Source organism: Lutra lutra, chromosome 2, assembly GCF_902655055.1.
Source record: "Lutra lutra chromosome 2, mLutLut1.2, whole genome shotgun sequence".
Classification (NCBI taxonomy): Eukaryota; Metazoa; Chordata; class Mammalia; order Carnivora; family Mustelidae; genus Lutra; species Lutra lutra.
Window position 1 is genome coordinate 7,872,681 of NC_062279.1, and position 72,089 is coordinate 7,944,769.

General features: G+C 41.3%; 1 protein-coding gene across 4 annotated transcripts; it reads right to left on the reverse strand.

Annotated features, from left to right (window-relative positions):
- Positions 1–323: 323 nt before the first annotated feature.
- ASB5 (ankyrin repeat and SOCS box containing 5) lies at positions 324–50,750 on the reverse strand. 4 transcript variants are annotated; one of them, XM_047714156.1, is made up of 7 exons: positions 50,440–50,750; positions 10,205–10,284; positions 7,539–7,646; positions 6,682–6,832; positions 6,384–6,518; positions 3,794–3,985; positions 324–2,371 (listed from the first exon to the last, which is right to left on the reverse strand). In XM_047714156.1, the coding sequence occupies exons 1-7, from the start codon at positions 50,633–50,635 to the stop codon at positions 2,244–2,246; spliced, it is 990 nt and encodes a 329-aa protein (XP_047570112.1). In that variant the 5' UTR covers positions 50,636–50,750; the 3' UTR covers positions 324–2,243. The 4 variants fall into 4 exon arrangements, with proteins under 4 accessions (XP_047570112.1, XP_047570142.1, XP_047570122.1 ...); XM_047714186.1 differs by lacking the exon at positions 50,440–50,750 and adding an exon at positions 25,138–25,362; XM_047714166.1 differs by lacking the exon at positions 50,440–50,750 and adding an exon at positions 21,674–21,809.
- Between the last annotated feature and the right edge of the window lie 21,339 nt (positions 50,751–72,089).

Sequence of the window (72,089 nt, forward strand, 5' to 3'; positions counted from 1 at the left end):
GGCCCTTGTGATCTGCCCCCTGATCACTGTCTAAAACTTGCTACAATGTTCATTTCACTGCATTTCTTTAATCTCAAGTCCAATAGTTTGGTTTGGCTTGGTCTTTGCCTTTGTGGAATTTTGTCCTTGGATCTTTATGCATGTATGTGCACATATGCACATATAATAAGATTTGGATTAAAAGACCTTTGAGGTGTCTATTTCAATGTGCACTACTCTACGCCTAATGCCCATTATACAATGATTTGAAAACTGGAGGGGAAAAAAATTAGAGCAATTGAATCTTATTCTCCATTACCTTCAATTAGAAAATCAAATACTAATTAGAGAGAAAAGAAAAGGTGTTTTATTCCAGGGATAATAGTCACACTTTAGTATATTAACAAACAGATGATATATTTAAATGAGAATACTTCTTTGATAAGACAGTCACACTCAAGCAAAGATACAAGATACCAGCACACTAAAATTTTAAGGTGTCCATTTTAATTTTCATATTTGTTATTTATTTCTCTTATTAGTACAAAACCAAAGAAAAGGGATGAATCACATTACCTTACACTCTAAGACTACCTCTAGCTCAGGGAAAATAGTAATAGAAAACTGTTTTACTAGAAAAGCAGTCTGAATACCTAATTATATGTAATGAGGTTACTCAATAATAAAGAAATTGAATGCACATTATTCACGAGGACATTACAAATTTGTTAGGCTGGGATATTCGGTAAAATAGACTCATATAAAACTCTCTAGCCACATAAAAGACATTTTTAAACAACATGCTACAGCCTTCTATTTTTGAAAATCTAAACATGATTTTTAAAAAATGCAATCTTAGTGACTTTGCAGTTATATTCAAGAGTAGTGTATTTCCCATGGGTCTCCAAAAGTCAGCTAAGAACTAAAAAGAAAGGAATATAGGCCCCTGGGTTATTAAGATAGTGATCAAAATATTTTATCAAAATTTGATTAATTTATAAAACTCATTAAAATATTTTCTACTTCCCACAGTTGTGAGTATCCAGATTATTTTATTTCTTAGTCCACAATAGACTCAAATCTAGTCTAAATTATAAAGGAGGCACAAAATTTATTTTATTATGTTTTCTACTGCATGGAAGTACAGTTAAAGCAGAAGATAATAAACACAGTATTAATCCTTGCAGAGGACACTACTTTGTACCCCGATACTCCCTTGCTAATACAGTCTACGCTGAACCCTTGCTTTGTGTAAGAAGGACCAGAAACAGCACTAGAAAGGTCCATGTATGGGGTAAATTTTATAAGGTCTCTGAGTTTGCTAAGTGGCACCCGCTCTTTCTTTTCTTTGAAAACCCCACAATTTAAGAAGATTTCGATCTGTTTGCCACAGCCTTGGACGGCCCTGATCCTGCAGCGTGATCGGAGGCCTCTTTATCAATTGGGTATGAAGTTCAATTCCTTCAGTCCAAACCCTACCAGCTAGAGACAGTTTCTGAGGTGCAAGAAGGCTGGAGTGTATGTACAGTGCACTGAAGAGAGACCCTCAGAGGCTACCCTGAAGGAGGAGGTCTTAAAACAGCCTTAGCAGGGGTATAATGTACCAACCATCTCAGGATGAGACCAAAGGAGGCATAACCAGAGTCCCACCGGTTTCTGGAATGGGGACATTGAAGGTGGTGAAGTGACTAGTGCGACCTTTGCAGGGAGGGACAATTTATCTCTTCTTCACAAGCTGATCATTGTAACGACAGGTGCACATTCAGCATAGTGGGTTTCCTGAATGATAGCCCATCTTTATTTCAAAAAGGATATTAGTTGCTATTTTCTAAACCATTTGCATATTTTGCATTAATATGAAAAATACAGAGAGATAATCAATGACAGTGGAACACTTAAAAGTTAATGCATTATTTGAAGAATGGAAGCATTTTAAAATAAGTAATTTCAGTAAGAGTTCACTTTCTCTTTTTCACTTTAAAAAGACAGAAATGGGGATTTCCTCCCCCCTCGTCCCCCCCAAATCCAAAAGGGTACATGGGAATGACTAATAACATTAGGGATGTTAAAAATGCTATAGTCCAAAATACAGTAAAAATGCATAAAACAGTAGTACTCACTAGTGCACTTAAAATTTAAATTCGCCTCTGTCCTGGGGCCCCCCAGTCACTTACACTCTATCGGTAACATAATTCAATATAAAATATACACTATGCAGATGAAATAGAAATGAGTTTGAAAGTATTCAGAATTATTTCACTGCTTTATCGGTACTGTAGGAAATTCTGCAATAATGTTGGCAGCTGGAGCTGTGGGATAAGGTGCAATCTTGATCTCCCTATGTAGTTTCGGATACAGAGTCGGCAAAGTTGGCAAAGAGTGCTTGGAGTAGCTGCAAAAGACAGGAAGGTATTTGTTAATTAAAATCGAAATTGACTTGTGTATGCTAAAAGATGCATGAAATAAACCATAAATAAACTACAGTGCTTTCAAGCAAACTAGGGTAGTATGACCACTATACCAGGGGCATTTGCAAAAGCATTTATATTGCTGTTATTTATAAGTTTTTATTATAATTGTGGTGTATCCCATATGGGTTCTTAAAAAAAAAAAAGATTTAAGTATTTATTCGAGAGAGAAAGAGAGTACACATGGGAGGAAGGGGCCGAGGGAGGGGGGGAGAGAGAATCTCAAGCAGACTCCCCTTGGTGCAGGAGCCTGATGCAGGGCTGGATCTCATGACTCTCAGCTTTGACCTGAGCGGAGATCAAAAGTCAGACGCTTAACCACCTGAGCCAGCCAGGCCCCCCTCCATATGGATTCTTTAAAACATTAACATCTTCAGGCTTATGATACTGTTGTTGCATTTCAAACCTCAGAAATAAATTCTGCTTTTCAAGGAAGATATAAATCAAAAGCCTCAAGAAGTGTTAGGCACTAAAGGGAGAAATTTTACATTATATTTTTTTCTCAAATTAGGCTTACTAGTTAAGCCAAAATGCATTTTATTATAGTTTCTGAACCAGGCTTAAGAAAATCTGCTTAAGGGGTGCCTGGCTGGCTCCGTTGGAAGAGCATGCAACTTTTGATCTTGGGGTTGTGAGTTCGAGATTCACACTAGATATAGAGATTACTTAAATAAATAAAACTTAAAAGAAAAGAGAGAGATTCTTTATGAATAACAAAAGCCTTAGGTGTGAAAATATTTCCTGATTCTGTTTCTACAACACATCATAGAAGCTGCATGCCCTTAGAAAATAGGGCAAGTTTCCAAATATTTATTAGCAGACATTAAACAGAATTGCATATTATGTATTGTTAAAACAAATGGAATCTTTTAACTTAACCAAATGAATATAAAGCTTAGGTGAGATGAAAGAGAGAAAATTAAGATCATGGTGATATCTTCTTTATAGAGAGAAACTAAGTTAAAAAAATTATCTGCTTTAAAAAAAATTATCTGCTTTCACACAAAGCATTTTAAATGTTATGCTGTTATCAGCTCCTATGCCAACAAAAAGTTGTTCAGTTTTGTCTATTTTTATATATATAAAAAATATTTTTGTGTGTTTTTATTTTATTTATTTATTTTTAAAGATTTTATTCATTTATCTGACAGACAGAGATCACAAGTAGGCAGAGAGGCAGGCAGAGAGAGAGGAAGGGAAGCAGGCTCCCCGCTGAGCAGAGAGCCCGATGCGGGACTCGATCCCAGGACCCTGAGACCATGGCCTGAGCCGAAGGCAGCGGCTTAACCCACTGAGCCACCCAGGCGCCCCTTTTTGTGTGTTTTTAAATGTGCACGTATTCTTACCTTCATGTTGAAGCAATAACCTTTCCACCAAACTGCTAGAAGTAGCTACATCTACAGGTCGCAGAAGCTCTGTGTTTTTGGCATTGATATCTGCTCCAAACTCGAGCAGTAAGTTTACAATTTCCGTGCTGTACTGCTGGGCAGCAGCGTGTAATGGAGTGTCCCAATATTTGCCTTTTTGTACATCAGCACCTACATGTAAACAAGGAATGAGGATAAATACAAACCAAAACTGTTAGACCAGTCAGGTACCTCAGCGCGGGTAGGAAGGTGTAACACCAAGAGGACCTCACCCCTGTATGTAATGAGTTATTTTTCTCTCTCTACATATACATATATACATACACTTCATATATACATACACAGATATTAAATCTTACAACTTGGTACATCTGGGTAGAGAGTACACACACTTACGTTCCCTAATATTTTTTTCTCTATGCTTGAAAGATGCCATATTTCTAAATTTTTTGAAGTCTCCAAAGTAATCCTATTAACTAGTATTATAAACAGAGTATTATAAACAATTGGATTCACTCATATCTGCTTTCATTGTAATTGATATTTCTTAGGATTGTTTAAGAGCTTAATGCTCTTCGTCTTTTCATTTATTTTGAGGCAATAGAGCTCTTTTTGTTTCCTGGAAAACTCATGAATTTAGATGTGTGAGCCATTTAGGTGAAATGAATACAGATTTTCCTGTCACTTCTCACTCATAGAGTATAAATCAGTAAATATACAAAAGCATTGAGCATCTTTAAGTAGAAAGGCACATTGTATTTCTACACGCAAAGTAAAGTTTTTAAAAAATCTTGCATTAGGGCGCCTGAGTGGCTCAGCGGGTTAAAGCCTCTGCCTTCGCCTCGGGTCAAGGTCTCAGGGTCCTGAAATCAAGCCCCATATCAGGCTCTCTGCTCAGCGGGGAGTCTGGTTCCCCCTCTCTCTCTGCCTGCCTCTCTGCCTACTTGTGATCTCTCTCTCTGTCAAATAAATAAATAAAATATTTTTTAAAAAACTGTGCATTAAAAAAAAACCTTACCTGTTAAATTATTTATTATTGCATAGTTATTTTTTCTTAGTCTGAGCCCTGGCACGTGGTAATCATTCAATGCATGTGCAACAAATAAATACTGTATAATGCTGGAAAGAATAATAACCTCATTTTCCAGTACATAAGTGGTTAGGACACCGAGAAATATCTATCAGTAAAAATGCATAAGTCCTTTCAACTCGGTTTTCTGAAACTATTGGTAAAACTAATGATGTTTACAAGAAGCAATACGTTTTAAGAGTCCCTTTAGGCCTTCCTGCTACTTTCAAATCTCAATAAATGTAATTGTTTTCTTATTTTTAAAAATATAAAATGTTTAGTAAAAGGATGATAGCCCATAACAAAATTCTCCATAGAGAAAGCATAAACTCTGTTGCTTATGCTAATTTTATGGAGAACAGAGCCTGATAATAACAATCAATCCACAATTACTGTAATACTTTCTCAGTATCTTTTTTACCCAATATAAAATATTTGGTGGAAAGATTAATATTCTCAGCAAAGTAAAACAAAACAAAACAAGGCAATAAAAAACTCTTCTAGTTCTACAAATTCATGGGAGACCACAGCCAGAAAATAGCAATGTGTCAATGTTAACTAGCAGAGGTCACATTTAAGACTCTTACTAGATGTAATGGGAGTGAACTGCAGAAACTGCCTACAAGAAGCTTATAACTTAGCTAAGATAATGTGAGGAACACAGGAAGAGTTTACTAAAACTCTCTGTCAGTGTATATCAGAGGCCAAATGATTGCATAAACAGTAAAGAGCCTAGAGGTCCATTTACTCATTTTACATGTATTTTAGGCCCCTACCACATGACAGGCACTGTGGTAGGGAAAGGAGTTGATGGGGGAAAGGACATAATCCACATCCTTAGAAGAGCTCCCATTCCTATGTGGAAGATGCCACTATGGTCTCAAAAGATTAAGGCAAATTTCTCAGGAGGCTAAAGTTGAGCCTTGAGGAACTGGTGTGTTTCAAGTAAGAGGAAAAGGCCATTCAGTCCTTTTCGGTAAATGGGACAGGACAAAGTCTGAGAAAACACATGAATTCTTATTGGTAGAAGATAAGGTTATCTAAGCCATTACTATCCTTAAAATTTCTTTTGATGGATTTATTCATGGACAGATACATATTTGGCGACATTATAGTCAACCTTGAGGTTTTAAATTTTATGACCTTTATAAGTAGGGTTTTTGGACTTGTGGGGTGAAGTAGAGTTATCAAGAACTCAATTCTTTTATTGTGGGTTATATACCTACATGCAACAATGCTTAACATTTTTTTTTCTTTAAGTGGCCTCCACACCCAGCATGGAGCCCAATGCAGGTCTTGAACTCAAGACCCTGAGATTAAGACCTGAGCTGAGATCAAGAGATCAAGAGACAGATGCTTAACTGCCTGAGCCACCCAGGCACCCCAGGAACACTTTCAGCAATGAGATATCTTTATACAGATTATGTAGAGAAATAAATATGGACCTGAATCATTGCTTGTGAGTATGGATAGAATGGGAGATGTTTTAAAGAAAATTACCAGCATAAAGAAGCTTCCGGATGCAGTGGAACTGTTGTGACAAACAAGCCACATAGAGAGGAGTTCCTAAATGAGGAATGTCTTGGTCAACGTCTATGCCCCAGGATATCAGGATTTCTAGGCATTCATGATGACCTGCCAACATAAGGTAGAGATGAGTTTACTTTTCTTCAATATCCATCCCCCTGCACCTCACCCCACGCTGTTGCCTGCAGTGACCCATTGGAAGAAAAATGGAGCACTGCATGTTGCTAAAGGAATGTTGTCCCCTTGTCACGGACTCCGATAACTATGTTACCTTTACTGGCGGCCTCATGGGTGGGAGAAGGAAGACAGGACTCCAGCTGGGGTTTGGCACCATATTCCAAAAGAAGTTCTGCACAGCTAGCGCTGCCTTGTGAGCATGCGTTGAATAACGGGGTCACTCCATCTATTGTGATGGCATTTACCTGAACCGAGCCAAAGTTTAAGATTGAGACTCACAGTCCTCCATGATGAAATGCGAGGCATTTAAAACAGGTACACGATCCAACAGAAATCATTGGGAAAACGTGTGCAGTAAATACGACCAAGTATATTTAGCTACTACACATCAATAAGCAAAGCTTTTAAAAGCCAAGAGAGAAACAGAAATATGATGTGGCAGGTAATTTGCAAGAATGGGCATGCAGCTAATAAATGTCATGAAAAGAAATACATATCCAGAATCAAATACACAGAAACTAATTCAATGGTTAGGTGCCTTTCACTTAGGAAAACAGGTCCACGAATGTTGACAAGAGTTGTGATGAGGCAGGTCATCCTGCTGGTGGCAATGTGAATTAGTGAACTTGGAAATTCCCTGAGAATCTATCTAAAGAAAATCATCCAATAGATGGGCAACTATTATAGGCATCAAGAGGTCCACTCATTGTTTAGAATCATGGAAGCGGGAAATAACTTAGAGAGTGTTTCTGTATTATTATGCAGAATGCTACCCATTTTTGCAACGATTGGAAATCCTTCCTAGAGTACACTGAAGGGACTGAAGCAATATGATTTTTATTCTGCTATTTTTGAAAACTACTAAGAAGGAAAGAAAAGCAAAGTGAGAACTTTGTTCCATTCTCTTAGTCAGTAGATGTGAAATCATTTATGGTTTGGACGGGTACCTACATTAGCTCCAGCTTCCAGTAGAGTTCTGGCGCACGCCACATGGTCTCCGAGGCAGGCTTCGTGCAAGGGGGTGATGTGGTCTATGGTTACTGCATTTACATTATAACCCTAAATATGACATGAATCATATTGAAAGGTGAGCAAAAAGTTATATGAAATCATCTATACAAATATAATTAGGGATATATAAGATCAAAGACTCTCAGGAAATCAGGTTTAAGTTCAGCAGGGGAGGCCAATTCTGATTCCATAGAGTCAATCAGTTGTCAAAACTCCTCCTTATTATAACACAACCCTTTCTAAACCCGAGCGCCTTATGTATTTTAAGAGATTGAGCATGTTTTTTTAAAATTCTCCTTCCTTAACTTTCTTTGGTCTTTATGAATTGTTTTGTTATTGTTGTTTTGGTTTTGTTTTGTTTTGTAGAACTAAAGACTATTCATAGGCTGGATCACTTGTTTTGATTGGAGCTGTAATATTAGTTATATCAGTCCAGACCAGGGCGGGGCGGGGAGGGGGAGGAGTACTCTAAATTGTAGTAAGCTGCTTTGTGAATTTTGTCCCTAGACAGGAGTGACAAAGGTCTATACTAGATTGAGAGCTCTGATTATGAAGTCAGTTACACTTAGGTTTAAAGCCCTGTTCCATGATGCAGTAATTATTTTAATTTGGATGAGTACACTAACCTTTAGATGTTAGGGTCATTATGAGGATTAAATGACATGATGCATGGAAAGCAATTATTGTTACAGTGTCGAGCAGATAGAAATTGTTCCACTTTATTTGCTTATCCAATCAAAACCAAGTAAACACTTTAAACATCCTTATTCTAGTTAAACTAATGATGTCAGACTAAAATAATGAAATCTTCTTAGTACATGAGACTCTTTGCTTTCTTGCTATTTTTGGCAACTCATTGTCTATTGACAATCATACCAAGCACTATCTTAGGAAGATTTTTGCATCCAAATCCCCATAGCATTAAGAATTACCATGTCTGTAATACCAGCACGGATGGGAGGAATCTTTTTTTTTTTTTATTTTTTTTATTTTTTCAGCATAACAGTATTCATTATTTTTGCACCACACCCAGTGCTCCATGCAATCCGTGCCCTCTACAATACCCACCACCTGGTGCCCCCAACCTCCCACCCCCGACCCCTTCAAAATTCTCAGATCGTTTTTCAGAGTCCATAGTCTCTCATGGTTCACCTCCCCTTCCAATTTCCCTCAACTCCCTTCTCCTCTCCATCTCCCCTTGTCCTCCATGCTATTTGTTATGCTCCACAAATAAGTGAAACCATATGATAATTGACTCTCTCTGCTTGACTTATTTCACTCAGCATTTTCTCTTCCAGTCCGGATGGGAGGAATCTTAAAATGAAGGCAAGGAAATAACCCTGCCAGATCTTGGTCACTAGCAAGTGGCAACTTTTTAGATCTTTTCAGTTATCCTTTCAAAGATTTCGAATTGTCTAGCCAGCGGCCAGACTCGGGGAGCTAATTCCTAACTGCCCCACGCTGGGCTGACCAGGTGGCAGAGTCTGCAAAGGTCCGGATTCCCTTTCACGTTGGGCTTTCGGGGCAGCCTCTGACTCTTCGGGCTGGTGTGTCAGTGGATACGAGATACATGTTGAAAAATATCCTAAGACCGCTCTCCTTTCAGAGAATGGAATGACCCTTTCAGTAGGGGGTAGGGAGCTAGGGGTTACCTTTAGAAATCACTGACTTTTTTTGCGGGTGTCTTTTTGTTGTTTTTTTGTTTTTATTCTCATCAAGTGGTGAGCAAAGAAAATGGCCGCATGGTTATCATGGAACTGGAGAGCCCCAAAGGAGCCTCTGGACCTACATGTTCCTTCTCTAGGTAAGGAAATGAGGGGCATCGAGATCATGACTCACTCTAAGTACAGCCTGGAGTCCAGGTGCCTTAAAGTTCCAGAGGAACACCACCTTTCCTTCCCTTTCAGCCGTCTGAGAACATCCCTTTCTCCCTGATACTGGGAAGGACTAGGACAATGACTTCCAGATCTGGGTGTACATTGGAATCACGTTGGGAAACTTAAAAAATGCACAGGCCAACCCAGAGTCCTTTCCATGCTGGTAAAACACCTCTGCTTTTCATTTTTTCCCTGATGAATCTGAAGAGGAGGGAGGTGGAAAAATGATTATTCTGTCCTGTCTGTGGGCAATTCTCCACTACATGTTATCGTTAATGTAAAAAAGATTGCTGAGGCTTCTGCTCTGATGATCCCTTTTTGGATATTTTATGAGTAAAACTTCCTTTGCAATTAGCTGTCCACATAGTATAAAGTTATAAAGCGTGTTGTATAAAGCTGTCCACATTGTATAAAGTTATAAAGCGTGTGTGAAGTGCTTAATGAATAATACGGACATCCAATTCCTTCTTGCTGAACTAGGTCTATCAGTGAACAGGTGTATTCTATGAGAAATGGGAACTATTAAGACATAAGATTATACCAAAATATTTATAAAGAAATTTCAAAGATAAATGGAATGAATGAACTGACTGATAATAGGGGTTAAAACAAAAAAGAGAGGGGACATTTACTAGGCAGCTTTCTTATTGTCGCGTTGATTATTCTTGAAAGTTAATGTTCTAGGCTCATGGGAAAGGGACATATTTCAAGCCATAAGTACTATTTTACCTGTGATAACAATGTTCGCAGAGCGAGAAGGCGACCTTGACTTGCTGCTTCGTGTAGCGGCGACCGATCTGCCCAGGAACCTGGCGGAAAAGAAAGAAAACAAGATCTGTGAGTCATCTGTTCTAACCCTAGCAGATACAATCAGTTCCTGTGAAATATACACTCTTCAGAGTCTGTGTTCAACAAGATGATCACAATACCTGTTCCACATTAGCAGGAAATCTGATTCTTGTCTCCAGGATCCAGATGGGCAGTTTCCAAACACAGTGGAATACAATGCATGTTCTGGAACTGATCTATCCCAGAACTCCTGGACCTTTTGAACTATTCTCCAAAGAAGTGAAGGATTATGCCACAAACATATATGTTTCACTTTTTCGGGACACTTTCAGCAGGGATAGCTGCTAGAACATGCACTCCCTACATTCCACGCCTGCCCTGCTTGTCCCCTCTTCTCTCTGCACCCCCAGACTGCCCTGACTTTACAGCTTGCCCTAGGGTATAAAGGGGCTACAGCAGGTTGCCAAGCGGATCGAGGAGCCCTTCCCTGAGTCCTGAACTGTGGAACAAGCTAGGAGGGCCCTAGAAAGGGGTGTCACAAGTTGGAAGGAGCAGACTGCTGTCAGCTTTGGAAATGGTCTTGAAAAGTGCCAAGGGCTCACTCACGTTTCACTGATTCTCCATGTACCAGTGGCAGTACTGATCCCTCAGCCCCATACCCTGATGAAAAAGGCACTGACCTGCCATGTCCCCCCCTTTACATGCCTTTTGCAACCCTCCCATTAGAAAAATCAGTGCTTCTTATGGGGAAATCACCCCTTCCTTCTTTCCCCCAGGGCCACTTGGCATCCAACCACACCCATCTCTCCCACTGTAGTCTGTCTGGGAGGTTTTAGATGATACTGGGTTGGTGCACAGTAATTTTCTTGTAATATAAACAGGATCAGCACTGTTGATTCTATTTAACAGACATGGGAGATCATGCTGGAGGTTTTTACAGTGATTATACCTGCAGACTATGCAAATCAGAAAAACATTAATTTCAAGGGGATCAATGACTGATAAACTGAAGAGCAAGCCTTGCTGACTAGGGAGAAAACATTCCCGACGTGATGGGATTATGTCTGCTAGTATCTGTCTTCTTATCTACTAATTCTTATCTACTAATTCTTCCTCCTATTTTGGATCCAAGAGCCGCAATAAATGTAATTTTTAAAAACCCTGCTAATCAGTGATAGTGCGATTCCAATAAAGCCACTTAGCTGTTAGAAACAAATTTTATGAAAGGCATGTCTAAAGCTTCTTAAATAGGTCAGATAAATTAGTGGAAACATGGTAAGGAGTCCTACTTTAGAAACCACTTCACTGCTCCCGTGCTTTCCTACCTTTGAGAAAGCCTACACATACACCGAGGCTTCTACACTATGGTCTTACAGAACTTTTGCCAAAACCCCATAAAGGAGATTCCACTGAATAAAATGTGGGTCACACACATATCACAGGATAAATGAAACGACCAAGTGAACCTGGTGGAGAGGAGAGAAGCCAACTGCCAATCATCCACCTATTTTTTTTATATCCAGTGATAATATGGGATGTTATGAAAGATACAAATCCTAAGGGCAGGACCAGACCTCCTTACTGTAATAGTAGCTGGGGCCAAATAGCGATGACTATGCACGACAGCTGGGCAAGCTGGCTGAGCGCACTCTCATTTCCTTCTCACACGTGCTCAAGTGTGTACAATGGTTGGTTCTATTCTAAAGCTGGGGAAGGAGAGCCAAAAGAACGAAATCGTTTAAGGAGAGTCACACATGATCTAACTAGAGCTGGGCCTCCCAGTCACGACACTGCGCTGTTTTCCTTCCTATCCACTATGATTTCTTGCTTATTCAAAAGGATTAGCTTATTCAAAAGCCAGACATCCAATTCTTGGAGCTGTTAACTGAAAGAAGATTTACTGTTACTAGCTCGGGGGCATCCTTTCTTTCCCGTAGGTGACGCTCCTATTATATAGTAAAAGGAGAATTGAAGTAATGCACACCAGTAAACGTTGGTTGATAGGATCAAATCTGGTGGCAAAGCAGTAATTCTTAAGAAAGTGGAACATGATATCTTACTGAAGAAAGTGCAAAAATCACCATCATAAGTAATATTATTTGGGGGAACAACTACGTTTCGAGTTTCAGCTTCTAAGATGAAATCTAATGCTTTAAAAATCATACACATCTGTTTTATTATCAAAGTCAACAACTTGGTTGCAGAGTGAAACTCTGGAGAACTTTGGACATAATATTGATTTTATTGTGAATATTTAAATAAGAAAACTATAATAGTCGCTTTCCAACGAGATCGCATCAGTCCAGCTTATTCAGCAGAGCAGTAGTAAATTAATAAAGTTACACTATCCAATGTTTAAATGTATGCATTTAAATAGTCATTTGTAGTATCTGTAATGATCATGTTTTCCCTCCTGTATAATGGCTTAATAAATTTCATTACCTTCATTGATCACTAGAAGATAGACGCGGAATGACATGATGCCACGCAGGATTGCTACTTCTTCCATTGTCACTAGCTAAAGGGTAACTGACCAGAAGGTGGGATTGGGAAAATCTTAGAGAAATGATCTTTTGGATTCATTTTGGGCTTATTTCTACCTGGCATGTTCATGAAAACCTTTAAGGGGCAACAAAGCTAACAGTATTTGCAGCCGATGGGAACTTGATATCCCTCTTTTCATATGAATGCATTTGCCCATCAAAATTATATTAGACTTCTGAACAATTTCAGTGTTGCTTGCTTCACAAAAGAAAGGACCAAAAAAAAAAAAAAAAAAAAAAAAGGAAAGGTTCATTTAGAAAACAGGCCACAGAAGTAATAAAATAAAGAAACAAAAGTATTTCAATGCAGTGTCCCATATGCCAAGTGCCAGCTTCCCCACAGACTATCCCGCAGCTTCCTGTCCCACTGCTCCTCAGCTTTCTGACCTACTGACATTGTCTTCATCACTAAGACTTAGGTCTAAGAAAGATGGGAAGAAAAAAGGCTGACACTTATGTGTATTTGCTATTTCTATTAATATGACCTCCAATGGCAAGACAAAGGAGTTAAATGTCACCGTAATCTGCAGGAAAGGTTCATGTGGGGGTGTCAGTGACAAACCACTGCAAATCAACAATGTTGGACGAGGAATCCGTTGGTCCATGAGTCAGGGGCAGAGGGTGTGAGAATGTATCCCCCTGTTGTTTTCCTGGGATGAACTCAGCTCTGCACACGTGCATGGGACCCCTGCTGTCTGTCATTATTCCTTCAAGAACTAGGATAGTGGGGTGGGGGGGAGCAGGAGACTGATGGGAGGAGTTAATGGGGCTGGAGCCCAGCAGCTCCCCAGGGGAAAGACAGAGGGGCCAGGCAAGCCAGGATCTGCATCCCAGTTTAAGACAGTGGCTTCCCCCATGAAGTCACCTAACTTTTCTCTGAAAAATGGGGCAAGCACCACCAACAACTGGACAGGATTGAGGTGGGGGGGGGGACTGGAAATAAATGGGTGAAGTGCCTGATCCATAAACGCACAATAGATAATCACCTAGTATCTTTGCTAAACAAACTGGTAAATGAGAGAGATTTTGATATGAATCTTATGGAACCATCATTTTTCTCCAAAACTAGAGAAACTCAAGCCATGAATAGCAGCCGCTATTGACTAAAATAATTTTCACTGCTATCAGTTTAATTAAACTAAATTAGAGCAGCTGAGTGACTAATAAATGCATTTAAACCAACAATCAACATCTGCTGCCATGTTTTCTTTTCCCAAGTAAGCCACAGAAAATAAGCATGTGTCCATCTACTGAAGGAGTGACCATGCCTGGATTCAAAGCAAAAAGCTTTTTGTTTGTTTGAACTCTGCTTACTTAACTCCCAAGCAACCCCACTTCATTGGCTTCCTTGTAATGCCGTAGAACAGTCTCTGAAATTAATCCAGGAACAGGTGAGAATCAAAGGCTACCAGATCAAATTCTAGCTCCTGTTCTGAACTAAGTCTCCACCCCGCCCTACTTCTTCCCTCCAAAATCTGACGTCCGGCAATTGCAAATTTCCATTCAGATGTGTTCAATATAAAATCTCTTACCTTTCAATATGGGTATGCTTTATATTACAAAGATTTATAAGCTTTCTTGAAACCAAGCAAAATTATACATGTCTTCATAGATAGCAGTTGCGTAACTTTTCAGTCTTGTCAGACTTTAATGGGCTAGCTCAGATTTTTTTAAAGGTCCAGTTTAACTCCTGAGGATAAGTTACTCACTGTGACAACTGTTTTCTACAAAACACCTGTAACTTTCCCCACGCTAATCGAATGCTTACTGTGAAGGTCTCGCTGAGGCTACACATGAGCTGACTTGACTATATTTAGACACAACACCCGTCCCCAGACATCTGGGATACAATTTACAGGGAGCGTGCCTGCCCCGTTCTGTAAACAACGCATTGCTAGAGTAAAAACAGCCACTCTCTTAGCTAATACCCAGTTTGGTAAAGGTCTGTACCATACCTAAATCGCCGTCTCCCCATGGCACTTCAAGCCAGCCACTGCTGAGGTAAATCCGACTCATATCTCTTTGTTTTATCAGCATTAAAAAAAAAATCACTTGTCATGTGCTTGTTCCATTCAGCCATCTTAAGGAGCTCTGAGCTCCTTGTAACATGAACTTTCACCTCCAAAACCAAACAGGGCTTGTGAAAATCTGATTTATTTTCCAAATTGCTTTTCCTTATTGATTCTTTCTCCTTGACAAATTGCTTATCCTAAGGTATTTTTTCTTTGCAGTATGTGCCTTGCAATAAAATCAGAGTACTACAATTATAGCTCTGCCCATAGCTATGATGAAACCGATTTATTTTTTAGAAAGTCGTTTCCTGGCTCTCCTTCTTAGTCCCAAGCACAGAAGTAGGCTGTAGACTCACTCCCGAGCAAACCTTCCAGTGGTGCAGAGGGCTCTCTGAGTTTGGGTCACACCCACTTTCCTCAGTTGGTCCCAAAATAGGAAAGTCAGGACACTTATCTCAGACAGGAAACTGTAAGGAGAGGTGGGAGGCAATGGCATCTTCACATTTGAATCAGTGCCAAATGTTAATGCATTTTACAGCTCTCTTTGCTCTAAAGCATTAAACCAAAAATCTTGTTTCTAATGGCAATGGATTTACCACGAATCCAATGAAACTCAAGTTCAGGACCCCTACATTGCACGGACACTTTCTAAGACTGTGATCTATGTTATTTTGCTTAAAGAAGATCCCCCAATGCAGATAAGCTTCAGGCTCAACATCTGGCCCATCCTTACACACAGGTTTGCAAAATAATTAAAAATCACCAGGCATTTACTGACCTTGACTGTGTACTTTTCTGTTTAACCACGTTAATAGAGCCACACAGACCCATGGGGACATGCTTGACAAGGAGGGAAGTAACATACTATTAAAACCAGTCCCTTCCAAGCTTTAGACTCTCCTTTCTTTCCATTCCTGTTGCCTTTCTAGAAGTTTCCTCAGAAAAATCTAGTTCAGATCTGAAACCACCAGTTGTGTCCTGGGAACTTCAGGTATAAATGGTGAGTTGCATGGATATGTGACTTACTCTAACTGATCTCTTGTTCGTGGTCTAGGATCCCTTCATTATGTCTTAAGAAGATAATGTCTGGCCCCAAACAGAAAAAAACAACAGGCGAGTGAAAAAAGTATCAGGGTTGATCTAAAAAAAAAAAAAGAAGAAGAAGAAGACAAAATTTCCAACAAAGTGAAGACAATGGATTCCCCTAACATATCCACAAATATCCAAAATCAAGAGAGAAAGAGATTTTAACACCCTCTCCAGGTAACAATGCTGCTCTTGGAAGAGACGACTCAGTCATCCCAATTAACTGTCACTGGTCCCTGGCACTGTGGACAGAGCACGCTGGACGTCTTCAGATGGATCTGAGTTCAAATCCCAGCACAGATGCTGGTTGTGTGAACTTGATAGTGTTTTAACCTCTTGAACATCAGTTTTCTCAGCCATGAAGGGAAGGATAAGTCTATGTACACCACAGGGTTGTAAGTGAACATGAAGTACTTAGCACAGTACCAAACACATCAGAAATATGACAACACCACAATTGAAATTCCATTTTAGACAATTATTTCCCTGTACCTGCCCCTTAGCTTTTTATTACCTCTTCTAAATAGAAGTTAGAACAACTTAACTTACTTAACATTATGAGCCTTTAGCTCATCTTCTTCCTCTTGTCTATATCTCTGTAGGTGATATAAAGAGATAGGGAATGGTCAAAATTTAGGGACAATGATCTCATCCATATGGATAACTGTCCAATCTATAGTTCTTCCCTGGTCTCTCCCACAAATTTTACTGCCAATTTAAAAATTTAATTTAAATATTTTGCTGGCCTCTCTATACATTTCTAAAACCAAACGCATCATCTTTCTCTCAAAACCAGTTATTTCTTTTTGGTTCTCTTTTGCTTTAAACAATACTATTGTTTAAAGAACTTATGGTATGGTCTTAAACCTAGGCATAAAAATTTTCCAGGAAACTTCATATATGTTGACTGGTCTATGTGCTTCTTTGCGAGGAGATAGTTATTATCACCTGGGTTCTTCTCAGTCTATGTATCTTCATCATCACAAGCAGGGTCCTAGCATCTATCTCTACTCACTCTTAGGGGGATCTCTTCTGGCCCCATGGATGGGAATATTATTCACAGGTCAAGTAGCCCAACTTTATATCTCCAGACCAGCTCTTGCCTCTAAGTTCCAGACTTAAATTTACAGCTGGCTTTTCAATTTCTCCAGTTGGATATTTAAATAGGCAATTCAAGTTCACATGGAAAACGAGCACATGCTGTGTTCCTCTTACCTCTCCTCCCTATTCACACCTGCTGCCTCCACCCATCCAGGCGCTCCAAGGTCAAAAACCTCCATGGAATCCTTCCTTTTCATTTCTCACAGCCCACAGGCAAACTCCAGTGAGTCTTTCGCCTCTCCCATTCAAATATAATCCAGCCACTGCCGCACCCCTTGCGCCAGCCACCCTTACCCTCCCCCGACTGGTTGCAAAAGTCCGGGCTGACTGGTGTGTTTCCACTCGAGCCCTTCCAGTAGTCTGTTGTAACCACAGGCGCCAAAATGATCCTTCTTAAGTCAGAAAGAATCCAATGGCTTCCCCTCTTACCCAGAGGAAAATTCAAAGTCCTTGTCATGACCTCCAAGTGTCTCCAGGCCCCTCTCTGATCTCAGTTCTAGGTTGGACCCCTTCCATCAGCCACAGTGGCCTCTTTGCTTCTCCTCAACACACCAGATACACACTTCCCTTCACTCTGCCCGCCCTGCCTTGTTTCTGAGAGATGCACGTGGGTCTTTCTGACTTCTGTTCTGCCCTGGCATGTCACTCTCTTGGACATTCCCTTCCTTGACCACCTCACAGGAGAAAGTCCTTCTTGTCCTCTTCTTTGTTCTCTTTACCCTGCTTTGTGTTTGTTTTTCTTCTGAGCACTGATGGCTGCTAGAATGTAAGATCTTAGAAAGTAGAACGTGGTATATTTTGTTCATTACTGTGTCCCCAAGACCTAGCATATGGATTACATTCACGACCTGTTGAATCAATGTTCAGAATCTCAGGAGCTGCAGAGAAGAGCTTGCGCACTCTGCTCCTGGAGTCGTGGGTCCTCACTTTCCGACAAGCCGCAGGCCTGCCCCATGAGTGAGTCCAGAGTATTTCCTTAAGGCAGTGATCTTGCCCTTCACATCCATCCACTATGCAGTCATTTATTAAACACTTACGGTGATCTGCGAGGGCAATTTTCACCCTTCTAGATGCCAGAGATACACAGAGATGGATGAAGTATGATCTGCCTCCTTTTGAGTTTGGACTGCAGGGTCCCTGAAAGGTCTTCCGGACTCGCAACTCTACCCCGCCCTTCTTTAACGCTGCCACTGAATTTCACTTCAAGAGCATCCAGAGTTGCTGCCAACCCCTACAGTGCCTTTAGGAAAACGAGAAAAGGCACCCGTTTTCATAGCAGCCAAGACCCATGCTGGGCACACAAGCTCAGCTTACACAACTGCACAGGGCTGCCCTCCCCCACACCCCCCAAAACACCTCTGGAATCTTGTTCTCCCGCCCGGAAACTTTAATGGCTCACCACGGAGTATGGCCTAAGATGCCCATCCGAGAATGAAAGATTATTTACAATGTGATTAGACCTTCCATTCTGATGTTCTATTACTTGCCGCCACACAGCCTATGCTTAAATTAAACTGAACTGTTGTACCCATTCCATTTTTTTCTTTTTTCCATATTGTCTTCCCCCTGCTCAATTCTCTTTCTTTCTTTCTTTTTTTTAAAAAATATTTTATTTATTTATTTATTTTAGAAAGAGTGCATGTGGGCAAGTGCAGGGGGACCGGGCAGAAGGACGGAGAAGTAGACTCCCCGCTGAGCATGAGCCCCAAGCCAGGCTCGAGCTCATGAACCTGACATCATGACCTGAGCAGAAACCAAGAGTCCCTCACTAAACGGACTGCGTCATCCAGGAGACCCACAATTCTCCTTCTTTTGTTACAGAGTCCTCTATTGGGCGGACCCGCTTCGCTGGTTTATCTGCTCTGCTCACAGGGCTTGAGAGGACCAGACAGCAGAAGCTGCTGGAAGATTGCTCCCCTTACGTGGAGAGTTAGACTCCGTCAGAGGAAGAAGGTACGTTGGTAGGGTGAGGAGAAGACGGAGAAGAGAAAGAAGGAGGAAGAGGCGGGAGGGAAGTGGGAGAGCGGAGGGGCAAAGGAACGGAGGGAGGGGGAGGCGGAGAGCGACAGAAATGGTTTTGAGGGGCACCTGGGTGGCTCAGTGGGTGCCTTCAGCTGCCTTCAGCTCAGGTCATGATCTCAGGGTCCTGGGATCAACCCCACATCCCGCTCTCTGCTCGGCGGGGAGCCTGCTTCCCCCTCTTTCTCTGCTTGTCTCTCTGCCTACTTGTGATCTCTGTCAAATAAATAAATAAAATCTTAAAAAAAAAAAAGAAAAAGAAAAAAAAGGTTTTGAGGTTTTGAATGCCCACCATGAAGCCCTGCAGGAGCCTGAGTCCCAGCTTTGGCCACGCCCCAGAGAGGTGATAAGACCTAGTCCCTGATTAGGCCACGCCCCAGAGAGGTGATAGGACCTAAGTCCAGTGGCAGCATGGAGGAAGAGGCGGGCTCTAGGCTCCTGCGCCCCCACCCAGGACAGAGCTCCTCCGGTGGTCTGACCTGGGGCCGCGGACTGGCTGAACTGGTTTCAAGGATAACTGGGGTGGGCCAGCCTGTTCCTCCGCAGGAAGGGGCTGGGGGCGGGGGCGGCGGCGGCTCCCTACTGCGCGAGCTTTCAGCTATCACCTCTGCGCAGAGCTGAAGAGGGGAGAGGGGACCTTATTAAAAGGGTAAAGTTCCCAGTCAGCCTGCGGGATGGGAGCTTGAGGCCGGATGTAATTCGGAAGTCAAAGAAAGCTGTGCTGTTCGACCGGGACACTTCAGAGATGCCTTCTCAACAAACTAGGCAGTTTTTCCCTGACCTCCTTGCAGAGCCCAGCCCGGAAGTGTTCTCCTCAGCTCCGCGTGAGTGAGCGGGTGAGCTCCGCGGCCTTCCTGGGTTGTCAGGAGCGACGCTGCCAACTTAGTCTCTGCAATCAGAGTCTCCATCACCGCTGCTCCGCGGCGGGCTCTTCCTGCTTCCTCAGCTGTAGTCGGGACGGTGTTCGGAAGGGCGCTGAGAGGGCGTGTGGAGCAGGAGACGGGCTTCCCAGCGGGCTGCGGAGGAAGGCGGATCAGGATGGGGCGTCTGACCGTCGGTATTTGCTGTTGCGACTCGGTAGGTTTCCGTTGCTGCATCTGTTTTCTCATCTGTAAAGCGGAGGTGACCAGGACCTACATTTTCTAGTTGTCCTAAGGGCTAAATGGCCCTGTGTGAGAAGTGTTTGACCCAAAGTATGTCGTTAATAGAACCCTGTTACTCCGCTGTACCGAGGTTCAGTGCTGTGGGCGGAATGGCGTCCCCCTAAAATCCCTGTGTTGAGATCCTGGTGCCCCGTGTGACAGTATTAGCAGCGGCGGCCTTGGAGAGGTTCTTAAGCCGAGAGTGGAGCCCTCGCGAGCGGGATCGGTGTCCTCATGAAACTGGTTCCCCCAGGCCCTCCCCCACGTGAGGATACTGTGAGAAGGAGCCAGCAATGAGCGGGAAGAGGACCCGCATGGAGAACATGACCTGCTGGCACCTTGATCTTGAACTTCCAGCCTCCAGAGCTGGGAGAAATAAATTCATTTATAAGCTGCCCAGTCTGTGGTATTTTGCTAGAGCAGCACAAAGGGACTAAGATAGGATTGTTTTGTCTGCCACCAAATTCCTATGGTAAACCCCAACACCCCGTGTAACTCTCTTTGGAAGTATGGCTTTTAGGAGGTAATTAAGGTTAAGCAAGGCCATGAGGATGGGGCCCTAATCTGACAGAGTTGGTGGGCTTATAAACAGAGAGAGAGATCTGCATCAAGAAAAGGCCATGTGAGCACAGAGCGAGAAGGTGGCCATCTACAGGCCGGGAAGAGAGCTCTCACCAAAGCCTAGCGATGTGGCAACTTCGATCTTGGACTTGAAGCCTCTGAAACTGTGACAAAGTTAATTTCTATTGTTTAAGCGGCCCAGCCTCTGGTATTTTGTTATGGGCCCAAGAAGACGAAGACAGAGATTAAGTGCTTTGCCTCAAGTTGAAATCAGTCACTGATAAAGCCGGGAAGCAATCTCAGTCCTTTTCAAATGTTCAGGGAAATTTATCTTGTCCCATTCTCTCTTTAACCCCAGAGCGCATAGTGGTCCATAATACTTAAAAATAAACTGATTAAATGAACTAAGAGTTGTCTTCTAAAAATGAAAAAAAAAATGTGGAACTGTTGTCTACATTTTCATATAATAATGTGTATATTTGAAATTGTAGCAACAATGACTGTATTTTCTTAGCCAGTTACAATAGAGGAACATTAAACAGGACGATAAATAAATACATCATAAAACACAGAAAGCCATGATATTTTCCAAGTACAACCATTCCATTTGGTTGTACTCCTTCCCAATTTTTTTCTAAATACACATTTTTTAATCAAGAGGTGGAAAGGTAAACAATGCAAAGACTGAGATCATACCGTGGTGTTTCATACATGGTCATAAAAAGGAATCCATAGATGCATTCTCTGTACACTAAACCGTGTAAAGAGTGCACCCCTTTGCCACGCCATACATTTACGTTTCAGAACCCATGTTCTGGAAAGCAACCCAGTTGAAAGTTAGTATTTGCAACCCCCCCCCCAAAAAAAAAACAACAAAAAAAAAAACACAGGTCACTCTAGTTTACTTCAGGACACCAACAGATCTGCAATGGCTGCTCTACTAACCTTGACTGGTCAGAATACCCCAGCTAGCTTTTTGTTCAGAAGAACATTCTTCTACACTTGCTCTCGTTTTCGTGAGCATCTGCTTTACGCAGTTCATGTCATCGGCAATATCTGCGGGCATAGTTTCTGTCTGCCACAACCAGGTGTCAGAGTCAAGTGCTCTAGCCGGAAGAAATGCCAGCGGCTGGATTTCTAGCTACTTTTTGCTCCCCTTTGGACTTTCACAAAGATCCCTGTGTGCCAACCCGAGAGGGGCCGGGACACTGAGCTCTATTCAGAAGCACTTGGAGCGGGTTGGGAAGGAGCTGGTGGGGGATGGGCCAGAAGTGCAATAGGATTTTCTATTTTTAAAGGGAAGACTCAGCTGCAGCCGGAAGTATTTAACTATTTGCACGGCACAGAAAGGGAAAAATGTGTAAAATTGCATTTCCTATTCGGAAGCTGAATAGCCTTGAACTCCTTATTTAAAATAGGAAAGCTGATTTGAATTATGTACAAATCAGTCCCTTGTAAAATTGACTCTTGAAAATAGGTACAGACAGAAGGCTGCCCCCAGAGAGCTCAGCAGTGATGGGTGACTGATGAGCCTTTCTGCTTCAGCCTCGGGAATAAATAGTGTGTGTGTGCATTAGGGTCAGCTGGTAGGTGGCTCATGTTCCTTTGGTAAGAATCTAAGTTTAGAATTGGCTTCCATGCAAAAATCATGGCCCTGTTATTTACATAGGCACAGCTCACTATTTTGATGTTTTTCCGGAGGTCATTTCTAGGCCAGAAGGCATCAGTGGTCAATTTAAGTACGATGGAGAGCATTCACCCTAAAAGGCAGGGGAACGAGAGGAAAAACCGCATATGTGCCTGGTGTTTTCAGTTGGCACGTAAAGTTGAATGAGGCACACTGGCCATGACCTAGTGGAGAGCAGGAACTGGCCCACGGAGGTCTCCAGGGATTAACTGAGCCAGGGGTCCGGTTACGCGGTGTCAACATATCCAGGTCTGTCTTGATGAAAAATGGTCATGATTCCATTCTCTGTCTTTACCTTTTTATCACTATGGTTAGGCTCTACCTTCCATTGGTATTTACAGAAAAAAAAAAAAAATTAATGGGTTCTTGCCTTCATATAACAAACCAGGTAAGAACAAAAACGTTTTGTGAATAAAGTTATAATAAAGTTCCTGTGCGTTACCCCATTCAGAGTTGCTGCCATATTCCATCGCCAGCATTTACCTCAAAATTATCACTAATGGACACCACTATCTTTTCCTTATCTTGAATTAAGCTTTAATCCTTCAAACTAAAGGACCAGGGGCAGGCGGCTTAATGATATGTAGGAGTTCTCTTCATAAAATGAAGAACTTTGATAAGATTACTGTCTTCTGGCTCTGACACTCTTTGATTCAGATTCTGTGACTCACATACAAAGGGCAAGGTGGCCCATGAGCTGTGGGCATAGTCCAAGACCACAAAGGAGGCCAGACCTTCCCAGGAAAATTGGACCAGCTCAGCTGAGGCAGCTTGGATGGGGGGCACATTCCCAGGCCTTAGCAGAGGCTGAAGGGAATTATTTCTCTGACAGTCCCCCCGACTGGGTTGGGTGCTCAGAGTATATACATCTGAGATGTCACAGATCTATCACACTGTATCTCTTAAGTAGTGGCCACTCAAAAAAAAAAAAAGACTTAAGACATCATTTGAAAATAAAATTCCAAAGAATACTTAATACTTCGAGAGGGTTTTTTTTTTTTAATGTAGTCCATGGGGGTAATAAATTTCCAGTGCAGTGGGGAGAAAAAAGCCATTGGATTTCATCATAACTACATACTTAGTTAAGTGAGATGTTTGCTGGCCTGCAGAATACATTTAAAAATTCACATAAATAATCAGGGGGACTCAGGAAATAATAATTACTTCTTTCAAAAATTTTAGGTGCGTCCAAAGCAAAAATAATTTTTAAAAAATGACTCCAAGAAATTGAAGGAAAATGTTACAGTTAATTTACCGGAAAAAATAAGGAACAGAATATTAAATCTATGAAGTAGCTCAACTGTATGATTTCATTTGACAAAATGCACAGTGAAGTGAGAGTGTTTGCGACTGAATTACTTAAATGCTGGCTATCTAGGATTGTATAAATATGGACCCACTACGAAATATCTAGATATATAGAAGAATCTAGCATCTTCCCTCATGTCAGTGCAGAAGTGGATTTGGGAAGCAGCAGGATATCACCGAGCCCTGTGAGGAGGTAGAAGTTTTAAAGCAAACCAGCAGTAGATAAAATACTCCAAGAAATAATTAAAATTATATTCCGTAGAAGATAACAGACTCCGAAGTATTACGTCTCAGAAAAAACGTCTGAAATACCGTGTAGATTAGAGATGACATACTATTACTGCCCACAAGGGCTAAAATAAAATTTTACGCCTTTTAGGCAGGATATGGGAAATGAAACGGGGCCATTCTATTCCCATTTTAACCAACGCTAATGTGTCTGAAAACTCGGGGACCTGAGTTTGGGCTGGTTGCCAGTCCTCCGCGAGAGAGCACTGTGAAGACTGGAATAGTTTCAAAGGACGACGCTGGAAACCATCAATGAGCTAAAGGCACTTCTAAGGAGAGGAATCTTAATACTTGAGAAATTTCAAAATGGAAAGTTGAAATCTAAGAGGGATTATGATAGAAATCTGTAATGATGCCACACACTGTAAGGAGTGAGTACACATTTTCAAGAAATTCTGAAAAAGCTACAGAGTTGGATCAACTTCTGACAGTTTTAAGATTACAAGTGGGACACTAACACACACTTTTGTTTGTTTGTTTGTTTTGGGGTTCAGGAGTTCAGGAGCTCATTGCTTCCAAAAGGCAGCGTTGAACCCCCACCCGAATCTTCAGAAACAGATCAAGATGAAGGGACTCCAGCTGGAATCCAGGTTGGCAGTTTCCCCCACGTATGACAGTGGAATACTCTAAACTCATACAATCTCCAGCACCCAGTTCAACAGTTACCAACTCACAACTTGTCTTGTTTCATCTTCAAGCCACCCGCAGCCCTCCCAACCCCAGTCCTGGGATTATTTTGAAGCAGACCTCATTATATGATATGACCCATAAATAGTTCATTATCTATCTCTAAAAAGATGAGGACTCTCTCCAGTCATAACTATACTATCCTAATCACACAAAAAACAGTAATTCCATATGTCATCAAACACACGATCAATTTTTGTTTTCCGAAGAGCAACCCAGTTCATAAACTGCTTTCTAGAATAATAACCACATGGACCATGTTTAAATTCTTTATCTTAGAATAAAAGTCTGAGATCTCTCCATTTTCTAAAATTTTTTTTAAAAAATGTTATATTCCCATCTTAAAAAAAAATGTTTCTTTAAAGTACAAATGACTCACTAAATGCAAGATAAAAACTTCGCCTTAAATCATCACAAGATATGTTAGATTCCCTTGTACCTGCTAGTGCCAAATTTCCACCCTTGCACAGTCGCATCTGGAACGGGCCATCGTTCAGTTCCAGGAGGCCGCCTTGCTGTGGGTGTCTCTACCAGGCCACACGCACATGAAGCTCATAACCGTCATCCCCGAGCCCCACTCTTGTTCCATTTTATTTTTTATTCTATTTTATGTAAACATGGGTACCTAAATCTGTTGGCCTAGGGATGGGGAATGAGGGCAGAGGAGGTCTGAGGGCAGGCCTGACCTTGGGGGAAAGCACAGTGATTGTTCTCTAACAGTGAACCTTTGTCCAAGGGTCATTCACTTCTCCTCTAAAGGTTGCTGGGAAACCTACAGTGACATCTTGTGGTCCCTGATTGCTCCTCTCTTAGTTGGTACTGAGTGGTTAGGAAAGGTCACAGGGGTCTGAAAAAATCACAGTTCGAGAACATACGGTCAGGATCCTCATAAAACCACACGTATCACAGTAGTGCCTAACCACAGTGAAGGATACTTTAGAAGCCGGTGTGGGCAGGGCTTTAAGAATAAATGTTAGGTCAGGACGCTCTTTCAATATCACCAACTTGTTTTGGGATGATTTTTTAAAACTAGAAGCATAACGTAAAATCCACTTAAATGGAGTTTGAAGTAACAAAATTACATGCTTGCCTAAAGCATATTTTTTATGGTAGATCTTGAAACAGAATGCTAAGGGGTTCTACTAAAGAAAATGTACTTGTCCTCAATGTCTAGGACACTTCACTGTTGAAGAAAATGTACTTGTCCTTAATGTCTAGGACACAGTAAGTTCTTGTTAGCTGTCACGTAAGGGTGATTTCTACCATACTCGTCTGTTTGTTAATATTGAGAGTTAAAGTCTTCTCAAAATGCTTAAAATATCTTTTTCAACATTGTAATATAGAAGATATCTCTGAATTTGGAATTTTTTTTTACTATGCCAAAAGACATAAATGGTTTTTCAGAAAGACACAAATAATGCCCATATGTAGCACGAAAATAATAAAATACAATTTTTTTTTTTTAAAGATTTTATTTATTTATTTATTTATTTGACAGAGAGAAATCACAAGTAAGCAGAGAGGCAGGCAGAGAGAGAGGAGGAAGCAGGCTCCCTGCTGAGCAGAAAGCCCGATGTGGGGCTCGAACCCAGGACCTGGGATCATGACCTGAGCCGAAGGCAGCGGGTTAACCCACCGAGCCACCCAGGCGCCCCATAAAATACAATTTAAATTCAAAATTCCTAAGTGCTTAAACCATGAGAGACTAACATAAATGCTAACGACTAAGGTATATTAATTTCTAGTTGTGTAATGATCAAGTAAGTGATGAAATTTCATTTATTCATGCATTCATTCACCCATTCACTCCATATTTCTTAGATGTCTACTGGGTGCTATGCCCTGGGTACACAGAGATGAAAAGACAGTTGCTGTGCACTTGAACCTTACACTCTAGACTGGCATTTCAGAATTGGCGTGGACCTCCATCACTGTCTAAGAAACATCTGTACATCTGGGAAGCAATCTTAGACTCATGATAGACTTGGAAATCCCCAGAGCTAGGTTGCCGTGATGCTCCTTAACTGTTAGAAGTGTCCACAAAATATCTGATTGACATATAATTTTCATTGACATTTCATAAACTCTAAGTGGCAAGTAGCAATTCTCCATGAAGAAGATACAATTTTATCGTAGACAGTGTATTTCCATTGTTAAGATTTTTATGAAGCCCAAAACAATTTTGCAAAAAAGTGGCCCAAAAACGTGTTTTTTTTGTTGTTGTTGTTTTGTTTTGCTGTTGCTGTTATTCTTAACCTGATATCTTGGAAAGCGTTTGGATAGTGTGCAGATTGTGAGATGAATGGAGAGATATCACAATGCCATTATGAAAGGAAAAACAAGGAAAATCTAACCAAAGATATCAATTCTCATTTTGAAAACAGAACTCAACACTTCTCCAGGCTTCTGCTAAACATAGTTTTAGAAGAAAGTATATACTGCCTTAAAAAAATTCCTAATGTTATGTTTTAGCCACAAAACATAGGATGAAAAGATTTAAAACTCTCAATGAAGTAACTATTTTTTTTATCAACTCCATATGCATCAGCAGTGCACCTACCCTTGATTTAACAAATCTCAGGAGATCTGCTTTCTTTTTTTAAAACTTTTTCTTTATTTTTTTGGGGGGAGTGAGCCAGCATGCGAATGGGGTGGAGGAGGAGGGGCAGTGGGAGAGAGAATTTTAAGCAGAGTCTGCACTGAGCACGGTGCCAGACATGGGGCTCGATCTCATAATGCTGAGATCATGACCTGAGCCAAAACCAAGAATCAGACACTTAACCAACTGAGCTTCCCAGGTGCCCTTGTTAATCCATGTTCTAATAGAGCTATTCATTCTGACTTAGTATAGTAGTTAGGAGCCTCAACACTGCCCTCAAATGACCAAAGCCGGGTCCATATCCCATGCCAGGCAAATACTAAATTTGTTACCTGGAGAAAGTTACTTCATTTCTTTATGCCTCGATTTCCTTATCTGGAAAATGGGATAACAATCCTACCTCACAGGATTTCTGTATGAATTAATAGAGAAATCAGAATTATGCCCGGTATACAGTTAGCCCTTAATGTTAATTTTATGACATTATTCTCGCTAGTGTATAATGTAGATGTAAATATATCATTCATGTTGCTTCAGCAAATTTTGTCTTTCTATGTAGTAGTAAAGTTAAAAAAGCAAATTCAAAACTTACAACACTCAAGCATTTCAGTTACTGGTAAGCCCCACAAATATTCCTGGTTCTTTGGTTGCTCAGTGACTGTGGAGTATAGAAAACCATTCTTGGTGTGCTAGATATAACTTTGCTACTTTGTCAGCAAAACGAAAACAACCAACCAAACAAAAATAGCTCACAAAAATTAAGCAACAAAAAAAAACCAGACTAAAATAGCTGTGGACCCAAAACTCTGTCTACATCATTGGTGAGTCCCCTGGTTGCCAGGAAAGAAATGCTGGTTGATATACAATTGACCATTCATTTTCATGAGAAAACAACAAAAAAATAGAAAATACTTAAAATATTAGATATGAGAAAATTTTTAAAAGAGGGAGGAAGCACAAATTTTGAAGTAACGGGGAAGCAGCAATATTCGGGAAGCACAGAAATCTCTTGAATATCTATAACAACAGTCCCTAGGTTCCATGAGGGTTTTGCCAATGGTGATGAAGCCAGATGATCTGGACAATCCCCAAGTATAGGTTTGTTGAGTTGAATTTTCCTTAAGTGTTTTCCTAGATAAATGTTGGCTTAACAGGCAAAAAAACTGATGACAATTCCTGAATGTACAGTAATGCACTCTAGTAGCCTATGCTGAAAATCCTTCAGATGTTGATGTGGAAGTAGGCATAAGCCAATCCATTTCTTCAGCACCCATTTTCTTCCCAAATTTCCTTTGATTATATCCACATTCATTCATTTCTAATTCTTGGTCAAATGTGTAGATCAAGCTGCTGTATATTCCTGTACTGTAATGCATACTAAATGTTCGCCCTACATCCACTCTGGCCACTGTCCAATTTTTTCTCTGTTGATTAAGTGACATGTGTCAGATTTGCTTCAAAATAATCCCAAGGTAACTGGCAGGTTTGACTGTGTGCTTCTAGGAAAGCAAGCTTGTGTCTCATAATAGAGTGTTATCTTTCCGTTCAATTGATGGGTCAGGATGTCATTTAAAAGGAACCTTATCATAAGAGAGTTCTCAGAAACCCGATTCTTCATGCTAGATTTGCTTTGCTGATACTTCCTTTAAGATTCTTGCAGCTTTGTTCATGAGTGAGGTTGGCTTCCTATAATTTGCCTGTCTTGTACTGACTTGTTCGATTTTGGGTAATGTACCAGTTAAACTTTGATCGCTCCGAGTGTTATAGAATGAGGAGTTTTTCATAGCAATAGACCCTTTCCAATTGCTGGTTAAGGAATCTGTGCGGGGCTGCAGTCTTTGTAGGCACGTTAGCGTAGGCCAGCTGGCTGACAGTGGGCCTGTCAGGGAGAGCAGAGACTTGTCATAACTCCGAGGAAAACCGGGAACAGGGTTTGTCTGTCCCCACCTCCAGCTCAGCAATGTGGGTGGCACCCTTGACCATAGAAGGCACACACATCTGGCCTGGGACTCCGAGATCTGAAAGTGGGCAGTCTGGAGGGAGTGGAACGAGCCACGGATCCATGTGGCCAGATGACCAGGGTCATGTGCAAGCCAACAGCAGTGCCTATACCGGCCTTAACAGCGTAAAACTACCTCCTTTTTCTGCCACCCAAATGTTACACAAAGTTCTCCTCCAGCCAGTCCCAACCTGGAACGGCACTGGAAAGGGAATTCTGGGCCACAGAATTCTGGCATACCTGAGTTGACATGGTACAAAGCCACTACAGGGAACAGCTACGAACTCCATGAAATGAGTTGGGGACGAGTCCTTTGCTTTTTCTGCTGTCATGGCTCACCTTTTAGAAATATTTCTATCTTATAATACTTGGTAGAGGCCTCTGGTAAAACCTTCTGCTCTTGGATTTTTTTTTTTTGGAGGAAGTTTTAAAACTTGTGATTTTATCTCTGTTAGTGATTTTAGGATTAGTTAGGTTTTTCATTTCTTCAAAACGGCTTTGACAAGTTGTGGTGTTTTTTTTTTTTTTTTTTAGGAAATTGTCTTTCATCTAGATAGTCCCAGTTACTGGCATTAAGTTGTTAAATAAAACCAAAAATATCATTGACACCTGCTTTATGTTCTTTTTTTTTTTTTTAAGATTATTTATTTATTTATTTATTTGACAGACAGAGATCAGAAGTAGGCAGAGAGGCAGGCAGAGAGAGAGAGAAAGAGGAAGGGAAGCAGGCTCCCTGCCAAGCAGAGAGCCTGATGCGAGGCTCAATCCCAGGACCCTGAGATCATGACTGGAGCCGAAGGCAGAGGCTTAACCCACTGAGCCACCCAGGCACCCCATATGCTCTCTTTTGAATTCCAACCATTGTTTATTTGCACCCATTTTGACATAGGTGTACCAATCTCATTAGTCTCTCAGCAGATCACCTTTCAGCTTTGTTTATAATAAGTCCCTTTATTAATTTCTGCTTGCGGCTCTATTACTTTTTTAATTCAATGTGTGAAAGTTGACAGTTTTGTTCTTTTTATAATTTTGATCTCTAAACCCCTGAGTTCCTTAAAGGCATCTTCTTAATTTCCAAACATAGGAGTTTTCTTCCAGTTACATTCTGTTAAATGATTTCTACATCAATTTTGTGGAGGGTCGTAGATATGTTCCATATCAGAGGCCCCAAATGATGGTTTGTGGGCCAAATCTGGCCTACGATCGGTTTGGGTAAATACAATTTTATTGGGGTGGAGCCAAACCCATTCATTTGCAGATCATCTGCTTCTATGTTAAACCTGCAGCGCTGAGACCACACGATGCACAAAGCCTAGAATATTTGCCCTCTTATCCTTTACAGAAAAGTCTGCCAACCTGTGACCTATATAATACTAATCATTTGAACTTTTACAGAGACATGCTTTATGGCCCCATGTATACTCAGTTTTTGAACTCAGTTGAACTCACATTTTCAAAATGTACATGAAATTATGTGGACGGAGAGTTCCAAATCCAGATTAGATCTACATTTTCAACTTTTTAAAAAGATTTTATTTATTTATTTGACACAGAGAGAGATCACAAGTAGGCAGAGAGAGATGGGGAAGCAGGCTGCCTGCCGAGCAGAGAGCCCAATGCAGGGCTCGATCCCAGGACCCTGGGATCACGACCTGAGCCGAAGGCAGACGCTTAACGACTGAGCCACCCAGGCACCCCTTTCTTTCTCCTTTTAAGTCAATATTTCAAGTTTATATCTTAAAGCAATTTTATTGGTGAATACATAGAATTGTTATAGCTTCTTAGTAAATTCATCTTTTATCATCCTATAGTAGCCTCTAGTCATGTTTTTTGCCTCCAAGTCCTACCTCATGTTAATATGGTGAGACATTTTCAGGGAGTATTTCTGTTGGGCCTTTTTTGATACTTTGATTTTCAACTTTTCTGAATCCTTATGTTTTAGATGGGTCATTAAAAAAAATATATTGCTGGGTACTACCCCAAAATCCAAAAATTGTTATCTTTAACCTAGAGAACTCAAGTTATTTACTTAAAATCATTATTTACGTTTGCCTGGGTGATTCAGGTCAGATTGGGTCATGATCCCAGGGTCCTGGGATTGAGTCCCACATTGGACTCCCTACTCAGTGGAAATCTCTTTTTCCCTCTACCTGTGCTCCCCTTGCTTGTGCTCTCTCTCTCTCTCTCTGACAAATAAATAAAATCTTTAAAAAATGAAATTATTATTTAAGTTACTGTTATATTTAGCTATTTGTATGATATTTAGATTAATTTTTCCCATATTAGTTTTGTACTTTGTATTTTCCCCACTGTTTCTGTGTTCTCTTTCTTTAGTTATTTTGGTTTGCTTAATTTTATAATTCCGTTTTCCCCTATTCACCTCCGAAAGTTATATACTGTATTTTTTTAACCCTGTGCCTAATATTTTGCTCAGACTCAGACACTAAAGAGAGCTAGGGCGCCTAGCGGGCTCAGTCGGTTAAGGGTCTGCCTGCCTTTGGCTCAGGTCATGATCCCAGGGTCCTGGGATAGAGCATCTCAGGCTCTCTGCTCAGCAGGGGGTCTGCTTCTCCCTCTGCCCCTCCCCCAACTCGTGCAGGAGCTTGTATGCATGCATGCATTCTCTCTCTCTCTCAAAAATAAATAAAGAATAAAATCTTCAAACAGGAAAGAGAGCTAGAATAAAGTTATACCCATAATCATGTCTGCAGAAGTGACATCTTTCAAGTATAAGTCTGGCGTGGCTCACGTCCCCTACACTGAAGCACAAATACATTGTTATACAGGGCATCACTTGTAAACCACACTGACACCCGTAGCTACTTACATCTATATCAAAAAATACCAAAGTTAATACCAAAGTTAAATATTTATTGCCTGCCAATTATGACTCTAAATTATTATATATGATTTGAATCTGGAAGCTCTGTTCATAAAGAAGATGTCACATCCAGTGCAGAGAAAAAAATAGTTCTCTAAAACTGGCCAGCTCAGTTACATCTCCGTCATATCTTGCTACCATGTGAAAACAGCCAAACTGAATAGACACTTGAGTTTAAACGACCAATGCCTCACATCAACCACCATGCTCCTTATAATTTGTGCTCTGAGCCTGGCTTTTCAAGAGTTTGCAGATTACCTGAATCATTCCTCAGTTCATTACCAGGAAGCAACAAGGCGTATTACAGAAACTATGTAAACCTAGTAAAACACAGAAAAATCCCAAAGTTGACCTTGGCACAAAATTAATAATGGTTATTTAAACCTTTTACAGACACTTTGATGAAGACAATTGGTGGACCAGGATATAACAGGAGAAAGAAGAATGATATTGTTTGATCAGAATTTTTGGAGACAAGGTTTTTGAAAGCTGAAAACAAAATTCATGGTGAAAAAGAAGAACTTTCCAGAGCATCTTTTAGGAATGTGCATTCCATGTGTCGAAGATGTAAGGAATGGACTGTTTGAGAGACTGGGTAGTTTAAATTAGTATCATGGCACCAGACACAATCACAGAATGCCAGTGCAGGCTCCCCATGCCACCGTGTATCACTAATGAAGCGAGTATTGGCACTGTGGACTGTCTTCCAGATAATTAAGCTAAAATATGAACTACATTACTGATGATATGAGGAATGCTAAAAAGAAAAAAAATGCATTTGCAGAAGTAAGTGTTCCTTCAGTAAATAGAATGCCCAGATGTCTGCCCAATTGAAGGTGCTGGAGTTATTGTTTGTTTGTTTTTTTAAGATTTTATTTATTTGAGAGAAAGTGAGAGAGAGAGAACATGAGAAGGGAAGAGGTCAGAGGGAAAAGCAGACTCCCCATGGAGCTGGAAGCCCAGAGCCTAGTACTCTGGGATCATGACCTGAGCTGAAGGCAGTCACTTAACCAACTGAGCCACCCAGGCACCCAGATACTGGAGTTTTTAAAAACAAAACAAAACTCAGCTACCATAACAGTAATAATAAGGAACTTCCTTAAAAATGGTAAAAGTTATTAACAATACCAAAGAAACAAAAGCCTTCAGAAAACATTATACTTAATAGCAGAATGTTGAAAGCTTTCCCTCTGCATTGAAAACTAAAAAATGGACACTAATTATCACCACTCCATGGAACATTGCACTGAAGGTTTTAATCCATTGAATAACTGAGGAAGAAGAAATAAATAATGGTATGAAACTTGGAAAGGAAGAAACAAACTGGCGTTATTCATAGATAATATGATTTTCTATCTTAAACCCCACAGAACCTACAGATTCTTATTAGAATTAATGAGAGTTTGGCAAGTTTGCTGGGTATTAAATTAATATATGAAAATTAACTATATTTCTCTATGCCTACAACATAGAGATAGAAAATGAAATGATTTAACCAGATAGTTTTTACAGTAGCCTAAAACAATTTAACACCTAGGAATGAATTCAACAAAAATATATAATACCTCCTCAAAAGATAATAATAAAATCTTACTGAGAGATATTAAAGAAAACCTTTATAAATGGGAAAATATATCATGTTTATTCTTTGAAAGGCAAGCACTGCAAAGATGTGAATTTTCCCTTCAATAAATGATTGATAGGTTAAATGAACTACAACAGAAAACCCAACAGGTATTTTGTGAACCATAGAAGTGGCTTCTAAAATTTGGAATTTCAAATTACTAAGCACAGCCAAAGCCACTGAGAAAATAGAACGAAGTGGGAAGGGTTGCTCTACCGAGTATCAAGATACTTGAAAGCTGCTGAAACCAACATAGTGTGGTTTAGGTCTGGAGAGATGTACCCAGTAAGAAAGCCCATAAACAGACCTTGGTATGAACAGACACTATACTTAGGCAGAGAGCTTACCACAGTGACTATGATTTATACAATGTATGACTGACTTTCCATTAAATGGGGTAAATATAATTGGCTACCCACTTAGGAAAAAATGGGCTTACACCATTCAAAAACTCAATTGCAAGTGGATGGTTTGAAAGGAAAGCTTTAAGAAGAGAACGCAGAAAAACACTTTATGTTGAAGTACAGCAGGAATTTTCAAAATAAATGACAAAAAAGTATTAACCAAAATAGAAAAGATTTATACATTTGACTGTTTTTAATATAGATTGATTTATTTATTTGAGGGAGAGAGAGAGTGAGCATGTGTATGGGGGAGTAGGGAAGAGGCAGAGGAAGAAGGAGAGAAACCTCAAGTAGGTTCCACCCTGAGCACGGAGCCAGATGCAAGGCTCAATCCCATGACCCCAGATGAGAGTAAGAGTCCAATACTTAATCAGTTGTGCCATCCAGGCACCACTAAATTTGACTACTTTTAAATAAAAAGCATCTGTTCACCAAAAACAAACAAACAAAAAACAAAAACAAAACCCATGAAAAGTGAAAAGCCAAGCCACAAAGGATATTTGGAAGTAGTATTCTTTTTTCAGTTTCCATTTAATTGTAGACTATATAGGTAACTTCTAAAATCAATGAAAAATAGGGCAGAAAACCCATTAGAAGGGAAGGCAAAATATTTGGAAGGCACCTCACAAAACTGGAAGGTATAGATGGCCAATAAACATGAAAATGGCATTATCAGGGAAATGAAAATGAAACCACAAGATAGATCTCCACATGCCCACCAGATTAGCAAAAATTAAGAATACTGACAACACCCCATGTTAGCGATAACGGGAAGCACCATGAATTCTCATACACTGTGGATCTCACTATAGATAAAATCATATTGGAAAATAGAGTAACACCAACTAAAAAACCAAAGATACACATGCTGTATGACCTGGCAGTTCCACTCCTGGAGCTGGACAAACTTAATTGTACTAGATGTTTCTATCAATGTGATTCATAATTACCCCAAATTTGGAATTTACAGCACTGAACATGAATGAACTCCAGGTACACATGGTTAAATCTTTCTATCACGTTGTTCACTAAGAAAAGGAAATCAGGAAAGAATATTGAGAGAATGGGTCAATTGACGTAAAGTTTAAAAGCAGGCTAAACCAAAGGGTCAACTACTTGAGGTATAGTCAGGGGAAGGAAACCTATACAGGCAGGAAAAAGAATACTGTAAAAGGAGTCACCCTCTCCCTGGAGACAGGGAGAGGATGTTATGGATGGAAAGGGGTGCACGGTGGAGAGGAAGAGAGAATACTCAACAGAGCACTCCTCCGGGAGGAAAGTTACCAACCATGTGCCTCCAATGACCTTGGGTGACCCCTGGTGTGAATACATGGAAATGTGTCTGCAGGACTGCAGGGACTGTTCTGCAATCATTGTCATTACCTGTTATTTGGTGACTCGAGCCAGTTCTGAGCAGTACGGTTGAGTTACAGTCTCCACGTTCTGCCATAGGGCAGATGAGGTCATGGGTGGGATAAATTCACAAAAGGAACTCAGGTTCTGTGCTAAAAGCTTCTCTGGTCAAAAATGATCTACCAATAGTTAAAATAACATGGAAGAATCATGGTGCTTCAGAGCAAAGAGTGGAATTAGATGCCATCTGCTTCAGTGATTTACGAATGGTTTCAGAGAGCCCTGGGAGTTCAGCCGAGCTGCCTCGGAGCGTGCCAGCTAGCATGGGGCTCTACCTTCAAACGGCATGGTTGCCACTCTTATCAGCCTCACAAATTGAGCTTCCAGATCATTAAAAAAAAAAAAAAAAGTCAACAGCTTAAAAAAAAAATGTTCAGAACCCACGGATCTTGTCTAACGTCTTCATTTTGCAGATAAAGAAACTGAAGTCGCTAGAGGGTGGGTGGCATCCCCAAAGTCACCCAGAGTGTTACCAGCAAAGCAAGACTGGAACCAAGATTGTCTGCTCCTGACCTGTTCGGTTTCCAATGTACCCTGTTGCTACTTAACACCACGGGCAGACAAATCTAAACCAGTGAACATAAAATAAGGAAGGCAAGGGACATCTGGGTGGCTCAGTTGGCTGGGTGTCTACCTCTTCATTTTGGCTCTGGTTGTGATCTTGGGGTCATGGGATCGAGCCCCGCATGGGGCTCCACACTCAGTGTGGAGGCTGCTTGAGATTCTTTCTCCCTCTGCTCCTCCCCCCTCCCCCCGCCCCATTCTCTCTCTAAGTAAATAAAATCTTAAAAAAAAAATAAGGAAGGCAAAAAACAGATCTTAACAACCTATAGCACCTACGTCATAAGCTTTTTTGTTAGGATGAAATGAGTTTATGATTATACATGTTTAGAATGGTCCCTGGCACACAGCTAAGAACTAGGTAGGTGTTCGCTATCTTATTCTCATAAAACGACACTTTCCACCTCCTGCCTTCTCTTCACCCACTTGGTTATGGTGTTCTATCTCTACCAGCTGCCTGCTTGAAATTTAAACAAGGTCCACAAATCCCTACAAGGGATGAAATCAGCAACCTGTGTTCTCTGGTCTGAGCGCAACAGCTGTTGGGAAGAAGATCCGCGACGCGCTGCTGCAACAAGGCCTTAGTGTAAGAACAGTTTTACACACACCTCCTCTCCTCCCCATAGTTCTAGCCACAAATAGTTGTGTCCCCGGGAACCATATGCTCATGGAAGGTTGAGGCCCTGGTGGCAGCTAAGGTGTTTTCTGTTGATCCTGAACAGAAGAGTGTACTGACGGTTGTTTCTGCCATGTTGAAGGTACTCACAGAATTGCGTCTTAGAGCAGAAAGGAGAGGAAGTCCGGAGACCCGGGTGCGCTGGCTTCTGCTGCAGCGTGGCAAGCCACGGTGGCGTCACATACATACACCGTGGTGGGCCCACTCCGGGGTCCTGGGGGCAGGCTGTCCTTGCGCAACTGTCCCCAAACAGGAGCCCTACCCCCTGCTGTGGGTGGCTACTACTCTCTCTTGCCTGTGCCTTAACTACAGAGGATTCCGGACATGGACACAAACCAAATTCCCCACTGTGATCCTGAATGAGGAAGCCAGTTGTGTGCATAGGCAAAAGCAAGATTTTTTTTTTAAAGATTTACATTTTATTTGGAAGAGAGAATAGGTATAGATGGAGAGTTAAAGGGAGAAGCAGACCCTCCTCTGAACAGAGAGCCCAGTGGAGGGCTTGATTCCAAGACCTTGAGATCATGATCTGAGCTGAAGGCAGATGCTTAACCGGGTGAGCCTCCCAGGTACCCTGGCAAAATCACGATTTAAAAAAAAAAATATATATATATATATATATATATTATATTAATATATAATATATATATATATATATTTTTAATCATTCCTACCACTTTGCTATCTAAAACAGATACTAAAGATTTTGGGGCACAGGCTTGAAGGGTGAAGAGCTGAAGTCCAGAGGTATTGTTTATAGCAGGTAGTGATTCTAAGTTTTCTATCAGCCAAACCCCTTCTTGTAACAGCTTCAAGCACTTGACAATTTTCTGACTTGCTTTAGAGAAAAAAGAGCAGTCTCCTCTCAGAGTTCTCATATATGGCATTTGGGGTGTTTTCTGTATGCTGTATACACTTTGAAGGGCCATGATGAGCATTCAGCTTAAAGTGAACAAAGAACGAACATTTAGTGATATTTGAAGTTTGGCTCAGAAAGTCTAACATTTTAAGAATAAAAATGTATTCACTTAAAATGAGAAATCAAAAAGCAGACAAGTAGCATCCCTCACCAAAAGGCAAGCAACCTTTGAGTTTATATGGCCTGAATAAGATACTTGAAAACATTAACAGTCATTAATAGATTCCAGTCAATAAGAGATATAATGGGTTTGTTTTATTTGAGGAGGAGGGCTCATGCCAATCCATGAGGTTAAAAGGAATCAGGGAGAAGGGACAAAAAGTCTGATTAAAAAGGTGGAGCGGAGGGCATTAATATAGATTTAACTTCTGGGCAGTATTGATTTTCTGTCTTCATTTTTCTTTGAGAATTAACTCCCTGAGCCTCTCCATGAACGTTCACTCTATGTGTGGGTCCACACTGCTGGGCGAGGCATGAGAAGGATAGGAGAAGTGCTGTGTTGAAAGTGGTGATAAAATCCGTAGGCTTAAGTTTGAATCCCTTTCTTTTCCCTTTTTTCCTCCTTCCTTTGTTTCTAACCTCCTTGATTATTTGGTAGGTCTCTGTGCTAGGTGAGCTCTGAGGATGAGGCAAAGCCCTGCGTTCACGCATGCGTGGGGCACGGGGCGGGGGGGGGGGGCAAGGGGGTTGTGGGTGTGGTGGGGAGGGGGCGTGGCGGGGGTTGGGGGCTGCCCAGAAAATGCAAAGGGATTCTGTGTCTGACTGGGATTATTGCAAAAACCGCGAAAGATGGACTGCAGCCCGAAAAAGAGCTGACCCTGGAAGAAGGACACTGCTAGCTTCATAATGTAAACTAAAAAAACACATCCCACAAATGGTCAGGATGAGTGATGTCAGAAGCAACGCCAGAATACCTGGACTCCTGTTTCGACTTTCCTCTGGGGAGATCGGTAACCTTGAGCAAGTTCCGCTACATTTGAAATTGTTTCCTTCTTCGTAAAAGAAGCATTAATACCTTCGACTTTGTAGGAAACAATTATGAGGATGAAAAGGGATAGGATGTATGGAAAGACTTTGTGAATTACAGGAGAAATATGACATACTGCCCTCAGAAAGTGTGAGGTGGGTCTTGTAGTGTCAAAGCTGGGGATAGAAGAGGTCAAGAGACATGCTAAGCACCCCTATTAAGTCCAATTATAGGGAATTTGGAAAACAAATTCACTTTTTTCCTTTTTTTTTTTAAAGATTTTATTTATTTATTTGACAGAGAGAGATCACAAGTAGACAGAGAGGCAGGCAGAGAGAGAGAGGGAAGCAGGCTTCTTACTGAGCAGAGAGCCCGATGCGGGACTCGATCCCAGAACCCTGAGATCATGACCTGAGCCGAAGGCAGCGGCTTAACCCACTGAGCCACCCAGGCGCTCCCTTTTTTCCTTTTCTCATCTTCTCCTCCTACAGTATTAACCACATAATATTTACTAGGAAATCATCTCAATTTCAGAAAATGTAGGATATGAAAATTTTATATTTAGAAAATAGTTTATTTCCCAAGGGACTCTTTTTTTTTTTTTTTTAACATATAATGTATTGTTTGCTTCAGGGGTACAGTCTGTGAATCATCAGTCTTACACAATTCACAGCGCTCACCACAACACATACCCTCCCCAATGTCCATCCCCCAACCACCCCTATCTCTCCCTCGCCCCCCCCCCCCAGTAACCCTGAAGGGACTCTTTTACATGCCACATTTACATGGGATGACAAAAATAAAAATCCAGTAATTTCCTAAAACTGTCCTGCACACAACTTTTAAGCACAGCTGTGCTTGTACTCCGGTATAGTACATTTGATGGGTGTTTTACCAAGTTTTAAACATAGCTTTAAAAGCACCGAGGATGAAGCCATTGGGAACAATAACGTTTCTGCTGGAATATTAAACTTCTGATATTACAACATGGAACTGATTCCTATCATCTCCTAAAACAAATGGCCAGTATTGCATCAGCTTCATTGTTCCTCAGCGGCCTACTGCAGACCAGGCTAGCTTGAGCTACCTCAGGAAAATGGCGGAGTTGCTGTGTTACTCCCCAGTTAGTGAAGTCGTGGTTAGACTTTCCATTGTGAGAAAGTGCTTTGTCCATTATCATATTCCTACCTCGGACCTTGCAGCTAACAGCCTGAGTATTCCCATGGCTTGGATCCTCACCTTGTTCCCCAGTTGTAACATAAGAAACATGGAAGCTCTTGGGGGGATATTTTGCCAACTTGTGCACAGGGCCCCAGACCATTTAAAATGGTCTGAGGTTATTCAATGATCCTATGAAATAATCCTGCATTTTTATTTCCAGGTCAAATCTGCTTTTTTTTTTTTTTAGGGCTTATTTTTCTCCTTTCTCATAAGAAAAATAATTTTTTTTGTAAGATAGGTCCAGTGAAAAATTATGTTTTGCTTGCTTCCTGGAGAGACCAGCTGGCGGAGAGAAACAGAGAAAATAAAGGAAAAAAGCCAACTCCCTGCCTCGTGCTGACTCAGCCCTTCACTGCTCCTGTTGTTAGGACTGGGTTTTGTCTTCCCTTTTCAGCTGCCAGGGATGAAGAGGAGAGAAAATAAAAGGGCAAGAAGGCTTGGCCGAGAAGTTAATATCCGGTGCTTTGGTATTTTGGAGATGAAGCGGCGTCAGCTCTTTATAAGGCACTCACCGGGGAAGAGTGAAGAGAAATTTGCTCCTGTATTAATAACGTGCCATTATGCTGTCATGGTAATGCCTTTCCAGAAAAAACTGGGTGTCCCTACAGTATAACCTGACCAGGTATTTGGCCCTAGAAAACATTCCCTTCCATAAAATTTCTGCCAGGAAGGGTTCTTTGACAGAATAAGATGGTAGAAGAAATACCTGCAAGTAATTTTAAAACTGTCAGCTCTGAACTCGCCTTTAGGTCCTTCCCACACACCAGCCCAGTCCTCTGCCTTGCTCTGCAGTTTTATGTGATAGCTCGGAAAGACTCAACCTTTCAGAACTTCAGTTGGTTACTCTTAAATAAACATATAAAGAGCGCCAAACACTTAAGTTCTGAAACCTCCCCGAATCTCGAACGTGATGCGGAGAAGAAAACTTAGTTGCTTAGTAAAAATGTCCTAGCATCATCCTGTGCTTACAGCAGCTCTAGCAAACACAGTGTATTATAATTCCACCATCCTTTTTTATCCATGTTTCTCTAAGTACTCAATCGTAGGCAGTTTAGTACTGTTTTTGAAGAAACTTAAAGCATAATATAAAGAGCTCACTTTTATGGAGTAACTGTATTCCAAGGCACTGTGACAAATGGCTTAAGTGATTAAAGTCTATCTCCTAGAAACTTTACAGTAGCTCTCTGAAATAAATATCGTTATCTCCATTTTAATAATGAAGAAACTGAGGGCTGCAGACTTCAGACAATTTTCCTAGGATCTCACAGCTGGAAGGTGCTAGAAACATGACAGAATAATTTATGCATGCCTAAATCACTGGAATCTGCAACGTGACTTGAAACTCTATTTCCCCCTAGATTAAGGTATTTTATTCATTCCATAAGTATTTGCTGAGTTCCTCCAATTTCCAAGGCATTATTTTTCTTATGTGCCATTGGCAGCTATTTCAAGGTCCCAGTGACTTTTTGCTTAGTAGATTATAATTTCCTTCTCCAGAATGATTCTGGAGAAGGAAATTATAATCTACTAAGCAAAAAGTAGTTTTCCCCTGCAGCTTTCCCCTGCAAACTGGTTACAATTCAGTCTCCAAGTATTTGGCAAGAATCCTTTTTGCCTCTTGAGCCTTAGGTTAATTACAAACTTATCCCCCCCCCCCGTTCTAGTTAAATCCTTTGTCTTTCAAACATCTTATTTTTTTAAATAATCAAAATATTTGTTATAATGCTATAGAACCGGGTTTGTGGTCATTTGTGTGTGCTACTTAAAATTAACCTTTAGGGTCACCTGGGTGGCTCAGTGGGTTAAAGCCTCTGCCTTCGGCTTAGGTCATGATCCCATCATTATCCCAGGGTCCTGGGATCGAGTCCCACATCCGGCTCTCTGCTCAGCGGGGAGCCTGCTTCCCCCTCTCTCTCTGCCTGCCTCTCTGCCTACTTGTGATCTCTCTCTCTGTGCAAAACAAACAAACAAACAAACAAACAAAAAACTATTACGACCTCCAGAGGGCCCTAAAGATTGAGTTTATTTAAGCAGATTCCCCTTGCACATTTTGGAAGGTCATGCCAATTAGGTGCTCAAGTATTGTTCCAGGACATAATATCCACTGTGTAGGAGGTAGTCCCTCCAACCCAAATCACTCTTGTTCTGTTGCTTTCTTGGACTAACGGTGAGTAGCCATAAAACTTGGCGGCTAAACTAGATTTTACTAGATGAGCAGCTTTGTCATAACTACAGGGAATGGAGAGAGCGATGTTTACATTTTTGTTTCGCTTCCTTTCTTTTACTTCTTGGAGAGTCACTGTGAAGAAATAGCCATTCCTTCCCAGACTCAATAGATCTGTGATTCTGTGCATTTCAGCTCTGAAGAAACTAACACTTTCTCCTTTTCCTGTTTACCCATTCTGGATGGTGGCTCGAGAGGGAAAGAAGACACAACGCTTCCAAATTCAGAAATTCATTTGGTGCATCAGTTCACACTAAACCTTACCTAATCCTTGTGCTTGATGGACGATAGGAATCTTCATTTCTCTAGTGAATGAGGTCGTTTGGAAAACAGAAGGAGCTCATAAATCTCAGTGGTTAATCAAAGATGTGTTTGGTACTTTGGAGGGCTTCTGTCCCCCAGAGTCACGGCCTACCCAACTCCATCAGCTCCCGAGGAACTCTGCAGCATTATGAGGGTGAAGAGCTGATTTCAACGGAAGGCCTTAAAGTTCATTGTATCACGGGCTGTTTCCATTTAAATCAAGCCGCACACTTGATGACCGAGAGGAGCCAGTGTTTCTATTTAAGAACGTGAATGGCCTTTTGGTTTTATGTTCCAGTTTACTTGTCCCCTGTCCATAGTTTACGGCACTAAGCCTTTTGGAAAGAGTGTATGTATTTCTGAATGTTTCTATTTTGCTCAGTAGGTGACGGTGGCATGGAAAATTTAGTTGCCCTCATGGAGACAGGATGGCCTCGGGCCATTTTACATAGTCCCGCACATTCCTGACGGGCCCAAAATGTTTACTGTTGTTCCCATCCCTAGGAGAGAACGTTGAAAGGCTGTTCCTATTGTGACTCATTTTATAAGGTGGTTGGTTCTGTAAAGATGCGCATAACTTGCATCATATTTTCAACACACTGAGAGCATTTATGTTTAAATACCATTTCATCCTTTTCTTTAAAGAAAGATTCCTCAGAAAGTCCAGCTTCTGGAACTTCACCACCGTAGAGCTATCCTGTTTAGAAAAGGGGAAGGGGCCCACGGGAACCTTGTCCCTGCATGCCACCCTAGCCTCTCAATCCCACGGGCTTTTCTAGAAAACTCCTAAATCTACTTAGAAGGAAGATTTTTAAAAACCTGTGCCACAATAACCAATGGAGAATTATAAACTAAGAAATGAAATTATAAGGAAAAAATCATTCTAATATATGGTCTCCCCCAATTTAATTTCCCAGAGTGGACTTGTTTAATCACAGGCCACTTGGAAATGCTAACAATTTAACAATTTATGTGGCTCTCCTTCCCTGATCTGATATCCTTTGGGCATTTGGCATCTAAAGAGCCAATGGTCTCCTTTGTAGTACCGCTGAGAGAAGCCTGGAAAGAATGAATGATTTGTTCTTCGTGCAGCTGGTAGAGAAGAAATGCCAAAAGGTCTACAGAGTCCTTAAGCAAACTCTTCTTTCTTTTTTTTTCCTTTTCTTTCTTTCTTTCTTTCTTTCTTTCTTTCTTTCTTTCTTTCTTTCTTTCTTTCTTTCTTTCTTTTTCTTTTTTTTTTAGGATTTGAGGATGGTGTCAAAGCAAGAGGCGTTCCAAATACTCCACCACTTTCTGTGACATGATTTGTCTGTTACTGGGGACACACTTGACTCTCTTCTGCTCCGGCTGGGAAATGAGCTGAGCGGGCTGAGATCACTGCAGCAGTCCAGACAATGCCATTGAGGCATTCTGAGGACTTGAGCTGTTGAGCCCATGTCGAGGGGGTGTTTTGTCTTCTCTGAGATGCAGCTCGTGAAATATGCGTACTTCACGTGTCCTGACCTATTACCTCATCACACCAGAGAGTCTGCAAAACACCCCCATGGTAGTTATTTCCAGCATTACATAATGGTTCCTTTTGTGTAGCCTGAATCTAGTGAAGGCAGCAGAAAGGTCTTAATAGAACTATTTCCTTTTGGATGTGTGATTGAGAAGATGTGTATTTATTTTTCACATTGGCACCAACGATCCAACTATCCTTATCTAATATTTACACATCAGTCTTTGCTCCCCGACAATCCAAGCTTGTTCAGTTCGACATTCTAAACTTCCTCTTTGCCTTTATATTCAGTTTGCTTTCATCTCTGCTTGTACATAACGAGATACCTTCTGCCTCGGAAATTTTATCTCAAGCCCCACCTTCTTGATGAAGCTCCAGATACTCTCAATGGCCTTCTTTAGAAAATAGTCATTACAGAACTTAACTGTTTTCATTTAGCACTGTATGAATTTCTGCTTGCTTGCTGTTTGGCTATTTCACATGGGCAAAGTTCGGCCCCACTTAACCACACTTGCTGTGGCTCAAAAGGGGAGTCATGTAGTACCTGTGATAATATACAGATCTCTCCATATGTAAACCCACATGTACACACACATATGCATTCATCTGTCTACATGTAGCACATAACATTGAACCAGGAATGGAGTAGGTGTCCAAGTACTGAGCTGAATTAAATTCAGAATTGTATCAGTTATATCAATTAATGAGAAAACTCTTATTTCAATAAATTACCATTGTCTAAAAGATACAGGAAATTGAAAAGCAGAAGGTCCAGACTTAGTTTTCACTCTTTAACTATTCTTATTATCTAAAAACTATAGAATTGATTATAACAGTGCCTCCTAGCAATATATGCAAAATCTGTTTTTGAAATTTTTTCCCAAAATACCTGTTATCCTTCAAATACCTTAGTGGATAAATAATTAATATGCTTTATTTTTTCCTAAAAACACATTCTTTTAAAATAAAACTCTGAGCTTTTACATAAAAACTTAGGCAGAAGAAATGTGAGTCAGAAATAATAATAATAATAATAATAGAGATGAAAAAGAGAATGAGACAGTGAAAGTGGAGAATTGGGAAGGTTTTAAGCGTTATGAACAAAGATACATGCACGATTACAGGAGAGAATATATATATTGCCAGTAAAACTTCTTTCTCACGACATGTCCTGGGCAGATCTATTCTTATCCCTATACCCTCACCTCTGTGCTCACAGCATCTTCTCTAGCCTTGTAAAATGGCACTTTCCATGTTTTTAAACTACTCAGTTATCTGTCTCCCACTAGATGATATACACCTTTAGGAAAGGGATGGTTCGTTTGTGTATTTTTTCAATGCCCAGCATAGAGCCTGTGACATACAATACACACAAGTCAACAGTTTAAGTAATAAAGGAGCAAATAATGGAATGACACATAAGAAAGGAGAGAGAGAGACAAAAGGCATGAGAAGACTATTCCCAGGAAAACTGACCCCTCGCAAGCTGTTATCAGTATGCCAAGTTCTTTAATTCTAAAAATTCATTCATTTCTCCAAGTATAGAGGAAGAGGAAAGATATTAATGTTAGAAATATGACAGTCTTCTGTGAACTTGGAACTTTGTTCCCACATCCCATCTTTAATTCACAGGATTATAATGGTCTCTTCCAAAAAAAGTGCTCTGACATTTCCAGAAAAATAGAGCTTGGGCAAAATGAAAATAGCTTAAATTTTTTTTTTTTTTGGTAACACTTTCGATTATAATGTCCTGCCTTTTGTCATAGAAGAACAGTCCTATTGGCTCAAGTTATTCTTAGAGAGGGCTCCACCTAAGTATGGAAAATGTGTCCAAAGCTCTCACATTGTCAAGGTATTTTTATACCTTTATATAATGAACACTGTGAAAGAAGTCATCCTACAGATTTGCCTCTTGCAGTTTTTCACTGCTGAGATTCTGAGACATGTTCCTAACATAACTATCCCCAACACAGTCAACACCAGGCATCAAAAACTACATGGCTCCTTGGGTAGAGGCAAACATGATCACTGCTGCTGCTGTGGTTGATGTCTGATGCAAAGCTAAATTCCTAAAGCTGTTTTCAAACCTGAGATGGGCTTTTTGATGGGGAAAACAATGAATGACATTATATAAAATTCTAGCTGCTTTTCCTACCCAGCTTAGCCTATTCTTTAAAATGGCCAGCACTTTGGCCATTGGACTTGTAGTAGCAAGTTTACACCATAGCCTATTTTCAAATGTCAACAAGAGACACGTCAAAAAAACAAAACAAAACAAAACAAAAACATGCTTAATGGTAACCCCCAAACCAAATTTATGAAATCACAAAAACAGAGTCTCTCAGATGATTGCACATGCATTCTGTAATTCTATATAAAGTCCCAACTGTGAAAGGAGTGCCTGAAGAGTTCTGGATGTCACAAGGATTGTGTTTCAAGCCACCTCACAGAGAGACATTACTTTGATGAATTTTCCACAGTGTCAAATCTGGTCTGTGGTCTTGGAGACTCAGAAACCCGATCTGTCAGCAAAGCTGGAGCAAATTCACACGTCAGAGGTGGACTTAAAACTCGGAGAACACAGAACACTACCGAAGAGTGATAACAAGATGTAAATACATTAATTTACAAGAAGCATAAATGTCACATGGACTCCCCCGCTCCTGGGGGCGAGCCAGCTCATTCCCTTTCTGGGGACAGGGCCACGGGAAGTGCCAAATCCTAACCAGAAGGTTAGTTGGTGATGAAAAGGCGGAACAAAAGGAAGATAGAAATAAATCAAATGTAAGACTAGAATGCAGATTCTAGTTTTATTACCTTCCGAGTTACCCCGATGTTTCACACTGGGGGAAGGCGAGTCCGAAGACTCACGGAGCAGCGAAGGGTCCAGCCCCCTCTGTGGCCTGGATGGACGCTGAGGGCTCACCTGTGCCTGCATGGCTGATCAGTCCCTCTGCTGACAGACCTATTTTTCCTCTCGGTTTGTCCACATCTAACTCTGGGAGACAAGAAGCTCCCCTAAAGTAACATCTGCTCTTCACCAATGCCATTTAAAGGTATCATCAGATTCATCCTTTCTGCTTTTCATTTTTTTTTTTTAATTTTATTTATTTGAAAGAGAGAGCATGAGCAGGGGTGTAGAGGCAGAGGAGAAACAGACTCCCCTCCGAGCAGAGACCCCCAGACGTGGGCCTCAATCCCAGGACCCCAGGATCACAACATGACCCAAAGGCAGGTGCTTAACCAACTGAGCCACCCAGGCGCCCAGGACAACATTATTACTCTTAACAGAAGAGAGTTGGTGCCTCTTGAAGTGTCCTTGGGGGCATTAGTAGTTCGTGACTTCGTCTCAGCTCTTAGAATGATTTCATAAAATCTATGTAACCCCCGCCCCACATCTTTATCATCTGTCTGTACTGTTTGATACCACAGCTGAAGACACTTTTCAACTCCTGTCAGCCTCCCTGTTAGTCTCAAAGTATAGTGCTAGCTTTAAAAATAGACTAGTCCTCTGATATTTTAAAGATTGTAAGCAGGACGTTTAACAGCAAGAACGGTACAGGAAGCAGGTACAGAGAAAAGTTGTGATAAATTGTGTGATGGCAGAGTTGATAAAAGTCTTCCGTTTCAAACACGAAGAGGCGGATTTGTAAGTTTTACTGGTCTCGCAAGGAGATCAAGCAGGAAATAATCTTAAACTACTTTAGTTGCCATTTAACTTCCAGCAGTCTTGGGTAACCACACCTTGGTCTCAAGCCTGACTAGAAAGTACTTGAAGAAAAAAACAAAAAACCCTCCCCGGTGTTGCTCCAGTAGGATGAGCTGATTTGCAATAGCATCTAGTAAGAGAGGGTTTCTTTTACTTCATACCAAAGTACTATGACATGGGGAGGACATCCAGAATGTTGTCAACAGGGTCCTCTGTGGTTAGGAGAGACATTAAAATACACACATCGTCTCCTATATCATGGAATTTGGCAACTCCTCATCAGAAATGTTGGGGAACAATCTGGCTAAGTCTTGAAAGTAGGAATGAGAAGCCTAATTCAAAGTGGAATGAAGGTGATAATCTTTCCTAGGAAGGAGGAAATTGCTAGGTTAAACAAAGATAATTAAGCCTGATTGGTTAATTATACAAATACAAACAAAATAAAAATAGTTTAGTTGTAGTAAATAAAAGGAACAGCTATGTCAAAATGAAAAAAATAATAATTTCTTAGGCAAAGAAGAATTAACTCTTAGAGGTAGGAGATCAAGAATGAGTTTGTAAAAAAACACAGAACAAAACAAAACAAAAACCGGTTTGTTAGGTACCTGATTGTCCTCCTAATATTACAATAAAATTGGAGCCCAATTATGCTTGCATTGAAAAAAAATTATAATATAGTCTATTTAATCTATAGATTAATACAAGATGTAAGAAAAATTTTATTAAATTGATATAATACTAACACAATACAAAAAAATTTTTAAGAACCTATGTTCCCAATTTATATTTCTAGGAAAAGTGTTTTTCCATTAGTAAGTGTTGATTTTTTTCTTTCCTTTTTGGGACATCCTAGAGTTCTAATATATCTTAACAAACATAGACTCATGAAACTAAATGGGAACATGGGAGCCATTTCATATATTCCTGTGGCTTCAGTGAAAGTGCACTGAGATCAGATTCAACAGAGGACAATTGTCTTCTGTTACTTATGAATATGTACAAAAAGGAGCTTCTGCAGCTTTCTCAAATATGCTTGCCATAGGGTGCCTGGGTGGCTCAGTTGGTTAAGTGTCTGCCTTCAGCTCAGGTCATGATCATGGGGTCCTAGGATTGAGTCCCACGTCAGCTCCCCGCTCTGCAGGGAATCTGCTTCTCCCTTTGGCCCTCTCACTGGTTCTCTCAATCTCTCTCTCAAATAAATAAAATCTTAAAAAGTAAATAAATAAAATGCTTGCCACTCCACAAAACATGTAGATTTTTAGCAAATACTTCATGTTTTTATGTATGGCAATTTTCACAATAGGTAGACAAGAAATTTGACGATGAAATAATGAATAAATCTCATCACCTTATGATCAATTTCAAATTATATCTAGAAATACTGGGGGGTTTTTGTTTGTTTTACAATCTAGTTTCCTGTGTTTGCTGCTTCTGAAACAAAATATTCTACTTACAACTATAGTGTGTGCCACATTTGAATAGTGATAGCCATTCTAAAGCAGGGTGCGAAGTAAAGGATTACATATTGCCTGTTTACTGTAGACCCTTTCTTCTTGAGAGTTTCATACTGGCATTTAGATTTTCCTCGCTTTGAATGAGTACATAAATTCCTCACTTTGCATAAGAACTCTCTTCCTCCAGGGGCAAAAAATGGACTTACTATCCACCTCACATACCAAAAAAGATTTTCTACCTTCATTCAGCTTTCCAAAAAAGATTTTCTGCCTTCATTCAGCTTTGCATGTACCTTAACCTAGATTCTAAAATGAATTATTCCATAAACCAAAAAGGCAGAAGAATAGATTCTAAGAAGGCAAGCTTTCCAGTCTAAATGCTCTTTTAAAAAAATTATGTTCTCTAATTCCATGATAGTATATTTTGATTCTGAAATTTGAAGTTACTTTAGAGGCATTTGGGCTCATACTCGTTTGCTGATGTTCAAACCAGCAATTAATCCAAAGGCTGTAAGAAATTAAAGTGTCACCCTAAAGGTCACTGTAACAATTGTTTTTATTGTACAGAATACCAGTCCAATAGAGTATAAATGATTTTATAACCTTTAAAGTCTGTGGTTAACATGACTGTTTCTCATTTGGTCTCATACTTCAATTTCTTCTAAGAAACATGGATTGATGTACCTGGCTGCCCACATCAAGTGTGTTCATTGATGTTCCTATTGTATTATAGTTGACTTTTTACAAGTTGAGCAAAGCAATGACAATTCCATCCAGGAGAACTCATGACATAAATCTCAGTATTCTACACGCCGTGTTTTATTTTTTAATCCTGGCCAAATAAAAGGTGCAAAAAACAAATACAACCTTCAGATGTTCTCATTAATGATAATTGTTTTACATATGATGAAAGAGCCAGTTTGAGAATCGTAAAAGTCTGGGTCCATGTTAAAGGGCAGCTGAAGTGCAGTCAGTAATGGAAGCCTCTAAAATTATAGCTTGGCCAATGCAATGTTTAAAGTTTTAAAATACTTTTCTCCATGGGAGGTTTCCACTACTCTATTTTGCAATGATACCTTGGATTTCATTAACCCAGACCTTTACCCAGCAAGATGACTTTCTTTTTTATGAAGCCGTGAAATTAACGAATGTTTTTCTGGGGTGACATTTTGGGGCATATTCACTTGGAAGCAGCCCATAGGGAAAACATGCGATGTTTTCGTGGGCTGTGGCTGGAGCAGTAGTCAGATGCCACGTGAAGCGAGAAAGCATCACCATAAACATACCTTGTCCTTGGGTTACTCCATAAAATTCAGCTGCTATCCTGGCTGCTTCCTTGCGGTTGCCTTTCACGATGTAGAAGTGACTGAGGATGGCAAGGCTGATTTTCACAAAAAGCTTGAAACAGAAGAGTGAAAGGATCGTGAAGTAGACATTGGATAACTGTTGAGCAAACGGCCGGCTTTCTTCTAACACCGACATTGCTGCACCAGAGCGTGCGGGGCTCTCCGCTCTGAGCCAAGTCGCAAATGTGCCTGGCTCTCCTTTGGGAGGCTCCTGAACAGCTGGTCCTGAGGGAGGAAAATGTCAGCTGGTCATGATGCCCCGAGCTCAGAATATTTATACCGTCCGTAAAAGTTCTCTGCAGACTGCCACTGGCCTGACGGCGTTCCCTGGAAGCAGTTGCAACACGAGCTCGATTGCCAAGGCCCCTGACTTTCCATTCTCGGTAGAAAATGACACCCCCCCCTCGCCCCACCTCGCTGCTCCGAATTTCAAGACCCAGACATTGAGAGTCATATGCAGATGATTTCCTTTCTCGGCTTCTAATTATCACGAATACTTTGAAGACTGTCTATGGGGTTCCAGTTGTTAATGTCAACGATTTTCATAACATTGGGTAAAATTCAGTCCATCGCTTCAAGCCTTTCAAGTGGCCTATTTGTAGACCATGAGCTAAATCATCTAATAGTCCATGACTGGATAATCTTAATGACTAACTCATCAATTAGCCAATTATGTTGCTTTTACTGTTGTCAGGGCAAAAAAATTTTTCTTCTAAATGGATAGCTGGGACAGCCACAGGATAATAATTTTAGACTGTTCATTCATCTTGTGAACACTTTTTGAGCACCCACCAGGTGTCAGATATTTTGCTGGGTGATGGTGAGACAAAGAATGTGATGTCCCTGCCACAAGGAACCATAGTCTAGAGGAGGAAACAGATACCAGATACATCCAGGTGAGGACAGGGTACCATGGGAGCACAAAGAGGAAGGGCTTGATCCTCTTGGGAGGGAGTCAGAAAAGACATCCAGGAAGAGGTGGCATATTCAGAGAATTATCAGATAAGCAGGACTGTTTTATGTAATCTGTCCAAAATCAAGCAAAACAATATACTTTTTTAGGCCCAAAGCCTTTAACCCTAATTTGGTTTAATTTGTGAATGAATGTGTTTATAAGGACATCCTTAGGCAAGCAATATGTATATATATACATATATATACATATATATATGTATTTATTCATTTATATTTAGGCAAGTTAAATTTTTATTTTTTTAAATTCAATTAATCAACATAGAGTACATCATTATTTTCAGATGTAGTGTTCAATAATTCATCAGTTGCATATAACATCCAGTGCTCATTATATTAAGTACCCTCCTTAATGCGCATCACCCAGTTACCCCATCCCCCCAAGCACCCCCCATGCACCCCCCCAGCAACCCTCAGTCTGTTTCCTATAGTAAGAGTCTATTCTGATTTTTCCCCACTCTGATGACTTCCCATTCAGTTTTCCCTCCCTTCCCGATATCCTCTGCTGTTTCTTATATTCCACATATGAGTGAAACCATATGATAATTGTCTTTCTCTGATTGACCTATTTCACTCAGCATGATACCCTCTAGTTCCATCCATGTTGATGTAAGTAGTGAGTATTAATCCTTCCCGATGGCTGAGTATGTATATACCACATCTTCTTTATCCATTTATCTGTCAATGGACATCTCAGCTCTTTCCATAGTTTGGCAGTTGTGGACATTGGGGTGCACGTTCTCCTTCAGATCACTACATTTGTATCTTTCGTATCCTTGTAGTGTAATTGCTGGTTTGCCCAGTAGCTCTATTTTTAACTTCTTAGGAACCTCCCTACTGTTTTCCAGAGTGGCTGTACCAACTTCGGCAAGCTATATTTTTAAGAGAGAAATAAAGCAAATTGTTAAGAAGAATAATTTATAAAGACAATATTTTGGCACTTAAGCCAAAATTAAATGCCAAGACAAAAAATGGCATATTATACAGGGAGTTTATTCATACGGTTTTATGACCAGGTTTGGGGTCTGTTGTGTATAGCTTCCCAATCCTTCTGAGAAGCTCCAAAATAATATTAACCTAGACTTCGGAAAGTAGAGGTGGTGCAATATGATAAAAGAGCACATCGATGGTGGGACATACCGGTATATCCGCCCTGGTATATGTTTTTTATGCTGTTCATCTTAGCTGAGTGGAGCAATTTACATGAAACATTCCTAAGATAGAGGGGACAATGATGTAAAAGAAATGTGTCCAGTGAAGCAGGTTTCTTCCTTCCCCAGTGAGTCAGTGGCTCCCGGAAAAATAAATGAGGTGAATATATTAGAAAGAAACTGCCGAGCTCTCTATGAAAATGGCCAGTGGCATGGTTTTCACAGGCAGAGAACTAGACCTTGTGGGTGGCCAGTACTCGGACTGGGCGCGTGCACTTCGGGAATCAATGACAGTGAACCTCGAGGTACCGAAGGGAAAGGAACGAGTCGTTCCTATCTCTCCCCGGTAGCGAGACTGTGTCCGTGAAGTACTGACGGGACAGTCCCCTTGCAGTTAGTCTTCCTTCTGGCACCGGCGCTCAGGCAGGAGCCCCACTGGCGCGGCCCGACCTCTAACAGCTGCGCCATCACAATGCTCTGAGTCACTGGCCTGACTTCCACGTCAGCGCTTTAGAATCAGAAGTAAAACCCGCCCGAGTGTGCGGCTAGGGTTTCACTCCTTCCTCTTTACCAGTAAGTGCTATTATAAATAATTCCCTCCACATCAGCTAATCGGGGCCTGGATACTTTCGGGTTGAGGAATACATTTATTTCCATAAGGCTGCGATCACTGGGGCACTGAGTTTAAAGTCCTGTGGTTTTACCAGGAGAAAATCACCCCTGCCCAATGTTTGGCTTTGATGTTAACATGCCAGGTTTTATTTGTAGGAGTTCGTTGATCTCTACCTGTTTTCTGTGTTGCTAGGTCCCCTCCCTTGGCAATGTTTACCGTCTCCAGTCACAATGAAAATTAAGGCTGAATAAAATAACTCAAAGTAAGTGAAATCATCGAATAGAAACTAGATGCTGTATTTTTCACATTACAGACCCTTGTAAATAACATCAGAAATAACTTTAGTAATATTTAAAAGACACATGAAAAGTATTGTGAGCCTATTTTCCCTGGCATTGGCATTTTCTTAAAAAATAAAATATCGATGAGTAACTTAAGTGATTTATTGAGATGATGTGGTAGGGGGATCTGGGGGATTAGCCAGTCCATCCTAACTGTTTTAATCTTGTGAGTTTCAGTCAATCAACCAATCAGGTCAAAATTGAGCTCAACGATTGTGCTTTAAAATGGATGATACAAGAGACCTTAAAAACACAGGAAGAAATGATTTACTGAGAGTCCAGTTATGCTACATGTTTTATGTTCATCTGCTCATTTACTCTCTTATTCCCTCTCAGCATGACTATTATTGTTATTTATGTTTTAAAGATGAAGAATGTTGGCTTCAGAGGGCTTTGGTGACCTGAACACATTCCTTATGAGGAACGGCACTGTTTGGACATAGATCCGACTCCAGATAAATCCATGCACAAGTCACCACTCATATTTTCTGTTTTGAAGCCTTTCCAGTCTGAATGAGCAAATGCGATTTATGCAAACAGAGACCAAGCCACACAGATTCACACAGATAGTGAAGGGATCAGTCGAAGGCTATATTTTCTCAGGAGCCCGAATTAGTACCTGAACTGCTGGGGCAGGGTGCACGTGTTCTGATGATAAAGGAGACGGAATCTTGTGTGAGCTCACACATGGGAATAAAGGAAAACGGGAGTGTGTCATGACTGGGCTAATACTTGGGGATTATTCACAGCAAGGAGTTGGTGGCAGGCTCCCATAAAAACACCAGAGAAGCAGCACAGAGTGGTGCTAAGGAGGAGGGTAGTGGAGAGTGAGTCCATCAGAAATACTGAGTGTTCAAAACAGGGTCAAATGACTGAGTAGGAGTGAAAAGGATGAGGATTGGAGAAAGGATATTAGGTCGAGCCAGAATGGGTCACGGGGACTTTCAACTCCATGTTTTAATAAGGCGATGGGCTAGGAACGGCGATGTCAGTGTTGAGGTGTAATCCTTAAAGCAACTTCCAAAGGGAAAAATGCTCCTTGGCTTCCTCCTGTCACCTCTCTAGGCACTGGTTCTGTTCCTCTCTGCCACCCAGGTGTCTGAGGAGAGACCTCTCCATGGCCAGTCCCTGAGCCCCTAGCCTGTCTCCTGTCCAGTCTCTTGCTCCACCCCATTTAGCACCCAGGGAATGACATAAATTTTTCTTTTTTTTTTTTTTTGGCGTGTTTCAGAGACTTAATTTCATGTCATGCAGAAGTTGAGCATGATAATGACTTTCACATGTGGCCAGATTACCCTTTATTTTTTTTTTAAGATTTTATTTATTTATTTGACAGAGAGAGAGATCACAAGTAGGCAGAGAGGCAGAGAGAGAGGGGAAAGCAGGTTCTATGCCAAGCAGAGAGCCCAACACGGGGCTCTATCCCAGGACCCTGAGAGCATGACCTGAGCCGAAGGCAGAGGCTCAACCAACTGAACCCCCCAGGCGCCCCCAAATTACCCTTTAAAGTCTCATAGAACAATCTCATTTCCAGAGATTATGGGGCTAACCACTTCTGAATTAGCTTCAGGACTGATGCAAGTTATTAGACTGAAAATGTCAATGGGACATAAAAAGAAAAAGCCTCTTTCTAGTGCTTTCCAGTTGATAAACTTTAGCATAAATATTTTTACATAGAGAAAGTACAGTCATCTCATTGAAATGATCATTTCCTTAAAAAGAAAAATTCTGTTCCCTTATTTTTGGGTAGAAAGCTGAAGGCTCTAATGGACTTTTTTATTCCTAAGATTCCAAAAAACAACTACAGGGATAATTTCAAACAGCATGTTTGCTAATGGTCAGTGTAATGGCAGGCATCTTCCTAGCCTTGGACCAGGGATTTCTTTTTAAATTTTTTTTTAAATTTTATTTTTTATAAACATATAATATATTTTTATCCCCAGGGGTACAGGTCTGTGAATCGCCAGGTTTACACACTTCACAGCACTCACCATAGCACATACCCTCCCCAATGTCCATAATCCCACCTCCCCTCCCAACCCCCCCCCCCCAGGACCAGGGATTTTGAAGAGGATTTGTAAACCCTAAATGCAAACCGAAAAAAGCCCTTTGTTCATAAATCTGATGGCTGATAAAAATGTACGGGGGGGAAAAAGTATGCAAGTCGTTACTGGTGACATAATAGCTCACTGCTGTGCTTAAAACACCATCAAAAATAGCACCTTTTCTCATTTTGTGAAATCTCGTGAAAATAAGGACAAATGAAGCCTTTTGATGTTTAGAATACACTGGAGTTTTACAGGTCCAGAATACATAGGGACTTGAAATCAACACAGAAATGTTTACACTTTAGGTTGAAATCCTTAAAGGGAAGCGGTAACTGAATTTAGCTTTATCCCCGAATCAGTAGATTCTGTGGATTCTGTTTAATTCGTTTATCTTCACTTACCGAAAGCCATACTGGGGAAAATAGATGCTTCACTAAGGCCACCCAAAGCACACTGGCGTAACTTCTTATGGAGACCTTGACATTGCCATGTAATGTTCTTGTCATCGGTAGCTACTGTATTCACAGCAGCACTATCAGTACTGATGACTCTGGCTCCTACTGATATCTTTAATTACCGATGAAGGATAAGTTCTCATAGACCTCATGATCATCGTAATAATGATTATCCTGTTAGTTGGGAATAGTTTGGTTGAGATCTATTATATTCTGTTTGATCATACTACGAGAGAGTAAATGCTTGCTTTCAGTGTAGCCGCACTTCCAGTATAACAGAACAAAAGAGTAATTTCTGCTAGTTTATGATAATCCACAAAAAACCCCTATCTTATTCATCAGGTTATCATTGACTTAGATTTCGCTGGGACCTTCAGGGGAGATCAGAACAGCCTCTATCCTGAAGACTGAGTCATTTACATGTTGTATATGCGGTCACCTCTCCCCAGAGGCTGCCTGAGGTGAAACAAATTGTCATGTACGTGTGGCCCACGAAAACTTCGCCTAAAGCTGGTGTCTCTACATATGGATGGTTTGAAAAGGAGATGTTATCTTCAAATTAATATACACTTATTGGTACCTACTATGTGCCAAGCATTTTTTTTGTTTTGTTTTTTTTGTAAATCTGGCATTTCTTTTAGAGGATCAGTCCTTGCACTTGATACCCCGGCTCTAGGAAAAAATAACTGACCAAACTAAGCCAGTGAAAGGTATTTCGGGGACTTCCGGAATTTGGGGAGAGATGCTCTAACCCAGCAAGAGAAGTCAAGATAGCAAGATCTAAGCCTTAAGATGCTAAGAGCTGTACTGTCAGGAAGGAAACTGGCCATGTGTAGGAATTAAACCAGTGCAAAGGAGAGCAGAGTCAAGATTGGAGAGTGTCACATCATGGCACCTTCATTTGAATATATAGCTGGATCCAGGTACATCAGAACCCATTGAATCTGACAATAATATGGAATATAAATTGGTTGTCATTAATTAAACCCAATATGCATGAGGTTTTTCTCACTTCAGAGAAAAAGTCCTAATACATTTCTGTTTTCTGGAGTCATTATAAAGGTTGAGAGAGGGGCGCCTGGGTGGCTCCGTCGGCTAAGCGTGCGACTCTTGGTGGGTTTGGGCTCGGGTCACGATCTCTGGGTCGTGCGATGGAGTCCCTGGATCTGGCTCTCCTGCTCAGTGGGGAGTCTGTTTTCTCTCTCTCTCTCTCTCAAATACATAAATCTGAAGAAAAAAAATAATGAGGTGTAGGTATTATTATCCCTTTTGTGCAACAAATGAAGACACAGAAACTTAAGCTAGGTAATTTGTACAAGATGATCACTCTTGAAGTGTAAGTGCTGGGATTCCCACACTGGTTCTTCTTGATGCAGTTCTGCTCATGTCATTGTTCACCGGTTACAGCTGAAACATTCCTGGGCTTGCTGTCTTCCACTCTGTCCCACCCTCTGGTTTACAGCACACATTCCCACCATGTTGGGGTTATAAATCATCTTTGGCTACATACTTGTGTATTTTTCACTGAATTAAAGCTAATGGACCCTACCTGCATCTTTGACATTAAGATTGTGTTCTAACCATCTCATTTTAACAAAGCACCTGTTTTCAAGACTGGTTAAAAAGAAGCCTTTCCCGGTGGCATCCTTCTGAAGGTCCAAAGGGTAGGGGCACGTTAGAAATGAAATGAGGTACCAGTGTTGTTTCAGCCACTTCCAGGATGTCAATTTCATCAGCTTTTTAATATACACACTTGTAGAAATTAATAATTATAATTTCTTCAAAGACGTAAAACATATCAGTTTCCCTGGGATGTGGTCAGTTGGCTAATACAACTGGAGTCTGTGAAAGATCTATTTAGGGTCCTGAGATTACAGTTTCTTTGAGAACATAGGTACTGTTATATGATCTCTTTTCAAATCTGTTTTTTTGCCTTCAGTTATGAGTCCCATTATTAAAGCATCTGCTTCACATGTTGTGGGGTTTAAATGGGATAATGCATAGCACTTTGTGCTGCTTGAAAAGAGCTATGAATATTATCTGTATCATCATAATTTCTATTATTTTGTTATTTAAGTTATTTAAATTAGAATTCATTACATCACAGGCACTAAAATGTTGTTGTGTACTTGTTTAACTAAACATCCGACTTCCAGTAGTTCTATACCCTCAGCCAACAATTGATGTGTCCTCATGCAAAAGAAATCTATCAGACTCCCATTGGCATGAGAAAATGTGCCCATTTCCACTACCGGTATTCATAACCAATGTTAGATACAAAATAAATGATATCGTTTTGTTTCAAGATATGAAGGACAACTATGACTTCCTAGGAAATTGATTCATCACAAATGTTTTGTAATTTTTTTTTAAAGATTTAGTTATTTGACAGAGATCACAAGTAGGCAGAGAGGCAGGCAGAAAGAGAGGGGGAAGCAGGCTCCCTATTGAGCAGAGAGCCCGATGCAGGGCTCGATTCCAGGACCCTGAGATCATTACCTGAGCTGATGGCAGAGGCTTAACCCACTGAGCGACCCAGGTGCCCCTTGTAATTCTTTATGTATTTTCCCAGGTCCATGACAAAGGCACTCTGGAGTTTTGGATACATGGGAGGGCTGGAGAAGGGGAAGCAGTTATTGGAGTCTTAGAAATAAAGCTGATCTAGTATTGGGATCCATGGTTCCTGGGTGAAGAAACTAAGGTACTGGAAAGGTAAACATCTTCCCTGAAGAGCTAATGGATGGCAATGATAATAAGGATGGTAATGGCAAAATATATTTTGTCATATATTCCTATCACCCTAAACTGGCCCATGAACCAATTAAAGTTGTACAAGAAGGGGAACGGAGACAGTGGGAGCTGCATGGCCATCGGAGAGCCTGGACATGTGGTCTGATGGGTGTCTACCAGCTCACATTGTATGTGTCCCAGCATAAACTGGGGAAGGCAGTGAGGAGCGCTGGGCGACATTTTTAGAAGACCCAGTTGCTCTAGTTATGAGCTGTCAATTTTGGGCAAGTTCCTTAACCCTCTGAGCCTGGTCTCTTACCTGTAAAGCAGGGTCATAGATCTAAAACAGACTTGTAAAGGCGTATGAAAATTTTAATTTCCTTTTAAAGGCGACACTTCAACTTATGAGCCTCTGATTTCATGGCCCTTTCTAAAATAATAAACAAGCTCTCCCTCCAGTAATAACGAAGCTGCAGTTAGTTCACCACTGCTAAATATCAGCAATGTCCTTCTCTGCTTTGCAAGTCAGGAAAGGGCTCTTTCATTCAACGTCCACCTCGTGGGCACGCACAGTGCACCAGGCTCTGCCAGGCGCCAGGATACGATGCTAAACGAGGGAGATGAGGTCCTTGCTCTCACACATTAAAGCCACCCTCAGCTGACTCAGTCTGGGCTTGGAACAGATGAACCATCCAGTTTTTAACAATAGATTTTCTCGAAATTATACAAGTTCTTTTACTCTTTTCTTTGTCAGTGCCCAGAATGTAAAATCATCAAAAAGTCAAGAGAACCCTTCATTCGACCACCAACCTCAGTGATGAAGTTTAGAATGTAAGTGAGGTTCGGTGGGGTGAGGTCTGGAGCCCATGACCAAGAAGGAATTCTTGAGGTGTCTTTTGTGCACAATGGTGGTTTATTAAAGCACGGGGACGGGACCCGTGGGCGGAAAGAGGTGCTGCACTGGGGTTGTGAGGAGTGGCTGATTATATACTATGGGGTTGGGGAGGTAAGGAAAAAGGGAGGTTTTAGAAGAACTCTCATACGCTAAAGAGGACCTACAAGATACCGGATACCAGCGGCCTTGCCATTGTCAAGGTTTTTCCCTCTAGCAAGCCATTAAGATCAAGAGAGTTGGGAGAGGGGCGCCTGGGTGGCTCAGTGGTTAAAGCCTCTGCCTTCGGCTCAGGTCATGATCTCAGGATCCTGGGATCGAGTCCCGCATCGGGCTCTCTGCTCAGCAGGGAGCCTGCCTCCTCCTCCTGTCTCTCTCTCTGCCTGCCTCTCTGCCTACTTGTGGTCTGTCTGTCAAATAAATTAAAAAAAAAAAAAAAAGATTCCTGGAAGAGTGTCACACACATCCCACCCAGGAGTGTTGGGTGGGGGGAGGGGGGGGTTGTGGTTTGCAGAGTGTCCCTTTGTGCTTTGTCCTCAGCCATCCTTCTGTTCCCTCATCATCAGCATTAGCTCAGCATTTTTTATTCCTTCCTTGTCTTTCTCACCAATCTCAAGCCTCATTTTTTTCCCCTAATAAGTACATTCAGGCTTCATTTTCCATAGGAACTGCCTTCAGAGCTTGGCCCGTGGAGCTTTCTACCTAGCGTTCTTTGGCGAGCTCCCCCACCTGGCCATGGACTGTAATGTCACCAAGGCAGGAGTGGGTTCTGTAAATATTTACAAATATAAATCAGGATAAATATGCCTAACACTGAGGTCCATGAAACCAAGGTAAGATTTTTCTTTATACGTATCTACAACTCACTAAAAAATAAAGGAGCACAAAAAGGTGGATTAATATCAACGAAAACCAGCACAGACAACAAATGACAGACCCATAGGTATTTGGAGAGTGAAGTTTTCCAGAAACGTAGTATGTGTCAAGTATCATATTAAGCTAATAAGAGATGGAAGCCAAACTTCAAATTCTCAGCAAGAAACTGGAATAGTTAAAAAGGATATCACAGACTTAAGAGCAATATATATATATATATATATATATATATATATATATATATGTCTTGGGAACTAAAAAACAGAACTCCTAAAATTGCTAACTCAATGGATGGGTATACCAGATTAGCAATAACCAAGAGAAAGTTTGTATGTCTGAAGATAAGTCAGAACAAATCATCCAGGATGAAAGAGGCAGAAGAAAGAAGAGGAGGAAGAGATTTAGAAAATCTAGCATAGGGGCGCCCGGGTGGCTCAGTGGGTTAAAGCCTCTGCCTTCGGCTCGGGTCATGGTCCCAGGGTCCTGGGATCGAGCCCCGCGTCGGGCTCTCTGCTCCGCAGGAAACCTGCTTCCTCCCCTCTCTCTCTCTGCCTGCCTCTCTGCCTATTTGTGATTTCTCTCTCTCTGTCGAATGAATAAAATCTTTAAAAAAAAAAAAAAGAAAATCTAGCATATATTTAATCCAGGTGTTAGAGAGGGAAGAGAATGGTCAGAAGGAAAATTTCGAAAGATAATGGCTGAGAATATCCACAAACTAATAAAAGATATCAATATACAAATTCAAGAAGCTCATTGACTCTCAAGGAGGCTAATTAAAAAAAAAAATCCTCCCCATCAAGAACTATGAAGGATCCGAGATACTATTCTACTTGCAGTGTAGTAAGTTAGCCTGCCATAGTTTCTTGGCTGCTTACAGAAGAGAGGAGCCCTTCTGGGTCACAGACTTTCTTTCCGGTTAGAGGACTTTATTATTCGTGGCATAGAGAGTAGCAAGAATTGAGTGTTTGCATCAATTCCTCTTGCCTCCAAGGCCCTCAGGGCCAACATGGAGGGGCCCAGGAGTAGCTGCACACAGAGTGGATTTGTGTCACAGCTGAGGAACTCCAAGCTTTAGCAGTCCAGATCTTTCGTAATGATCAGTAAGCCAGCCTCAACTTTGTCCTGGAGGGAGACCATTATCATTTTACAAACTTGCTCTCTGCTCTAGAGAAAGACATTGATCTCTTGCCCAAGGCTATCGACTCTACAGACATTCTTGAAAGGATAGTCTAGGGGGGGGAAATGCAGCAGGTGTCTCTACTTAGAAGAAGAGCACGGGCTCAAGAGATCCCTGGAGAACTGTGAGCCAACATCTTCACCCTTAATTTCCGTACCATCTTGGCTTCTGGCTGATTTTCCCATGAGTACGTCACTCTTGTCAGCCCCTGCGATAAATCTGAAGACGAAACAGAAGCTTTGACAGAGACTGGGACCACATCCATCCAATTTGTCTCATACAACATGCACATAAGGCTATTTACAAGACTCCAAGCAGCGGGATGAGGGAAATCTTGCCACACTGATGTCAACAATTCCACCGGAGTCCTGGACCCAACCAGCTGAACAACTCCCATAAACCGTTAGTTCCTGCCTTCTTGTGCCAAGGTAGTCTTATCAGTCCCTTTAGCTAAAGGGAGGAACGAATTTTGAACCATCTTTTCTCAATGCAGTACTCTCATTGTAGGGGTAATTATCCCCCAGAGTATGCATAAATAATGAGTCATGTATTTCTCTGGGGAGCAACTCCAAGTGATCAAGGGCAGCTCCATTTTGGAGAGATCTCTGCAGCCATCTTGTTACCCAAAACTGGGTTTGCCTCTTGGTGTCAGATCAAAAGATACAATCACGCCAGAGTAGGAAAAGGAAGGGTTTTACTTGCCATAAGTAAATGAGAACACTGGGAGTATTTCCCAAAGCAGTGTTTCCTTGAACAAAAAACTAGGGAAATTTTAAGCTAAGAGTGCATGCATATTCATGAAGGGACTTGCATAATGGGGACTTCAGAAAGGAATTGGGGCAAAAATCATCTTAGGGTGCCAGAGTCCAGGTCTTAGTTGATCGAAGTCAGGAAGATCAGCAAGAGTCAGTGTCTTCAGTTCTCTGGTTCCAGTTGGTTTGGTGTTTGAGTGCTCAAAGGGTTTAAATCCTGCAAAGAAAACTCAAGAACGGAATATGCATCAGGTCAGTTGTTGCCTTTGAAACAGCAGTGGGAATTTTACCACTGATTAATTGTTCTGATATGATTAGGGTCTCTCACAGTCTTATGTGGCTGTTTGTTCTTACATTCTTTTGTTCCCTTAAAATCATTAACTACTGAAGTCTATTCCTCTACAATTTCAACATATCCCAGGAAGTTCTGTAAGAAATGTGCTCTGGGCAAGCCATGCTGGTCAGGCACACATCGCAAGGTGGCAGAGGCCTGAAATGAGCTTTCATCAGTGGAGAGAGCTATGTCTCCTCTTTCTTTTTCTGGGGACCCCTAACTCATTCTGCTCACAATCCGAGGACTACATAATCTACTGGTGGTGTTTTCTAGATCACTCCTTAGGTGCAACCCACTTTGGTTTTAGGATGGAGACAAGTTAATATCTGGCTTCTACACAAGAGGGGCCACCCCAAGGATGTTCATGGTGCCCTTGGAAAGGAAGAGTGTCTACAATTGTTGGGACTCCCCAAGTGATCCCTACATTACTTGGGGTCAGGGGGACACAGGGAGCTGGTGCCTCAAAACATGGCCTCCCAATGGCTGGCAAATCTTAGGGTTCCAGTGTAGTTTGATAATTAAATCTAGTTCTTTTCTTTTCTTTTCTCTTCTCTTCTTTTCTTTTCTTTTCCCTTTTCTTTTCTTTTTTCTTTTTCTTTTTTTAAGGAGACTGCCTAAGGATAGTGAAACCTGTCCAGTTGATCCCTACCACAACTGCAGGATTCATCTACCCCAGAGAAAACTGAATGAGGGCTCCAGGAGTGGGAGGTACTAACAGGGGTACAGGAGCTGAAGCCATCCCTTACTATTTCCAGTAAACTCCCCAATAGGGATGACTCCCCAACAGGGATGGTGATCAAATTGTGCTGAGAACCATGTGGCTGGGCCAGATCTAGCCACCCATCAAGCTGAGAGTGCCTTCAACAGTTTGGGAAAGCGGTGACATGCCATTTTTATTTGTGAGGAATGCTCTGTGGGCAGATCTGGAGGGCAAAGATCCTCCCTCCCCACACCTCCCAGGGTCTTAGGGGCTCCCTGTTCATTAGGGACCCCTCTCCACAGCCACACAGTGGTCTGGCTCCACTGCAACAACTGGAATTCCACCTTGTCTTCAGTGTTCTTCTACTCATCCTCAGACTTTTATCCAGAAGGGTCAGACACAATAGGACAGGGAATTTTTATAAGGCACAGGGACCTGTTCCATCTCCAAGTTTGGCCTCTGTGGTCCTCCGAGTGGGGACGTGGTAAGCAGATTCCCCAACCAGTCATCATTATTCTCACGACCTAGGGTCATGCCACCCCAACAAAGGAAATGTATCCAGGTGGCTCAAGAAGGATTGTTTGAATATCCAACGGCCCCCTTCAGCTGGGCTGCCATCCGACGGCAGTCCTAACCAGGCTCGTGGCTATCAGGGGGAAAGGAAGATGCATTATGTCTAGGAATGATCAGGGTAGAATCCTCAACTTTCAAACTGTGTCTATATAACTGCCCACTGTTTTTATTCTGATTATCAGCCAGGAAGCTGACGGTGGAGGATGCTCTTGTTCTGGAGACAGCCACGTTCGGTCATCCCTCTGCTTTATTCAGGTGTGTGGGTCAGGAAGAAGTGTGAAAGGTAAGGTCAGAATTTCTTGCTCTGTTTATTCTTGAGGAAGCCATTACAACAGCGTTAGACACCGGTGGATGGTAGGGAGCACAGAAGCTTCATCAAATACTTTGTCCATCTTTGTTGAGTCGTTTTTGTGAGAAAAAGCACACCATCGAGAGGCTGACTGAAGACGATCTGGAAAGCCGAACACATGCGTGGAGTAGTTTCGAGAGCCACCGTAGTTAGCTGATTGGACTGGAAAAACAGGAAGGGTCATAAACAGAAGGCAGTTATCTGCGGCGAGGCACTGCTGATAACCCCAGGAGAGGGTCAAAGTCCCTAAGTAGTCAGTGTGCCAGGAGGGGGGGGGCAGGGCCATGCAGCCTTCCCGACTGAGGGACAGATGAGTCAGCCTCAGACGGAGTCACAAGTCTGAGGCAGGGTTAGCTCTGCAAAAAAACAGAATCTTGCATTTTTACCCCGTTTGTTATGTCCATGTGTTGTCATGGCCAGTGCCATGATGGATCGAGGCAACAATGCTTGGAAGCTGGGCATGTGGATTCAGTCAGCAGCGTCAGCAGGTCTCATCAGAATGAGCTGTTACCATGCGCGTTCACATGAGTGGCCCAGATGGTTCATTTAGTGGCACAATTTGATTCTGTAGTGTGTGGCCTCGAAGAGGAGCATCAGATTTGCCAATACGCAGTTTTCCAAGTGGCTGACCAAATGGCTAGGCCATTGACAATGGCCCAAGAATCCGTAAAAAATCTAATGAGGCTATTTAAGGGGAATATTGGCCAGAACTAAGAGAATGGGATTGAATTCCTCCAGTGAGTGGAGAGACCACATCCGTTCTCGGGTCTGTGCTGTGGGCACTGAGGTTAAACAGCTACCACGGCCCCATGGATGCCATCTGGTTTCCACTTATCCAAGCTGTCAGTTCAGTTCAGGCCTTTGGTTCTTTATGAAACGGACTGCAGCTGTCCACACATGTGATCTCATAGACAGAATGCTGATGTAATGATCTCTGCCCTCCAAAAAGGACCTATAATTTGATTTATAGAAAGTTCATAGAAAGGCAAAATTGACCATTATTTTTAGGGATACAGACTTAGGCCCTGAGAGTATAATGAAGAATAGCCAGGTGGTGTTTACCAGGCGAGGAGCTCTCTCTGGGGGCAGGATAGGCACACTGGGATGGAGGCAATGTCTTGTTCCTTGAACCTGGGTTACCATTTCATAATCGTTGGTTAAGATAGACATTTGTTTTGTGCAACCTCAATATACTTTTGAATTTTATAAGTTTTAAAAAGGGAATAAATCCGTTAGCATGTTGACGTAAAGGACTTGGAGTCCAAAATTACACTCATTTGCTCTTGTGACTTACCAGTTCGAAGTTAAAAAAAAAAAAAAAAAACAAAAGAAACAAAAAAAAACGCTCAAGCTAAGTTAAGATCCAAATATGATTTTACTAATTTCTCATTCTGCTCAGCCTAGTCAGAGGAGTTGTCAGGAGTTGGGTACAGCCAGAGTTCCTGTGACATCCCCACCCAGATCCTCACTTGGAATCTGTTCAGGGCATCGAAAGTCCTTTCAGCTCAATGCCAACTCTCTGACGTTTCTAACGTATCAAAAAAGGTCAAAGACATAGCAGGGCCTGTAAGATTATCAACAGTTCTAGCCCTGTACCCAACAAATGCAGAAAACAAACCAGTTCCCTGTTCCTGGCAATTATCCCAGGAAAAATGACATTTCTAGAACCCAGTGTTACTGCTCCAGAAGACGTGGCAGAAGCTCGGTTGTATTTGAGCATCAGAGAGTAGACAAAAAAAAAAAAAATCGGGTTTTATCTTCACCAGATTGCTTATCAAAAGATAGTGATTGTACAGCATCCACAACTGTGAACTTCAAGAGAAGGAATTTCTCAGCAAGAGTTTAATTAGGCTACTATGAACTTAGGAACTTCTGGAAGGAAAAGCCCACCCATACATACTCTCTTCTCTCTCAGGGAGGGATATCTGTGACACCACCGTCTTTCTGCAAAGATTTGAAATTGGCAGTGAGGACAGTTTCGGTCACCAGGTCCTATTTGGGGGGACTTTTCTTCCCATCTAGTAAAACATGTAATGTCGGTTTCCCTGGGAGCCTCACATTTCCGGAGGTTAGGGTGCAGTGTGTGAGCTCTCTATGGTAGTTGGGGCTCCGTGATAGCTTGTTGGCAGATATTTTCAGTCTTGTGCCTTGGAGGCCTCAGCCACTGTCTTTTCCTGTGGGATTGCTACCATTTAAGAAACATGTATCTCAGGGGCGCCTGGGTGGCTCAGTGGGTTAAGCCGCTGCCTTCGGCTCAGGTCATGATCCCAGGTCCTGGGTTCAAGCCCCATATCGGGCTTTCTGCTCCACAGGGAGCCTGCTTCCTCCTCTCTCTCTGCCTGCCTCTCTGCCTACTTGTGATTTCTCTCTGTCAAATAAATAAATAAAATCTTTAGAAAAAAAAAAAGAAACATGTATCTCAGATAAGGTGTTAATCAAATTCTCTACATTTGTTCCAAACTGGAAAATCACCCTCAATAAACTCCTAAAATAAAGGCTGCTTTTGGGATTTTTAATGCCTGTTCCCTGAGAGGCCTTGGGAGGTCTGTATACATTTCTCCAGAAACTTGGGGCACCTGGGTGGCTCAGGTGGCTAAGCGTCCGACTCTAAGTTTCAGCTCAGCTCGTGATCTCCTGGGTCATGCAATGGAGCCCCACGTCCGGCTCTGTGCTCAGCGGGGAGTCTGCTTGAGATTCTCTCTCTCCCTCTCCCCCTGCCCTGTCACACACTCTCTAAGTCTTTTTAAAAAATTGCTTCAGATACCCTTTCCTCCATTTTAATTTCTACCATATTACTTTGAAGTTTATCTATTGATTCTCTGAGTATTTTTACATTTGATCCCATGGATAAGTCACATGAATTCAAGATTGTTGTTCTGCAGTCCAGCTTGCACTTAAATGTAGTATTTGGGGCATGCCTGGAGAAAAGGGAACCTTCTTACACTGTGGGTAGGAATGCAAACTGGTGCAGCCACCCTAGAAAACAGTGTGGAGGGTCCTCAACAAGTCAAAAATGGAACTACCCCATGATCCAGCCATTGTGCCTCTAGGAATTTACCCAAAAGATAAGAGAGTACAGATTTGAAGGGATACAAGCACCCCAGTATTTACAGCAGGGTTATCTACAATAATCACATTATGGAAAGAGCCCAAATATCCATCATCTGATGAATGAATAAAGAAGATGTGGTACACACACACACACACACACACACACAGGAACATTACTGAGCCATAAAAAAGAATGAAATCCTGTCATTTGCAATGATGTGGATGGAGTTAGTGAGTGTTCTGCTAAGTGAAGTGAGTCAGTCAGGGAAAGACAAGTACCATATGATTTCACTCATATGGGGAATTCAAGAAACAAATGAACAGAAAGGGGGAAAAGAGAAGAAAACAAAAAAAAAACCAGACTCTTAACTGTAGAGAACAAACCTAAGGTCACCAGAGGGAGGTGGGATGGGGGAAGTAGATGATGGGGAAGAAGGATGGCACCTGTCGTGATGAGCACCGGGTCTTGTATGTAAGTGTTGCATCACGAAGTTCTGTACCTGCACCAAATATTACATTGCATGTTAACTAATGGGATTTAAATAAAAACTTGGAAAAGGAAAAAACATCAGGATATCCCAGTTTTCATTCTAGAACCTTACTAGTGCTTTGCAGGAGCAAAGCAGTCAGTTATCCTGCATTCTAGAATGATTGCTACATTTTGCCTTCCTTGATCTAAAAGGTCTATATGCAGCAAGATGTATTTTCCTCCTTGCAGCTCTTGTTACACCAGCATCCCTTGAGGCCAGCATCCCCTGAGGCCCCACACTCTATAGATGTCCCTCCACAGTGAACGGTAGCAACCCCTACCCTGAGTTTGTACTTTTGTCGCTGCCCCAGGGCCTTTGCTTCACAAAGATGCTGTCCAAGTGCTGCCTGCTTAGAGCCTTGCACCCTTGCAATTCTCCCTCTATTAGGATCAGGCACTCGTCCATGGATGGAATATAGAGGCCATAATCTGCACGTATCCACCAGAGTAACAGCCCCACAGGCAATTTAACTTAGGTCAGAGCAATAAAAGCTGACCACCCCACGATAGATGTCCAGCCAGTTTAATAAAAGCTTCTCTGGTCCATCAAGCCAGGCTGCACCATGCTCTTTGTGTGCCCGAGGCACTTCTCTGCTTCAGGGACCCCTAAGAAAATAAGAAAAAACATATTTTAAAATATCAAAAATTGTATTTTATGACTGCATTGGTATAAAGACAACTATAAGGTAGATTATATCTATTCATTTTGTTCAGATTTTAAAAGAAATGAGAACACTTTGGGGGGCCCCGAAAAGAATCCTGGCTTTAGGCGTATATCTACGGTGTCTGTGGGGTAAATTGACCCTGACTACAGGTGCGCCTCCACACGTGAAAGCTGAAACCCCAAGCCCAGTCTTTGATGACTCCATGTTAGATTTTTTTCCTTATCACTTATTTCTCTGCAATTCTGGCCAATGTAACCAATGTTGAAGTCCTGAGGGGGTCCATAATGAACACCTTTATCCTTCCCAAGGGAAGAAGACGAACAGCAATGAAGATAGGGTCAAAATATTACTGTGATTATCAGTAAAGCCTGGGTTGCAGAATACTGTCCATTTGACTCTTGTATTTACTGTAAGAACTGGGGACAGTTCTTATCTACCCACTTGCTGGCAATTCGGGACTGAAGCGGACTGTTCCATGAGGCAGGGAAGAGCTTGCTCCTGGAGGAACAGCAGAGAATGCCTCCTTCTGGTTAGACGTTAGTTCCTAAAAGGTAGAACATAGAACCGAGGTGAGCATGTCCAGGTTCTTCTTCCCACACTTGACAATCAGATTAGTCACTCAGTGCAGGGATGGAAAAGAGGGGATAGTCAATAAAGCGTTGGGTGTGGGGGAGATCACTTAAGTCCCTACACCTAGGATAAAGCATCAGGGGACATATTCCCCCCCAAAGAGCCAATAGCAAATGTTAAGAATATTTTTTTTTTAAGATTTATTTATTTATTTATTTGACAGATCACAAGCAGGCAGAGAGAGAGAGAGAGAGAGAGAGAGAGAAGCAGGCTCCCTGCTGAGCAGAGAGCCCGATGTGGGGCTCGATCCCAGGACCCTGAGACCATGACCTGAGCCGAAAGCAGAGGCTTTAACCCACTGAGCCACCCAGGCACCCAGCAAATGTTAAGAATATTTAGGAGTCCTCAAAGGATTGGCAGAATAGGAGAAAACTTATGCTCTTTTTTTATTGTTGTTGTTTTCTTTTTAAGCATATTCTACAAGCAGAAAAATGGAGAACTGAAGCAAAAGCTTTATGTGTCTCAATAAACCAGTAATAGTTCTTAAAATGGTTATGCCTAAGTCCTCTGAAATAAAGGTAGTTAAAAATACTTGAGGCATTTTGTTTTTCAATAATCACTGGAAAACAGTGACGAACATGACGGTTCTATGCAGTCATGGAACCTGTGCTCTTGTATCTTGGAACAAAAGGCATTCACTAGTTCAAACACTAAAAAAAATTATGCCCAAATTTTGATCCATAATTTCCTAAGAGTAAACAACAAATAAATGTTATTTGAAAAAAGGTAAGAAGAGTAGCCTTTGAGTTCTTGAGACTACCATGATTAATTAAAAAAAGTATGCTGATTGGCGATGAGTCGTAAAGACTATCATCTGTTGCTGACCCATTTTTCTCTTCCACATCTGTGTGTAGATATAAAAATACATCCTCATAAATTGACAGCAGAGAATTACCATAATCAGGTCACCGCCAAACAGGGAGCGACTTTATTTAATAGTTTAATTGTACTGAGTACTAATTAATTAATTAAATACCCCATAACATTCCATTTTAGAAACTGTTTTGTATATAAGGTCTTGAGGCTTCTTCCTTCCTCAGTTTTATCTCATGATAATCCACTCTGATACAGTGATTAACTGATAGTTAATATCCAGCTGGGCCAAGATGCATTCAGTTTTAGTGGAGTATTGATTTGTTTCATCAATAAATGTCTGGTGACATGTGCTAATCAGATTTATGTTATAGGCCTTTTATAACTGTGTGAGGTGACCTTGTAAGGTAATTATCATTTAAATTTCCTCCACCAGATACGCTATCCAGTAACCACACACCTATGTATCAAGATCTGTTTTTAATCATTTCTTTCATCTTTCTCAATCTTGTCGTTGAACAACTCATTAGTAGGGGTAGTTCCATCATTAATTTAGTTATTGTTGTTGTGATTAATGGCAACAATATTGTTCATTTCTAGTAAGACAGTCACTGTAATAATTCTTACATGTGTAATAATTACTTTAAAGTTGCTTTGATATATTATTAGTGTTAATTATTGCTACAGTGTCCCAGAAATACATGTCCTAGTTTTCAGTACACATGTAAACACACACACACACACACACACACAGAGTTGGTGGATGATCATTTGGAAAAGAGCCTTGCCACAAATTCCTTAAACTCAATGGAGGCAAATGAAGAAATAATGCCACAAACTCTATTTTCTAGCAATCCAAATGCTAAAAACCATTGTTCCAATCTAGCTCTGAGACAAAATTAGGCATTTGTGGAGTAATTTTGCAAATGTATTACAAAAGCAGGTTTTATTTTCCCTTTTGGAATGATTCTCAGCTATCAATGGATTTTCTCAAGTTCCTTATTTATTTCCATAAATAAATGGCTTATACACCAGTGATGGGTTATGCCAAGTAGGCTCACTTTTGCCACACGATGGCTTCTCATTAATAATTTTATGTAATGCACCTGGAGGTGTCCTTCATAATGTGACCTTCCAGAGATAAAAATGTACTTTCATCACACAAGGCAAAACTGCTGCAAATATATTAGATGCCACAGACATTTTCTTGTGGACATTGTCTCCTTACCTTGTAAGACCACAGCTGAGTTGGAATCCACACTGCCTGTGCCATCCCCTGAATGGTTCAGGGGATGAATGAATGGTTCAGGTTCAGGACTGAACCTGAACATGTGACTTGCTTTGATCAGTGATAGGTGAGCACATGTTTGTCACTTCCAGGAAGAAGACTGTGGGGTCTGTGCACAGTTCACCTCGTTCCCTCTTTCTTGCCTCAGCAAATAACAGAGGCAAGAAAATAAGCCTCGTGTAGCCTGGGACCTTGAATGAAGACAGTACAGAATGAAGCCTCCCACCTCCCCAGCAGGGAAGAGAAGAGGGAGTATTAAAAATCCTTTGCATTTTTAAGTCACTTAAATCTTAAAATTGTTACCACAGCATTTAGCCTGTCTGACTGACACAATTAGGTCAGTCTGAGCTAGGCGATCACAAAGCTTGCCTAATGTGAAAACGTGCTGAAGACTTCATTCATTCATTCAGTCAATAAAAATTTATTAAGCGTCTGCTGTGTGCCAGGAAAGGTTACATATTAGCAAGACCAGTGTGAGCAAAATGGGTTTTGCTTTTGTCATGGAGCTTACATTCTTGTGGAGAAACCAAAGAAAAACAATTTAAAAGACAAAGACAGTGATGTGAGCAACGTGGGAAATAAAGGCAGCATCGTGACTAAACAGAACAGCGGTGACCCACAATTAGGGAAGCAAGGGGACCACGTTTTGGA

Bases quoted from the DNA above. Each gene is read 5' to 3' on its own strand.
- ASB5 (XM_047714156.1), bottom strand. From the start codon at position 50,635: ATGTCGGTGTTAGAAGAAAGCCGGCCGTTTGCTCAACAGTTATCCAAT. The intron at 6,833-7,538 runs GTAGGTACCCGT...GGCTCGGTTCAG, and splicing joins TACTGGAAGCTGGAGCTAAT to GTAAATGCCATCACAATAGA. The intron at 6,519-6,681 runs GTAACATAGTTA...TTATGTTGGCAG, and splicing joins CCATGAGGCCGCCAGTAAAG to GTCATCATGAATGCCTAGAA.